The sequence below is a fragment of the Hordeum vulgare genome, chromosome 2H (assembly GCF_904849725.1).
Source record: "Hordeum vulgare subsp. vulgare chromosome 2H, MorexV3_pseudomolecules_assembly, whole genome shotgun sequence".
Classification (NCBI taxonomy): domain Eukaryota; kingdom Viridiplantae; phylum Streptophyta; class Magnoliopsida; order Poales; family Poaceae; genus Hordeum; species Hordeum vulgare.
In genome coordinates, this window is record NC_058519.1 from 169708943 (window position 1) to 169781031 (window position 72089).

The following is a 72089-nucleotide window of genomic DNA, read 5'->3' on the forward strand; positions in this document are numbered from 1 at the left end:
AATATCTGCAAAGTGCACACGGATCTGAATGTGGCAGACCCGCTGGCTAAACCTCTTCCACGGGCAAAGCATGATCAACACCAGAACTGTATGGGTGTTAGATTTATTACAATGTAATTCGCATGACGATGCGAGGACTAGATTATTGACTCTAGTGCAAGTGGGAGACTGTGGGAATTATGCCCTAGAGGCAATGATAAATAAGTTATTATTATAATTCCTGTATCAAGATAATCGTTTATTATCCATGATATAATTGTATTGAATGAAGTCTTAGATACATGTGTGGATACATAGACAAAACACTGTCCCTAGCAAGCCTCTAGTTGGCTAGCCAGTTGATCAAGGGTAGTCAAGGTCTTCTGACTATGTACAAGGTGTTGTTTCTTGATAACTGGATCACATCATTGAGTTAATCATGTGATGGACTAGACCCAAACTAATGAACGTATCATGTTGATCGTGTAATTTTGTTGCTACTTTTTCTGCGTGTCAAGTATTTGTTCCTATGACCATGAGATCATATAACTCACTGGCATCGGAGGAATGCCTTGTGTGTATCAAACGTCACAACGTAATTGGGTGACTATAACGATGCTCTACACGTATCTCCGAAGGTGTCCGTTCAGTTAGTATGGATCAATACTGGGATTTGTCACTCCGTGTGACGGAGAGGTATTTCGGGGCCCACTCGGTAATACAACATCACACACAAGCCTTGCAAGCAATGTGACTTAGTGTAAGTCACGTGATCTTGTATTACGGAACGAGTAAAGAGACTTGCCGGTAAACGAGATTGAAATAGGTATGCGGATACTGACGATCGAACCTCGGGCAAGTAACATACTGAAGGACAAAGGGAATGACATACGGGATTATATGAATCCTTGGCACTGAGGTTCGATCGATAAGATCTTCATAGAATATGTAGGATCCAATATGGGCATCCAGGTCCCTCTATTGGATATTGACCGAGGAGTCCCTCGGGTCATGTCTACATAGTTCTCGAACTCGCAGGGTTTGCACACTTAAGGTTTGGCGATGTTTTATGCGTATTTGAGTTATATGGTTGGTTACCGAATGTTGTTCGGAGTCCTGGATGAGATCACGGATGTCACGAGGGTTTCCGGAATGGTCCGGACACGAAGATTGATATATAGGATGACCTCATTTGATTACTGGAAAGTTTTCGGCATTACCGGGAATGTACCGGGAGTGACGAATGGGTTCCGGTTGTTCACCGGGGTGGGGGGGGGGGCAGCCCACCCGGGAGAAGCCCATAGGACTTAGGGGTGCCGCACTAGCTCTTAGTGGGCTGGTGGGACAGCCCAAGAGGCCCTATGCGCAGGAGATAAAGAAATCAAATGAAAAAGAAAAAAAGGGGAAGTGGGAAGGAAGGGAAGGACTCCACCTTCCAATCCTAGTTGGACTAGGATTGGAGGAGGAGGACTCCTCCCCTTGGTTCGGCCGACCCCTTGGGGCTCCCTTGAGCCTCAAGGCAAGACCCTCCCTCTCCCTCCTATGTATACTGAGCTATTAGGGCTGATTTGAGACAACTTTGCCACGGCAGCCCGACCACATACCTCCACGGTTTTTCCTCTAGGTCGTATTTCTGCGGAGCTCGGGCGGAGCCCTGCAGAGATAGATCACCACCAACCTCCGGAGCGCCGTCACGCTGCCAGAGAACTCATCTACCTCTCCGTTTATCTTGCTGGATCAAGAAGGTCGAGATCATGGTCGAGCTATACGTCTGCTGAACGCGGAGGTGCCGTCTGTTCGGCACTAGATCGGAGCGGATCGTGGGACGGATTGCGGGACGGTTCGTGGGACGGTTTGCGGGGCGGATCGAGGGATGTGAGGACGTTCCACTACATCAACCGCGTTTCTTAACGCTTCCTGCTGTGCGATCTACAAGGGTACGTAGATCGGAAATCCCCTCTCGTAGATGAACATCACCATGATTGGTATTGCGTGTGTGTAGGAATTTTTTTGTTTCCCGTACCACGTTCCCCAACATCAGCCACATGGTGGCCACATTCATCAACGAGGCCAAGTGGAAGGAGACGCAAGCCAAACAAGCAAAGGCTGCGAAGCTAAAGAAGGAGAAATTCCTCGGACAAAATCTCCTCAGCCTGACACCTGATGCTCTTGTGTCAACCCAGGCAGAACTGAATACTTTGACAGACAAGCATACCAAGCTATCCGATCGCCAAAGTCTCAAGAACAATTTCATCAAGTTTGCAACGAGTGCAGTTGATGATTACAACAAAAAGGCTGCCCCTCCAGCAAAAACTCAGTAGCCTGAGGTAGAGGAAGAACAAGCAACCCCTGCTGAGGAAATGCCTCAAGAAAGCTATGCTGATGCACCGGCTATTGAGGAAATAGCTAAGGAAATTTCTGCTGATGCATCTAAGACAGCTGATGAATCTTCTCCAGTTGATGCATCTAAGCTAGCTGATGAATCTGATCCAGCTGAAGAAAATGCTTGAGCTGAGCAAACTGCCAGGACGGATACGACTCCGCCTCTTGAAGAGAAAATGCCTTCACCAAAATCTTCAAAAGTGAAGAAAATGACTCCGTGTGCATCAGACGTGAAGAAAACCAGGGCTGCAGAAACGGAAGCTAAGAAAACAAAATCTTCCTCAACTCCAGAATCAACTAAGGCCAAGCGCCTCAAATCTCTTGATGAAAATGCTCCTTTGGATGTTGTGCCTCTCAAGATTGCTCCATCCTATGAAGTGATTCCCTTCGAGAGCAAAGACAAGGAGCATCTGACTGATGAGGAAATGGAGACTGCTGAGTCTGAGGAACACACTGATGAGGAAATTCAAATTGATGACAGTCCTCACACATTCATTCCTCCTGAAGAACCTACTCAAGGATCAGCTGCAACAGCTGAAGAATTTGGCTCCTCCTCCAAGCAAATTCCTCAAGCTGAGGAAAACCAAGGAGAAGATCCTCAGCCTAAAGAAAATCAAAATCCTGAGGAAAACCCTCAACCTGAGGCTCAGCATGAAGAGATTCCTCCTCGTGAGCAAAACCCTCAACCTGAGGCTCAACATGAACAAATTCCTCCTCCTGAGCAAAACCCTCAACCAGAGGCTTAGGCTGAAGAAAATCCTCACCTGGAGAAAAATCCTCAACCTGAGGCACAGGCTGATGAAATTCCTCATCCTGAGGAACATGCTGAAGAAAATGCCCCTGCGCCAAATACATAAACTGCTATTGTGGTTGTCAATCCGGAGACTGCCATGATTGTCTCTCCTCAAGGGAAGCAGCAAAATCTTCAGCCTATGCAGCATCAGCCCTTCTCCAAGAGGCCAAAGTTTCAGAAGGAAGTGTTCTATGAAGAACACATGTATTTCATCAGAGAAAATCCTTATGAAAAGCCTCGCATCAGGCACATGAAGTTCTGGACAAGGACTCAGCTCAACTATTATGCATCTGTGCTCTGTGGAAGAAACAAAATATTTCAGCACAGGCATATTCCTCATGTTGAGCTTGAAGAAATTCCATGCTTCGCCCCAGTCCTCAGCGTTCTTCATGAAGCAGGACTGCTGCCACTTTGCACTGATATCTGCGATTGGAACAGCAACAACATTCTTCAATTCTATGCAACTTTGCACATCTCTGGAGATCCAACAGATATCAACACTTGGGTGCTGGATTGGATGACGCAGCACACACACTTCAAGGCCCCTGCAAATCAGCTGCTGCGAGTACTTCATGTGTCAATTCCTTCAGAACATGCCGTGAAGATGTATGACGAACGGGAGCTGCCCAATAAGCTGATGGAAGTCCTCATGAAGGCTTTGGCCAAGGACCAACTGCTACGGCAACAAAAGACCTTCCCCGGCAACAGCGCCAGAAATCCTTCTGCTACGGCAACAAAAGACCTTCCCCGGCAACAGCGCGAGGAATCCTTCTGCTGCTGGCTACGCCCACAGGGACTTCCTTGGCAAATACGCAAAGGATTCCCCCGCGGCCTTGGAGCCTTGCGTTGGTGTTCCCTTGAAGAGGAAAGGGTGATGTAGCACTGCGACAGTAAGTATTTCCCTCAGTTTGAGAACCAAGGTATCGATCCAGTAGGAGGATCGCGTCAAGTCACAAGTACCTGCACAAACACAAAGAGCTTGCACCCAACGCTATGAAGGGGTTGTCAATCCCTTATAGATTGTTTGCAAAGTGAGAACTGAAAGCAAAAAGGAAACAAAGCAAAGTAAAAGTGAAAGTGGAGACGATAGTTGTGAATAGACCCGGGGGCCGTAGTGTTCACTAGTGGCTTCTCTCATGAAAGCAAGTAGACGGTGGGTGAACGAATTACTGTCGAGCAATTGATAGAACCGTGCAAAGTCATGACGTTATCTATGGCAATGATCATATCTATAGGCATCACGTCCAAAACAAGTAGTCCGATACTTTCTGCATCTACTACTATTACTCCACACGTCGACCGCTATCCAGCATGCATCTAGTGTATTGAGTTCATAAGAACAGAGTAACGCCTTAAGCAAGATGACATGATGTAGATGGACAATCTCAAATCTATGATGAAAGCCCATCTTGTTACCCTTGATGGTAACAACACGATGCGTGCCTTGCTGCCCCTTCTGTCACTGGGAAAGGTCACCGCACGGTATGAACCCAAAACCAAGCACTTCTCCCATTGCAAGAATCATAGATCTGGTTGGCCAAACAAAACCCAAGACTCGGAGAGACTTACAAGGATATCAAATCATGCATATAAGAAATCAACAAAGACTCAAATATAATTCATAGATAATCTGATCACAAATCCACAATTTATCAGATCTCGACAAACACACCGCCAAAAAGGATTACATCGGATAGATCTCCATGAAGATCATGGAGAACTTTGTATTGAAGATCCAAGAGAGAGAAGAAGCCATCTAGCTACTAACTACGGACCCGTAGGTCTGAAGTAAACTACTCACGAGTCATTGGAGAGGCGATGACGTTGATGTAGAAGCCCTCCAGCTCCAAAGTCCCCTCCGGCAGGGCACCGGGAAGGGTCTCGAGATGAGATCTCGCGGAAACGGAAGCTTGCGGCGGCGGAAAAGTGGATTCGTGGACGCCCTGATTTTTTCTGGGATTTTAGGGAATTTATAGGCCAAAGAGCTAGGACAGGGGAGCGCCAGGGAGGCCACAAGCCAGGTCGCAGCGGCCCCCCTGGCCGCGGGAACAGGGCTTGTGGGCTCCCTGCCTTGGCCCTCAAGTCCCCTGATCTTCTTCTGTTCTAGAAAAATTTATTTCGGGGATTTTATTCCGTTTGGACTCCGTTCCAAAATCAGATCTGAAAAGATTTAAAAACATAGAAAAAACGGGAACTCGCACTTGGCACTGAATTAATAAGTTAGTCCCAAAAAAGATATAAAAGGTATATAAAACATCCAAAGTTGGCAAGATAACAACATGAAACCATCAAAAATTATAGATACATTTGAGACGTATCAAGCATCCCCAAGCTGAACTCCTGCTCGTCCTCGAGTAGGGAACTGATAAAGAATGAATTTTTTATGCTTTCATGCTACCTAGCATAGATGTCCTTTGTAACTCCTCTTATGTGACGTGAATGTTCAGATCCATTAGATTCAAAACAATAGTTTGCTATTGACGTGGAGACAATAATACTTCAAGCAAACTAGCAAGGTAATCATGAACTTTCAAAATAACAAGGCAAAAAGAAAGTTATCCCTACAAAATCATATAGTCTGGCTATGCTCTATCATCCTTGCACAACGAATTTAAATCATGCACAACCTCGGTATTGGCCAAGTAATTGTTTTCACACCTTTACTTTCTCAAACTTTTTCAAATCTCACGCAATACATGAGCGTGAGCCATGGTTTTAGCACTATAAGTGGAATGAAGTGTGGTGGAGGTTGCAAGGCAAACAAGGAGAAGATGGTCACATTGACTAGGCATATCAACGAGCTATGGAGATGCTCATCAATAGATATCAACGTGAATGAGTAGGGATTTCCATACAAATGATGCACTAGAGCTAAGAGTATGTGAAATCTCTTAAAGAAAACTAGTGGGTGTGCATCCAATTTGCTTGCTCACGAAGACCTAAGGCAATTTTGAGGAAGCCTATCATTGGAATATACAAGCCAAGTTATATAATGAAAATTTCCCACTAGCTATATGGTGGTGATAAAACGAGAGACTCTCAATCATGAAGATCACGGTGCTTAATAAGCACAAGTGTGGAAAGATAGTAGCATTGTCCCTTCTCTCTTTTTCTCTCATTTTTTTGGTGGGCTCTTTGGCCTCTTTTTTTATTTTTTAATTTATTTTGGTGGGAATCTTTGGCCTCTTTTTGTAAATGGGCTTCGCTGGCCTCTTTTATTTCCTCACATGGGACAATGCTCCATCAATGATGATCATCACACTTACAACTCAAAACTTAGAGCAATGATGACTCTATAAGGAATGCCTTCGGTAGTGTACCGTGACAATGATCTAGCATGGCATAGACATCAACGGAAGCATCATGCTAGCTATCTTATGATCATGCAATGGCAATGTAGAACCTGTGACACATGTCATGGTGGTAGTTGCATGGCAGTATATCTCGGAATGGCTTTGAAAAAGCCATAGTAGGTAGGTATGGTGGCTGTTTTGAGGGAGGCTATATGGTGGGTTTTGTGCGCCGGCGAAAGTTGCACGGCACTAAAGAAGATAGTGATGGTGGAAGGTGAAAGTGCATCTAAACCATGGACTCAACATTAGTCATGAAGAACTCATATACTTGTTGCAAAAGTTTTAGTAGTAATCGAAACAAAGCATTCAACGCATACTCCTAGGGGAAGGGTTGGTAGGTATAAACCATCGCGCGATCCCGACCGCCACAGAAAGGATGACAATCAATAGACTAATCATGCTCAGAATTCATCACATAGAGGTTCACCATACGTGCATGCTACGGGAATCACTAACTTCAACACAAGTATTTCTAGATCCATAACACCTTACTAGTATAACTTCAATATTACCACAACCACAACTCCAAACTAATTGAGATGAATCAAACTTCTCTAACTATTCAATGCACATGAAGGTGGAAGTTTTCATATCCCTTTGGATAACTACCCCTTTTGAGACTACTTTCATAGCATAGCTCAACTACCACGCCACGCGCTTCCGTGCTCTAAAAGATATAAGTGAAGCACATAGAGCAAGATCACCTAGCTCTAAAGATATAAGTGAAGCACCTGTGAGCTGAGTTATCTAACCAAAGGATATAAGTGAAGCTCGACAAAATCACGGTGAATGCATGTATCTCTCTCTAGGTGTGCAGCAAGGAAGATTGTGACACAACAAAAATAAAAGACTCCTACGATACTAGACGCTCCAAGCAAAACACATAACATGTGGTGAATAAAAATATAGCCCCAAGTAACGTTACTGATGGATTGAAGACGAAAGAGGGGATGCCTTCCCGGGGCATCCCCAAGCTTAGGCTTTTACGACATCCTTGAATCAACTTGGGGTGCCTTGGGCATCCCCAAGCTTGAGCTCTTGCCACTCTTTATCTCTTTGTCCATAAACTTCACCCAAAACTTGAAAACTTCACAACACGAAACTTAAACAGAAACTCGTGATATCATTAGTATAAGAAAGCAAACCACCACTTCCTTAGGTACTGTAGCAAACTTAAATTCTACTTATGTTGATGTTGGGTTACTGTATTTTCAATCTTCCATGGATAATACCCCCCCCCCCGATACTATCCATAATTTCATCAAAATAAGCAACCAACTCAACAAAAACAGAATCTGTTAACAGCAGACCAGGCTGTAGCAATCTGTATACTTCGTATACTTCTGGTACTTCACAAATTCTGAAAAATTACTACAGTCTGAAGAATTTGCGTAGAAATCAGAATCAAAAAGAATTAACTCAAAAGCTCTTACAGAAAGAAAATGAAAATTCTTTTCGTGAGTAGAAAGTTTCTGTCTTTTCCAGCATGACCAAACGATCATCCCCAATACTAATCATAAAGGTTTTACTTGGCACAAACGCAAAAGAAACACAAAAAAACACAATCATAACAGAATTATGAAAGTGTGGAAAACACAAAACAGAAAGAAAAAGGATATATTCGTTGGGTTGCCTCCCAACAAGCGCTATTGTTTAACGCCCTTAGCTAGGCATAAGGTGATGGAATCACGTATAGTCATCTTTGGTGCTCAAACCATAAGTAGCCCTCATCATAGATTCATAAGGCAATCTTATTTTCTTTCTAGGAAAATGCTCCATGCCCTTCTTTAGAGGAAATTGTAATCTAATATTCCCTTCCTTCATATCGATGATAGCACCAATAGTCCTTACGAAAGGTCTACCAAGAATAATGGGACATGAAGGATTGCAATCTATGTCAAGTACAATGAAATCCACGGGTACATAGTTCTTATTTGCAACAATAAGAACATCATTGATCCTTCCCATGGGTTTCTTGACAGTAGAATCCGCAAGATGCAAATTAAGAGAACACTCTTCAATCTCATGAAAACACTTAGGTATCGCGGAAACACTAGCACCCAAATCACACAAAGCATTGCATTCATAGTTTTTTATTTTGATTTTGATAGTAGGTTACCACTCATCATGAAGTTTTCTAGGTATAGAGACTTCTAATTCGAGTTTCTCTTCAAGAGATTTCATCATAGCATCTACGATATGTGCGGTAAAGGCTTTGCTTTGGCTATAAGCATGTGGAGAGTTTGCAATGGATTGCATCAAGGAAATGCATTCAAACAAGGAGCAACTATCATAATTGAATTCCTTGAAATCCAAAGTGGGAGTTTCATTACTACCCAATATTTTGATTTCTTCTACTCCACTCTCCACACCTTTATCATCAAGATAGGTGGACTCCGAATCATTGGGGCGTTTTTCAACCAAAGTGGATTCATATCCAGCCCCTTCATCAATAGGTTTGACACGCGAAAAGAAAGATTCAAGAGGAGTCACACCAAGCACTTTAAGATCTTCGTGATTTGCATCCCAAATTTCAGGTTTAGCTGCCATCTTATTGACTAAGGTAGCCTGCTTGTCAGAAATTTGGCCCACCAATTTTTCAAGGTGAGCAAGCTGAGAATTTAGTGCAAGGAATTCTTTGGCCATATCATCAACTTATTTATTCAAACAGGCCATAAAATAATTTTGCTCTTTTAATTCCCTACGGAAGTAACTATTTTGGTCAAACTGAGAAGACATGAAACCTTCGACACTAGTTTCAATCTCTTCCAACCTTCTGAAATAGTTTGGTTTGACCATGAGGAAAGGTCTCTCACGAACAAGCCCAAGAGCAAGCGAGAAAAACGGGCGGAAAAAAGAAAGCAAAAGACAAAAGAAAACGACAAAGGAGAAAGGCAAATGAAAATGGCAAATGTGAAGTGGGGGAGAGGAAAACGAGAGGCAACTGGCAAAAAAGGTAAATGCAAGAGATGAGTTTGTGACACCTACTTGGATAGATCTTGAATTGATCTCTCCTCCCCGGAAACGGCGCCAGAAATCCTTCTCCTACGGCAACAAAAGACCTTCCCCAGCAACAGCGCCAGGAATCCTTCTGCTGTTGGCTACGCCTACAGGGACTTCCTTGGCAAATATGCAAAGGATTCCCCCGCGGCCTTGGAGCCTTGCGTTGGTGTTCCCTTGAAGAGGAAAGGGTGATGTAGCACTGCGGCAGTAAGTATTTCCCTCAGTTTGAGAACCAAGGTATCGATCCAGTAGGAGGATCGCGTCAAGTCACAAGTACCTGTACAAACACAAAGGGCTTGCACCCAACGCTATGAAGGGGTTGTCAATCCCATATAGATTGTTTGAAAAGTGAGAACTGAAAGCAAAAATGAAACAAAGAAAAGTGAAAGTGAAAGTGGAGACGATAGTTGTGAATGGACCCGGGGGCGTAGTGTTCACTAGTGGCTTCTCTCATGAAAGCAAGTAGACGGTGGGTGAATGAATTACTGTCGAGCAATTGATAGAACCGTGAAAAGTCATGGCGTTATCTATGGCAATGATCATATCTATAGGCATCATGTCCAAAACAAGTAGACCGATACTTTCTGCATCTACTACTATTACTCCACACGTCGACCGCTATCCAGCATGCATCTAGTGTATTGAGTTCATAAGAATAGAGTAACACCTTAAGCAAGATGACATGATGTAGATGGACAATCTCAAATCTATGATGAAAGCCCATCTTGTTACCCTTGATGGCAACAACACGATGCGTGCCTTGCTACCCCTTCTGTCACTGGGAAAGGTCACCGCACGGTATGAACCCAAAACCAAGCACTTCTCCCATTGCAAGAATCATAGATCTAGTTGGCCAAACAAAACCCAAGACTCGGAGAGACTTACAAGGATATCAAATCATGCATATAAGAAATCAGCAAAGACTCAAATATAATTCATAGATAATCTGATCACAAATCCACAATTCATCAGATCTCGACAAACACACCGCCAAAGAGGATTACATCGGATAGATCTCCATGAAGATCATGGAGAACTTTGTATTGAAGATCCAAGAGAGAGAAGAAGCCATCTAGCTACTAACTACGGACCCGTAGGTCTGAAGTAGACTACTCATGAGTCATTGGAGAGGCGATGATGTGGATGTAGAAGCCCTCCAGCTCCAAAGTCCCCTCCGGCAGGGCACCGGGAAGGGTCTCCAGATGAGATATCGCGGAAACGGAAGCTTGCGGCGGCAGAAAAGTGGTTTCATGGACGCCCTGATTTTTTCTGGGATTTTAGGGAATTTATAGGCCAAAGAGCTAGGGCAGGGGAGCGCGAGGGAGGCCACAAGCCTCGTCGCCGCGGGCCCCGTGGCCGTGGCAACAGGGCTTGTGGGCTCCCTGTGGGCCCCTTGCCTTGGCCCTCAAGTCCCCTGATCTTCTTCTGTTCTGGAAAATTTTATGTCAGAGATTTTATTTCGTTTGGACTCCGTTCCAAAATTAGATCTGAAAAGAGTCAAAAACACAGAAAAAACAGGAACTGGCACTTGGCACTGAATTAATAAGTTAGTCCCAAAAATGACATAAAAGGTATATAAAACATCCAAAGTTGACAAGATAACAACATGAAACCATCAAAAATTATAGATACGTTTGAGACGTATCACCAACCACCAAGGACGTACTTTCCTGGTCCAAGATGTGAAGTATGAACCCACGACTGTCTACCGGATTCTGTGCAGTGTCGTTGCTCCAATCAAGGGTCATGATGATGAAGAAGATGTTGTAGGCATCATGAAGAATATCCTCTTCAACATCATCCATGGCATCCCCATAAATCTTCACGATTTCTTCTTGAGGACTCTGGCTGACAATGATATGTCACCTTTTGACCTAAAGATTTACGCTCCATGGATCATGACATTCATCAGACACAGGTCAGGCATCAACTATCATGCTGATTTCAATAATCACCTTGGATATATGCCTCCAATCAGAGTCAACAAGAAGACATTCGAGCCAGTTGAATGAAAGGGCAAGTCTGTGAACGATGAAGGAAGTCGGCCCCTTGATGGCCAGTTTCCTGAAACAGATGCATATTCTTCATGGGATGATACTGAAACCCAGCCGCCAAGTCTAGTTGCTCCAAGGGTGATGAATAACAGAGAACTACTCCTCATTCTTCATCAGAAGGTCGAACGCAATCACAAGTGGGTCAAACGCCAATTCGGTGCCATTGTGAAAACCCTCAATGAGACTCAGAATGCAGTGAAGATTAATCATCACTATCTTCATGAGGTTTTTGATCGCACATGGGCCACACTGGCTCATTTGAAGACTCCAGCAGAACTTGAAGAATTGGAGTTTGTACAGGACTTCGACTAGTTATGGCCACCAAAAAAGAAATTCAGGCCAATTCCAGTTCCAGACCTTGAGGACAGTTCTTTTTCTTCATTCCGCACTGCTGAACCCGATGAAGACCAAGAAGACACTGCCACTGGTCCAAGGAGGAAGCTTGCTCCCAAGAATCCTCACTCGTCTTCCTCAATTGCCAAGAAGTGAAAGTCTTCAAGGGGCGTTAGTCCTCAGTTTTGTCCCTTTTCATCACTTGATGACAAAGGGGGAGAAATCTGAGAGTTAGTCTTCACGAGGGATATATTTCGGGGCTCATGAACTTTATTAAGTTACAAATTCTTGGTTCTTATGAAGTGTTTTATGTAATGAGTTGTAACTTAAGCCCGATGGTACTCTGATGCTTTTAAACGTTTTTCTTCGCATGCTTATTCCTCAAAATATTAACGTATGCATGCTGAAATTTGTCAGATACCATTTGTCATCATGCATTCTCAAACTCTTCATATTATATGTCATATGTATGCATGATTTACAAGACTCAGGGGGAGATCTCCATGATATAAATCATCAATGTGCATTTGCTGTGAAAAGCAAAATCCTCAAGATATGCACATCTTCAGGGGGAGTCTCTCTGTATCTTGATTTCAAATTCCTCAAATGAGTATTTACACTTCATATTTTTATCCCCGTTGAAGACTTAACCTAATTGTCATCAACCAGCAAAAAGGGGAGATTGTAAGTGCATCTAGTGCCCCTTAGTGACTTTGGTGGTTTGAAGACTTATAGGTTAAGTATCTAATGTGTTCATGAGTGTACACATGATCTATAAGTCGCTGAGGAGTTTGAAATATTCGATGAATATCGACCCCTAAAAATGTATATCTTCGGCTGAAGAAATTGGTCCGAAGCTGAAGAATTGAATCGCGAAGAAATTGTGATGAAATTGATATTCCTCATGAAGATATTGAAGATGAGGAATTCGGTGTGTCCTGAAGAAAATCAATCTGGAGACTTTGAAGCATGAAGATTTATTCTATCTGTTTTATTTTCTTCGCTCTTGAGTCATAGGAACACCGTAATGTTAAAGGGGGTCAAACTAACACTTCGGAATGAATTTCCTCATGATGCTCAACCTAAGCCTAATCCTACCAAAAGCCTCAAGTGAGGAACATCACACACATGAGGACTCTCACAGTTGAGGGTCCCGACCGTTACCGCAATTCGCGCCACATCACTGATCTTATCCACACCAATGGTCATATTATTTAAGGGCATTAATGTCAAATCATGTTGGGATGCTCCCAGGCTATAAATAGCCGCCCCCACAACCATTAGCTGGTTGTCTGCTCCGTTAGTAACTGACACTTGTCAAAAGAGCAACCCAAATTCCTCGGAGTCTTCGAAAGTAAATCATCAGAGAGGAAATACCCCAAACACCAAACCACAAACCAAAACCAAGTGATTGAGCATCACTGAAGAAGTTGTTCCTATATGTGACTGAATCCTTTTACCTTTGAGGACTATGCATCCTCCAGACGGTTAGGCGTCATGGTCTAGAGCAATCCAGCAGTTAATTGTGGATCGCCGGGTGACCAAGTTTGTGAGGGTTTGGAAGTCTGCCTTGAAGACTTACCACGAGTGTTGGGCGAGGACTGTGTGTTCTTAGCTCAAGGAGAATACGGTAGGGACTGTGTGTCCCGGGACCGTGTGTCTTTTGGTTTCAATACCAAGCCGCTCCAAACCATATGTACAACTGTCACAGCAGTTGGAACTGGGTCATCAACCACTGTCTTCACTGTGGAACGGGTTCTATTTCTTCAACTCTTTCAATTCCTCATATTGTATGTTGAAGATTTTCATTGTCACTGTTTGAAGAATTTGCTGAAAACTTTCTCTGAAATGCCTCAACCCCAAATTCTTCACGAGAGTTAATCCTCACAAGTTTTCTCTATGCCTGTATACTGTGCAAACTGTTTTCATATTCTTCACCTTGAAAACTGCTGTAGTGATACTTTGCACTCCCGATCCTTTGTTGTTTCCGCTGCAAGTTAGTCATCAGTGAGGGATTACCTCCGTGATGAAATTATAAAAATCTCCTATTCACCCCCCTCTAGTCAATATAACGTACTTCCAAAGGCACCAGAAAAATTGAGAGAAGAACGAAGAGACAACATTTGAGAAGAATTTGAGAACGAAAGCTGAAAGCTGAGAACTAAGAAACCTTCTCAAATGATGGCCTTTAGAGGAACGAGAAATGAACACCAAAGTGAAACACACAGGATAGATATGGAAGGAATTACTCATGATTGAAAACAATTTGAAAAGAATAGCACCAAGCTAAAATGCCAATCTGCAAAAGAATGGACAAAGATTTGAGAGAAACTCTTCTTCGATCTTCCAACTGAGAATGATGACGATAAACACCACCAAGAATTACGAGACACTCCATAATAATGAAGAAAGAAAGGTTGAGACAACAAATAATATTGATTTAGCGATCTTGGAGAGGGAATATGACTGATGAAAATCATTCTTACATCACACTTAAAAGAATAGAGATCTCGAGAAAATATTACAGAGCCAGCTAAGATCCTGGAAAAAATTGCGGGTTATGGACCACTCAAAAGAAACCACCATTGAAACAATTGATTAGACAAGAGAGATTGCACCGGTGGAAATGAAAACTTGATGAGATGAGAGCCTTGAAATAATTGAAAGGATTGGAAACAAGAAACTTCTGAGATATCTACAACACACCGGGTAGAAAGAGATTGATGAATAAGAAGAGATGCTTGATGATAATTTCAACATGGAAAAATCATTTACAAGATGAAAATAACATGATGAGCACTGACAGCTTGAGTCGAATCCACTGGAGAAGAAAACAAGAATGAAGGAATGATGAACTCGAAACTCCTGAGAATCTCACAAAGAACCACCAGATAGGATACAGAAGAAAGATAGCGGAAGCAACATGAAAAGAAATGTACCTAGATGATAATCTAATCATTGAAGAAAAAAGGGAGGAGGGCGGGGGAAAACAAAGACAACTTGGGAAAAATGAGACAAAGTCCGAAAGGAAATGAGAGATGGATCTTGCAAAATTTGGAGATGATAGAATTACTCACTATTTAAGAAGTCGTCCGATTAACCACTTAACTTGCCAGTTAATCGCTACTCTTAAGGTGACCGAATCGAATAACACCTATTCATCGTGTTAACTTGCCATGCCGATTAATTGGCCAGTTAGACCGATTAATGAGTTGTCATACCGATTAATTAGTTGCCACACCGATTAATCACTACTGGCCTATTAACTGGTGGGCAAACGAATCTGAAAATTTTGGCACATAATGCCTCCACACCCTCTTTCTACTAAATACCTAGGGTTTGGCCCTCCTCGCGCTTCCTCATGCTCCTTTCATCCCCTCCTAACCTGGCTAGTGGCTAGTCGTTTTCTCACCAGTCCCAGTCTCCACACTACACCTGGAAGATCTAGTTGCTCCGCCATTCTGGTCGCTTGCCTCGACCCCACCCCCCTTGGACAATTCCCATCCTCTCCCATGGGATGCTCCCCAATCTCTTCCTCAATGGCGTCACCAGCAGGCAAGGTACTACCGTCTTCCCCCATACCTTACTCGAGAATCCAGCATTCATATATTAGTAGATTATGAATTACAATTTTGTAGATGGATGGATGGAAGTGTTGGTTTTGGCTGTTATCTATAGTATATTATGTGATGTATGTTAGCAAGTATATGGATAAGTTTAAATGTTTAATTGCTCAATTTGAATTATGAGATTTTATATATTTAGATGTATAACGATTATTAATTTTACCTCTTATCTATTTTTTATATGCCTACAATAGAATATTTTGGTATATTACATAGCTAGGTGCATGGAACTATGGTATGATACATAAAAATTTCAGATATAAGTTGGCAAGTTTCTATTTAATCTACCGATTAATGGTCGACCGATTAATCCAGTTAATAGGTCGATTCACTGATTAATCGCTACTCCCAAGCCGACCGAGGAGCTACCAGTTGCCGATTTCTTGAACAATGGAATTACATGAAGAGAAGCACACCAGTTGAAAGAATTTGACATGACCACTCCGGTTTGAAAAGAATTGACAATACAATTTGATTGAGCAAAATAATTTGCATTCCTATAAAAATATGAGAACACCTCTTGAAAAGTTATGAATTCACCACTTGACATCGAAGCAACTCGAATTACCATACTCCAACAAAACAAAGGATGAGGCTTACGGAACAAGCTAGAACAAATTCATTACAATGATTCCATTCGATAATTCCGTGGATAGGATTGCACGTGATCTATCCTACAGTAGCCATCATGTACAAGGCAGTGCACACGACATACGAAGCGTCCCCGAGTCGTAACAAGCTACAAGGACTCTTTGAGACACAACGAGAATTGCTGTAAAACGACCGTGAACAAACGAATCCACTAGATGTCAAACCCCAACCTCACATCATGCATCCGTTGGAAGATTGTCCTATAAGTAACTACTTGAATTCCCACCTAAGAACTCCCGAAATTTCTAGTCATGCAATCGGGTCCACGGATACAAGGAGAAACTCATCACTCAACTCCTAGCATCTAACCCGTCCAGTGTATCACATCTGTCAACACATAACCAGAATCTCAGAACCTCATCTATCTCAGACCCTCGTAATCACAACGATACTAAGTATGGCGATACATCCGGACCTATCTACACCAGTACTGGGGATGCCGGACTCCTCTCGCCACTACTAATTTTAGAAAATTTCGAACATCCTCTGTCCTCAGATACTAAGAAACCTAAATGATAACGATGTGCTCAAGAATCCCCTGGAGCTAAACTCCTCAAAAAAATCAAGTCAGACACGAGGCACCAAGACAGAACTCCGTCACATCGACATCATATAGATTCCAAAAGTATACGCATGATCCTAAAATTATTTTTTAGTGATAAGAGGAGAAGAATTTAAATTCTTACGTCAAGATTCCTCACGAGAGCATAGAAGAGGAGAAAAAAAGAATCCTACTCTCCGATATATAACAAGACTCAAAGCAGTTTTTCACTAGACTCGACTCGGGCAAGTTCGATCAATCAAGGGGGCTCCTAGGTCGGTACTGCTCTGATACCAACTTGTAACACCAAATATGCAATCCTATCCTTATTTTGGTGCGAGGGCCTCGACAGGGATGGAAGCACATATCGTCATTTTGCAAGAATGGATATCGTTACAAGTACATGTACTGAAAAGATGAGTATATGGAATTGGCTTACAGTCGCCACAAGCTACATCAAAATCACATCAGTACAATACATACATCATTAAGTAGAAGAGCAGGGTCCAACTACGGACGAAAACAAACAAGAAAAGAACGACGTACATCCTTGTTGTCCCAGGATGTTGGCCTGGAACCCATCCTAGATCGATGATGAAGAAGAAGAAAACTCCAAATAGCACAATCAACGCGCTCACGGCTTAATATCACTTTACATGTACCTGCAACTAGTATTGCAGTAATCTGTGAGCCACAGGGGACTCAACAATCTCGTTTCCAAAGGTATCAAGACTAGCAAAGCTTAATGGTTGAGGTATGGTTAAGTAGTGAGTCTGCAGGAAGCGACTAAGCATTTATTTGAGGTGTCTAACTTACGAATACAAGAATAAAAGAGGGGGTGATCTACGGATAGCGGACATGAACTACTGATGATCAAATGAATGATCCTGAACACCTACTTACGTCAGACATAACCCCACCGTGTCCTTAGTCGGAGAAGGAACTCACGAAAGAGACAGTCACGGTTACGCACACAGTTGGCACATTTTAATTAAGTTTACTTCAAGTTATATAGAACCGAATGTTAAACAAAGTTTCTATGTTTGCCACATAACCACGGGCACAACTTTCCGAAAGATTTAATCCTACAAGGGTGCTCCAACTAGTCCATCACAAACTACCACACGCTACAACGGAATGACCTCGATTAGGGAAAACCCATGATCTCCTCGGGTTCCTATTAGAAAACCTCAACCTCGAGATAGCCCAAAGCATCCTCGGAATCCCTCGCACTAGACGCTTAAGAAAGGTAAAACAAGTCGAGCAAGGTCGCCGACGTGCCGACGATCCTGATAGGAGCCGCGTATCTCGTTCTCATGGCACAATCGGATGAGCGCAACGTACAGTGGCTTGATAGAAATTATGCGAGTTGCCCTGGGTTGGCCCCACACACGACTCTGTTTAGGACCAGCACCATCAGCACTGGTCCTCCCTGTATTATGTTTAATTGCTCCTCGGGTTCATGACGCCCTATGTTTTCAGTATTCAAGAGGATTTTTATGTTGGGCAAATATAGTACTAATGTTGGGCCTTGCCAAACGAGTTTTACCCCAAAACGAAAATCTAGGGGTCCCCATAGCAACCCCAAGCATGTTAGGAGTGCTCAATTATGGAACATAACATCGATAACCGAAACTAAGGCGGTAAAGGTGGAACAAAACACCGGGCTAGAAGGCCAAGCCTTCCACCTTTTACCAAGTATAGGGTGCATTAAATTAAATAGCAATAAAATGGTGATATAACAAGGAACCCATGTTATCACATGGAAGCAACTGCACCTGCAACTAGCAATTCTATCAAATGGTTAAGCAAGCAGTAACATAGCCAAACGGTGGTTTGCGAGGTTGTGGAAGGTTGAAGGTTATCATGGCAATGTTGGGAGGCTGACATTTAACAGGTGGTAGGCAGCGAGACGTAGCAAAAGAAACGAGACAACTAGCATGTCAATTGTAGTAATGGTATCTAGGGAAATGTTCATCTTTCCTGTGATCCCGCTTGGAAGAAGAACGACTCCGTGAAGCAGACGAACCGACGTAGTCAAACGGATCCTCACATTCCGACACGCTTGTGGAACTCTATCGAGACGAAGCAAACCGAAAACAAGAATCAACACATGATATTCACCCCGGCACATGCGCGATATGATGCACAACCCAATATGATGCATGTCCAATTAAATTATGCAAGGCATGGCATGTCAATTCACAAAAATCAAACACTACACATTAAGTGAAGCTCAATACGCAACGAGTTTCATATTGACGAAACTCCATATACGAATTATTTAGTTCACTCCTGTTTAGGTACACGACAATATTAAATACTGTTAAACATGGCTAGAGGTGAAGCGTAATTTATCTACCTATTTAGGCATTTTAAATGAGGTCGGAAATGACATATAACATCTCCCATATGGCCCGACATGTTAACTTTGCAATCTGTCCAGATCTGTCCTAAATGCATTTTAAGTTTGTTAAACGACAAAACAAAGTGGTTCACGTGAAACTACACGTCATCCTAGTCGATTTACATATATGGATCATCTACAACGGAGTTACGGATCACTAGCTACGAATTAAACCGTTTTTAGCATGTTATCACACAAAACGAGGCAAACAACAATGATACCAGCTTTAAATATGCATGAGATTTTTAAAATATTAATCTACATGAAATTCTACATGTTTTACATATACAACTTGCTGCGATCCGACGCATGGATTAAAAGTAACGCGGGTTTTAAAATCATGCAATTTTTCTAAAATTACTAAATTCGCAAAGGAAAAAAAACGTCGCGGGCCGAATGTGGATATAGGCCGAAACAGTGACATAGGGCGCATGATAACTAAAATACGCACGAGGTGCTGGACAAGGAGGTGGTGCTCACCTTGGGCCTTGGCCCGGGTCGGTGCTGGGCTGGCGTCGGCACAAAGCTGGGCCAAGGGGCGATCCTGGGCTGCGAAGAGGCTGCAGGCCCACACACGTTGACGAGGCGACATTTGGCCGAGCTGGGCCGAAGGGCGATGGTGGGCCACGGCTGGCATGAGGCCAGGCCAGGCCCGCGTTGCGGATCAGGCGAGCAGCTCGCTCAGTCGTCCCGTGCTCCTCACGGGCACTGCAATGGACGGCTGGGAAAGGGACGGGCGATGATGGGGATCAGCGGATCCTGGCAGCAGTGCCCACTCCCGGCAGCGGCGAGCTTCGCCCGGACCTGGCAGGCGCTCCTGCAGGAGGAAGAGAGGAGGGAGATGAGACCGTGAGGGAGAGAGGAGGAAGAGAAAAGGGGCGGCTCGGGCTCGCGTGCTGGGGGTCGTTTGCCGAATCTGGGCCGGCGAGCTCGCGGCGCAGGGGCCCGGTGGGCGGAGCTGCAAGGGTCCGGTGGCTGCTGGCAGCTCGGGGAGGAGGTGCAGCGGCTCGGTGCTCGGGGCTCGGGTACCACGGGGCGACGACGAGATGGGCTCGCGCGGGCCCGCGCGGGTGGGAGGCGGTGGCTAGGGTTGGCTTGCACGGATCTCGAGGAGGGGTTAGGGTTTGCTGAAGTGGGGCTCTATTTATAGAAATAGGGGCTAGGTTAGGGGGATTTGTTCCATTTTCGGGCCGTCGGATCTCGATTGGACGGTCCAAAACGGAGGGGTAGGCTCGGTGGATGGTATTGGGCTATGTAGAATAGGCTAGATGGGGAAGAGAGGGAGGTTTGCGATCCGGCACAAGGTTTTGAAACACGAAAAAATGTCCAACGATAAACCGATGACAGTGCTGCTATGGTCGATCGTGCGGATATCAAACTTACTCCGATTGCGACAAAATTTGGCAGGCGGCCTACCTATATTAAATAAGACCACACACCTAGTTTTGACCCAATCCTAGAATATTTTACACACACTTTTAAAAACAATATTTTAATGATGTCGCGAGCGCGTGCGTGTGTGGTTGGTCTTGAAACGGTCCACGACGGAAATAGAGAGAACCGACAACTAATAGCGGATGCAAGTTTTGAAAACTGGCGGCAACGGAGTGTCGATGCAATGCAGATGATGCACATGATGCAATGATGAATGCGACATATAGTCTAATCACACAACAACAACGGGATAAAAGGGGAATCTTGTGGGGAGTCGATCTCAGGCTCTTACATATCACCATGCAAAAAATGTCAAACAAAACCTCCAACCCTATCTAAAGTTTCGAGGAAACCCTCAGAAATAGTCTCTTTTTTAGTTTCTTGAAACCCAATAAAATTAGGATTAGTTCTAGCAATCACATCACAAATGCACTGAATTTTACCATGTTGTCCCATGCCCCTAATATTCAAATTAGGCCTACCATAACTAAGATATTTTAAAGGGATGAGATAAGCCACAAGGCACACCTTTAGTATGGACAGTAGGAGTAACCCCTAACAAAATAGGAGTGCCCACCTTTTTACGAGAGGAAACCCCAACTCGAGTCCCAACTAATTTTTCATGAACCACATCTAAGTTGCGAGGCAGAACCACTTCAGGATGTTTATTGACAAAAGCCAAGCAACTCTCTTGTTCCCTAACAATTAAATCTTTAATGATATCCAACCTTCTAGAATTATCACCCCCCATAACCAAATCAAGCTTAGAAACATGATCAATCAACTTGTTAGGACCATTCTAAGGAAATGATTTACCTTTGTATGTTATAGGAATTTCCAAGCTCCTCTTCATCTTGTAAGCAACGTTTCTCTCCATGATGTTCATATTGTCATGCCCCCTGGTAGTATATTTAGATGCCATAACTGACCCCCACTTAGGATTCTTGGATGGAACCTCTTGAGCCTCATTCACAAAGTCCAGCAGGGACCTCTTCAGGCTTGAAAATTGAAGCATCTGCACTGTTTCAGAGGGAAGAGTCCCTAGCATCACATCCTCTTTTGGGTCCATCTCATCTTCACAGTCAACCTTGTCAACAGACTTGAATAAGGATTCACAGTATTCCTTGTTATCAGATATTCGAGCATCCATCAAAGAGACATGCCCAAAGTTAAGAGGGGTAGAAACCCCAACTTAAGTATTTTCTCCCCCAACAACAACAGGACTAAGCCCAAATTCATGAGCAGTGAATGGATTCAGAGAGCCCTCACCACAACCAAGTTTCTGCTCGGAGAAACCCCTAGCAGTAGCAACCTCCATGATAAAGCTTTCATGGTCAACATGTGAGGGAGGTCCAAAAACAAAAGTTTTGGATTTACCAGCAGAGCCACAATTCCTCTGGCCAGGGATATTAGACTTGTCAAGTTCATCAATGGCAATCTCATCATCCACAAGATCATCCTGCATCTCATCCTTGGATTCTTCCTCCTTATCATCCCCAAGATCTTCCTCAGCACCTCCTGCATTCACATCTTCATCTTCAGAAACAATATCAATAACAGAGTCCACACCACCCACCTATTCAAACCCTTCAACAGTAAACCCCATCAGGAACAACTTTTTCTTCATTTCAATCAACCTTTCAAAAGGAATTCATGTCGTGTCCCTGCAAGCAATTTTGACCGTCACATTCTCAAAGAAGGTCCTAAACACTCCATTCCAATCAACATCTGTTAAGAACCCAAACATAGAAGCCACCTGGGCAAAAACTTTCGAGGTACACCATTTAGGTGGGATACCTTCAATCAAGACCCAAGCTTCCACTAATTCTCTAGAAGGATCACAAGCACCTTTCCATTTAGTCATCTTAACAACAACATCTTGAGGGAGGCAGAAACCTAGTAACTCAATCAGATCCTCAACTTTCTTTCAAGGTGGAAATCTAACCAGGAAGGTTTTGTGGGATATCTCCCTGATCTGCCATGGCCATTGCTTTGACTTACACAAAGTATCAGTCAAAAGACTTAGTAGCAGATCCTTGTCCACATCCCCCTTGGTAATATTCACCACATCACAATTATGGAAATTAAGCGAGTTAGATTCATTAGCAACATGCACATCTACATGGTAAAAACCAAGCCCTCTTGCTCCACTACCCAAAAAGGAAGCAGTTGATTGGATCTTGGTCAAGGCAACATAGTTGTTAACATTATGATTCTACTGATAGAGAAAACACAATTTCGGCTTGACACAATTACCAACATAGTGACGAGGACCCCAGAGTTAAAGCATATCATGTCCTTGTACCTGGGATCAAGCGGCTGCTCCAACTCCACCTCCTGAGCCTGTGAGGATTGGACTTGAGACGGAGTGGCAGTGGAAGCAGTAGATTTGGCGGGCCTTGGAGCAGGGACAGACTCCTTGGCAGCCACCGAGACTGTCTTGCTCGCACCAGCAGAGTTGACCTTCTGCGCGACAGCCTTAGCAGGACGAGTCGCCCCAGGGCCAGAGCTTCCACCACGGCAATCCGCCATCTAAGCACCCTTTTTGACAATATCCACAAACAAGGAAGAACTAGGGCCTATACCTTCACGCACCAGATTGATAAATTTAGGGGGTGGATCAGAGGGGCGGCGAACAACAGGGTGGCAATCAACATCAGTGAACGAGGCGGAATTTACAAGATCCTTACGGATCCAGAAAAGCATCTCAGAGGAGTGCCCAACACCCTTAGTTTCGGATGGAGGAAGTGGACGACAACGACGGAGGGGAGAGGGAACGAGCCAGAGCTGGCTGAAGTGTTCCTCTACTTCTAGGCCTTCCACGGGAGAACGCGCATTCCTACAACCCGCTTTCTTACCAAGGAGCGGGCATGAAAAGTGGGTCCCCTTTGTAAGTTGGAAAGAAGTGGAGAAATCTCACCCCTCACCAATGTAACATCCCCACCGACGACCACCACCGTCGGCAAATGATCCCCACCAATCAAGCCTTCTGACGACCCAGCAAAAGGATGAATTGGATCCACAACCGTAGAAACGGCATTCACCTCGGCGGGATTAACAAATTGCTGAGAGGAACCCCTCAAATTTTCACCACCAATTTTTTTATAGCAAAATTCCAAGAATCTCTACCGCATCTAGCACGGAACGCAAGCAATCTAGTCTTAAAAGAGGGGAGAAGACGAATAGGATCCATGCCTCCATCATCAGGCCAAGGAGAGCCCGCCGACGTTGACGAAACAGGGCGGGATCAGAAGTTGGCGCGGGGGAAGCACCCCCGACGGTAGCATTTCCGGCAGGATCCTGGTAAGGGCGTCCACCCGCGACGGACGGATGTTGAAACATGAGGGATTGCCATCAGGTAGAACGCCCACCGTGCCGCTTGCACCGGATCGGACGACTCGGCCTCGTGGGTGGCCCAGAAAAGGAGCTCCACATCCATGCACCGGTCATCCCCCGTGAATCGACAGGACTCGACGAAAGTCACGTATCAGATGATTCTGATGTGGATCTACAACCACTCTCGATGTTTATCGGATGATTTCGACGTGAAAGTCGAGTTGGTCTCCTAATGTTTGAGATGTGTTTGTTTGGTGTCCGACGGCTGCTGTAACAAAGACGAGGTGCCGGATTTGGACCTCTTTGTTCATGAATTGCTGTGCGATCGGCAGTTAATAAGACCATCGCAATGGTAAGCGAAATCTATCTACTCCAGGGCTGAGTTGGTAGCCAACCCGCCCCCACCTCCGCCGCCCCTGACCCCTCCCCTGCCGCCGCCGCCCCGCCCACGCAGGCGATTCTCGCCGGCCTCAACGCCGGATCGCACACTGTCTGGCCGGATCGCCCCGCTGCCACCACACTCCTAAGCCGCGGTAACCTTCATTTATTCCTACTGCTCATTAGTGTTTGTTTTGGATCTTAGTTTGGATTAGATTAGAGGTGATATTACCCATGCCGATTTTACTGCCAAATTTCAGCTAAGTAGTTCCGTTCCCATATCTCTTCCTTCCACAGACCACCGACCACCGTCAATGGCACATGATTTGCCGATTGGATGGGAGCCGTGGACGGCACCGGCGTTGGAGGACCTGCTCCCACGACTCTGCACAACTATTTGCGCGAGCTGCCGCGTATCCCCCCGGGCTCTAGTGTTATATTTCTGTAGCAACTCCACCAAATTAAAAATGATTAGCAAGAAATAGGTATAGATTAACTGTTGCATGCTGTTAAGAAATTGGGAATACATCAAACTTTCCTGCACTGCGGTTCCTAGCTTGCTTTGGTGCTTTAGGAATCAGCCCTGTAAAATCTAGAATCAACAAAGCCGCAGATTGCTACTAGACCTAGAAGAAAGCACTAATTAACTTAAAAGATCTTATGCTGTATTGTGTGTTAAAGACTACAATTAAGTTTGATTACACACAATAATCCAGTTGGCACATAGCATAGTTCTAATTCTAATTTATGAATCGAAAGAAAGTTTTCCTTTGAGAGTTGCGACCCAAACAAAGTGCCATCCCGTTTTGATGAAGTAGCTTTGGGTTTCAAATGAAGAACTGCTGTCTCTTCAGCATGGAAACTGTTCATATTAACTCTGCTTTGTTGGCCTGTGTCTATGTTGTAACGCCAGCTTGTATGAGTATAACTGCAGTTAGTGAACTGATGGAGCCTTGTATTTTTTTTTCATACACGAGTTGAACAAATAATTAATCAATCAAACATTCAAACTTCTCCAATTGCGTTGGATGCAGGGAGCGTGACTTCATGATGATTCACCATGTCCGCTACGCTCTCCACAATTACAATGCCAGACACCCGGTATGCATGTCCAGTTCACTTCATTCAAGTTGGAATTCATGTTGGAGTCCTTGACAATTTCATCGCAATTGGTTCCTGCTGCCTCGAGCTGCATGGCATGACAGGAATGACCAATCTCTGCCTGCCTGCCTGCCTGCAGGGTAAATAGTTTGATGCTGTGAAGCCTCTGATGGTTGCCGGAGCGTTTTCCAGGGGCCAGGTGTGGTATCACCTCAACTTCTGGGCTTGCTGCCGCAAGACCAAAAAGATCAAGCGCTTCTTTGCTGAGGTGCATTACAAGACAGCGTTCAGCGCTCTCACCAGCCACCACCGGTTCAAGGAGCTGAGAAGCCACCCAGCAGCACTAGCAGCAGCTCTGTTTACTGGGACCTGCCACCACCAGTCCCAGGAGAAGCCACCCAGCAGCAGCAGCAGCACTGTCTGCTCGGACCTGCCACCACCAGTCCGAGGAGATGAGAAGCCACCCAGCAGCAGAAGCTCTGTCTGCTTGGACCTGCCACCGCCAGTCCCAGGAGCTGAGAAGCCACCCGTCACCAGCTCCGTCTTCTCGCTGCTGTCACCACCAGTCCAAGGAGCTGAGAAGCCCAGCAGCAATAGCTGGCACCCTATTCCCATCGTTGAAACATGCACCATCCATGCTTGTCACCACCAGTCCAAGGAGAATTCTGTATCCATGCTTGTATATGAACTTAATTCTTTCTTTCCTGTTAGCTGGTTGGCCTGATATGATTGATGCATGGTTGTAGAAGAGCCTCTTGGACGGTACTGGAAGACCTGCGCATTCTGTCCTGGTCACCTAGGCATTTTGCACCCAAAGGGTCGCAAGTTTGTCTGTGGGAATGACAAGGACAGGATGGTACAAGGGATCCAGGCGTGCGGCAATTCAGGGATCGTGATGCCATTCACTTGCCACATGGGCCTGGACTCTAACAATGGGCATGCATGAGTAGGAAGAAGAATACTAGAGGGAGTTCTCTAACAATGGGCATGCATGAGTAGGAAGAAGAATACTAGAGAGAGTTCTCAACTGGCGTCCCTTTGACGCTGGAGAAGAGAAGAAGAGAAAAGGATACTCTCTCGCATTGCTGTGGACAATCAAGTCTTGGTGCTAGCAAAATGAATTTTTGTCTTGAACAATGCACTTTAGCAGTCGTCAATCTTAATTCCTTGTGCAGAACTTGTTTATATGTTGATGCACACTATTCCACAACTATTGAGATTCAGTTTTCCTGAACTTGTTTATACTTATGAATGTGATTTTTTTTTTGCTGGAATTATGAATGTGATGTTGATGTGTGCATGTGTGTGTGTGTCTGATCTCCAGGTGTGCTCTTGTATGTATTGGCTTTGTTCGGATGATGTTTTTTCGACCAGTTCTTAGCTCGATAATGCTTCTTTCCTGCAACACAATCCCTCTTGCAACAATTGTTTTCGGGGGAAATGTTTTCTTGGCGATTCTTGCCAGGATTGCATGTGTTTAAATCCGACTTGCACTGAATCCATTAGTTGCTTAATTTTGACTGGGGGTGCAGGTTTAGATGCTTTTTTTTCGTGAAATAATTTTGACATACGTGGTTGCAGGTTAACGTGCATTTTTCTCATGAAAAAGCCAAAGCTTTTCATGGACAGGAAAAGAGTTATATGTACAAGCTTAGAAAGCCGCACCATACACACAACGGTCTCCTAATAAGAGTTGCTTAATACGAGTTGTTCCTCTTCGAGGTTCCGAGTCTCCTAATAAGAGTTGCTTAATACGAGTTGTTCCTCCTAATAAGAGTTGCTTAATACGAGTTGTTTCTCTTGGAGGTTCCGAGTCTCGACAGACGAGTTGGCCTCCTAATTTTGAGATGTGTTTATTTGGTGCCTGACGCTGTTGTAAGAGCATCTACGACTTAACTTGGCAAATCCGGTCCTCTATACATCCGTGGACACACCAGCGGACGCATCCCTCATATTTCGTTCCGTGTATCCACATATCTCATATTCGAACTCTTAAATTCATGCAAAGCCGTGCACGTCGATCATCTGATACTAAACGTCACACCTAAAACAAGTGTTGGTACCAAACATAAAAAGTGTTTCCAACAAATTTATTTAAAGTGCACAATCAATCATCTGCTCTTTGATTTCCATTATGGGTCTACATATGATCTATCAAATCATTGAGTAGTTGCGTGTGCACGTGATGATATCAGAGATTTTGATTTATCTGCGGAAAGTTCATGAACTGAATTGCATCTTGATCTTCAGGGATTTCAACTTGTTCTTCAGGTGCTTCAAAACCATTGGTTTGGGCTACACCATCACCCTCATCCTCAACGATCATATTGTGCAAAATAACACAACATGTCATCAGCTGCCACAATGTTTCTTGTTCCCACATCATTGCAGCCCCACGAACAGTTCCCCATGCGCTTGCAGCACTCCAAAATCCCTCTCCACATCCTTCCTAGCTGCTTCCTGCATTGTTGTGAAATGCTTTTGTTTTCTGCCATGTGGTTCGAATATGGTCCTCACAAATGCAGCCCACTGAGGATATATGCCACCGGCAAGATAATATCCCCATGTTGTAGTCTCGACCGTTAAATGATGTAGTTGCACGGATTCCCCTTTGCAAAGACTCTTGAGCACCGGAGAACGTTGAAGCACGTTGATGTCCTTGTGAGAACCTGACATTCCAAAAAAGCATGCCAAATTGATAAGTCATGTGATGCCACCGCCTCTAGTATGATGGTGGCCTCTCTTGTGTGACCTTGGTACATTTCTTGCAAACCTTTGGGCAGTTCTTCCATTGCCAATGCATGCAGTCGATTGATCTGGGCAATCCTGGAAAACCTCTGGCCTCTCTAATAGCCAACAACTTCTCCTTTGAAAGGATCGGTATGGTTTACTAGAGGGGGGGGTGAATAGGCAACTATCATTTTTTAGCTTTTCTTATCAAATTAGGGTTAGCAACAAAAGGTTCTCTAGATAAACAACTAGGTGAGCAACCTATATGATGCTAACAACCACAACAACAAGAGCAAGCAAAGAACACACCACAACAAAAGTAAATACAAAGTAAAGGTAATAGATAACCGCAAGTGGAACCGGTGGAGACGAGGATGTGTTACCGAAGTTCCTTCCCTTTGACAGGAAGTATGTCTCCGTTGGAGCTGTGTGGAGGCACAATGCTCACCAAGAAGCCACTAGGGCCACCGTATTCTCCTCACGCCCTCACACAATGCGAGATGTCACGATTCCACTATTGGTGCCCTTGAAGGCGGTGACCGGACCTTTACAAACAAGGTTGGGGCTATCTTCACACAATGCTCGGAGGCTCCCAACAAGACCACAGAGCTTCACCACAATGGATATGGCTCCGAGGTGACCTGAACCGTCTAGGGTGCTCAAACACCCAAGAGTAACAAGATCCGCAAGGGATTAGTGGGGGGAATCAAATATCTTTTGGTGGAAGTGTAAATTAGGGCCTTCTCAACCAACCCGTAGAAAATCAACAAGTTTGATTGGCTAGGGAGAGAGATCGGGAAAGAATGAGCTTTTAAGCAACAATGGAGCTTGGGGAGGTAAGAGGTACTTGTTCTGAGGAAGAAGACACCCTTATATAGTGGGGGGACAAATCCAATCGTTACCCCCACTCACAACCTTTCGCAGAGCGGTACTAGCGCTGCTAGGAGCGGTACTACCGCTTGGCAGGCTCACCTACCACGGTAGTAAAAAATTACTACCGTGCCTACCGGTGCTAGGGAAAAGATGCGCAAGAAAGTCCGAGAGAGCGGTAGTAAAAAATTACTACCGCACCGGAGCGGTACTACCGCCCCTAGAGCGGTACTACCGCCCTGAGCGCGATAGTAAAAAAGTACTACCATGCAGAGAGCGGTACTACCGCTCCGTGTGCAGTACGACCGCTAGACCTTTTTGCACAGAGTTGAAATGGGAAGGTTGGAGCTCCATTGGGAATGGAAAGGTGGTGCAAAGGAATGTGTACGTGTTGATTCCACCCAAAACCTTTCCGACACGGACCCCCTCTTAATAGTACGACTTTCCTACGACACAAATCCACCACAGAGAATCGTAGAAGACCACCGTTCTTGAAATACACCGAGGGGCACCGAATCCTCTTGTGCCTAATCATATATTATCTGAAATGCTCAATGCACACGATTAGTCCGCAGAGGTACTGCCATCAATCACCAAAACCACTTAGGGAGAAATATGCCCTAACAATCTCCCCCTTTTTGGTGAAATGATGACAATACATGATTTGCACAAAAACTATATATGAAAAGCATATGAAAACCCGAGGTCTATAAACTAGAGACAGGCTCCCCCCTGGATGTGTGCATATATTTAAAGTAATGCTTTGGACAGGAAGACACACAACCTAGGAGAGGCACTCCCTGTGACAGCCCGATGCCGACGTTCCAGAAGATTCCCCTTTTCTTTCCGTTTTCGTCGTGTGTTTATTTTCTTTTGTCGCATCTTCATCGCATCATGCGCATAATCAGCATTGCATCGGCTTCTCCGTTGCCGCCAGTTTTCAAAACTTGCATCCGTTGTTAGTTGCCGGTTCTCGTCGTTGTCCGTTCTGAGCCCGACCGCACACGCACGCGCCCGCGGCACCGTCGAAACCCTGTTTTAAAAGTGTGTTGAAAACTTTCTCTGATTGGGGTGAGATTCGACGTGCGGTGTTATTTTAATATAGGTAGGCCGCCTGTCAAGTTTTGTCGCAACCGGAGTTCGTGTGGTACCCGAACGGTCGTCCGTAGCGGCACCGTATTCGGTCTACCGTCGGACGTTTGTCGGTGTTTTTAAAACACGTTGTCGGGCCGCGCCTTTTCCCTCTCATCTCTACTTAGCCCATCTACACAGCCCATCAGTGCCACCTAGCCACTTCCTCCGTTCGTGGTCATTGGATCGCGATCGGACGAACGAGGTCCACCCCTCCAGAGACCAACCCTATATAAGTAACACCCCCTAGAGAGACCCCTCTCACTTCACTAGGGTTTCCACTAGTAATTTTTGCAGCCACCCCCCTCAAAAACTCCACCTGCTAGCCCTCGCCCTTCAATATCCCGCAACCATAACCCTCTGGACAAATATGACCATTGGATTCACATCTAATGGATCAGATTCGCCCACTTTCTCACCTACCGGACATGTCCGCGCCTCCAACCGGACACGTCCGACGTCCATAGGGCCAAGAGAGCAGCCCGAGCCCTCCATGGCAGCGCCATAGACGTCTCTCGTACCTTCCCCATCGCCGGCCGGTGCGCCCCTGCCCTTCGCCACCAGCAGCCGGAGCCCCAACCCGCCGGAGCCCCGCGCAGGTCGCCGCCCTCGTCCGTGCTTCGTCCCCTGCTGGAGTTGCCTGCCGTGTCCCGAGCGCCGCCGGCGTTCCGTGCTTGCCCCGCCGCCGTCTGGCCCGGATCCGGCGAGATCCGATCGGATCTGCCGCCTCCGCTACCCGGGGCTCCTCAGCCGCGTCACCCGCGCCCCAGCAGCCTGCCCCCGGTTGCCTCCGGCTCGAGCGGAGAAGCTCCTCGTCCCAGCGCCCGCAGTCGGCAGCAAGGAGCGCAGACACACGACGGGCTGTCGCCGCCACGCCTCGCCTGGCCCGGCTTCCCCGAGCAGCCCCAGGCCGGCCCAGATCCCGCGCCCCTTCGGCCCAAGGCCGACCGCCTCCCTCCAGATCAGCCGAGCCAGCCCGCAAGGTGAGTTCTCCTCGGTCGCCCTAAAACGCGCACTGGGCGCTAGATAGTACCTGCACCCATGCCCCTGTGTAGCCCATTAGGATGGTTTCGGCCCGCGTAGGTTATTAGGATTTTTTTGGAATTAGTTTAAATTCCAGTAAATAGACGATATTTAAATGCCCATAACTTTTATTCCGTAAGTCGGATCGCGACATATTAGATATGTTTTTCATGTTGTTTTGCGCGTAGAATCCGTTTATAAAACTTTCACATTTGTTTGACGTCGTTTAGCATGCCCATTGCCTAATTTAGCGTGCTGTCCTAATATGTTTTGCCCGTAGTTTATTTTTCGCGCGTGTCCGGTTTGCCCGAATGCCTTAGATTAAATGTTCATGCTCTAGGGACCCATTTGCCATGTATTTTAGAGTAGCCGATGGTATTTTTGCGTGTAGGTATTTGCCGCTAGATTATTTCCCGTGTTTAGGTCTTTATCTCGCATTTACGTGTGGTATTATTTTTGTTGTGCAACCCCATATATTTTATATGTTTCCGGGGTAGAAAAATCCCATGGATTTTTCTGTGCAATTAGTTCTAGCATTAGAGCAAGTTAGTTCGCGCGATATTTTGCCGTGATGCCCTTTTGTTTAATTCTTAGGATTTATTCCGTGCTTCCTTTGATTAAGTTGTCAACTAGGGAGTTGTTCTTGGGTGTTTAATCTAGCCCCTGGTATTTTTAGTTGCAATAGAAATGAATGTTTAGGTGTGGTTTGCTTGCTCTCAAGTTGCTAGAAATAGTGCTGATTTGGAGGTGCTGAAATATTTCTAAGTCTGGAATCTGTTATATTTTGTTGCTGTCTTGTCTTGCTTGTATCTTTTGATCTGTAGCTCTTTTGAGGTTGGTCCAATGGAGTTAGTTGTATCCCTTGTGTTTCTCTAGCATGCTGTGAATTTTCATGCCCTTTGGAGTCCTGTAGCTTATGATTTTGCTGCTGTCAATATGCCTTCAGATCGAAAACTGCACTTTCATGAGGTGTTATTTTCAGTAAGACTGAAATAGTGTGTGGGAAGCCATTTTGTGACTTCTTTTCCTAATGTTTCTTGCTGCCATGCTAGTTGTTGTTAGTTGTTTGTAGTAGTGCTTCTTGCCCTCTTTCGTGTCATGCCTTGCTTGAGTTTATCGGAGTAGTGTAGCCCGTAGTTGTGGGGCGTAGAAAATGCTATGTGGCTGATTTTGACAGATTGTAGTCATTTCTTGTTTTGCTTGTAGTTGTTGAACCGTAGCTCCGATTTGATCGTGTCCTACATGAAACTTGCTTAGAATCTCGTGTAGTTTCATTTTCTCTTGCTGGTTGTATGTTTTGAAGTGCTCGTAGCCGTCGTTGCACACATATTGCATTCATGCCATCATATCTTGCGGGGCTTGTATCTTTTGATCCGTAGCTCCGTTGGAGATGTTCTCTATGTGTAGATTGCTTGAAATGACGCGTAGAATCACGTGAACCTATTTGTTTTGCTGTTTAACAACTAATTAAATGTGTTAGTTCAGATCTGGACAGAATTGTAAATTAACGTGTGAGGTCGTTTCGGAGGTGCTATATGTCATTTCCGACCTCATTTAAAATGCCTAGATAAGTAGTTTAATTACGCTTCACCTCTTTCCATGTTTAATCACATTTAGTATTGTCGTGTATCTAATTGGGATATAACTAAATAATTAAGCGTGGAGTTTCGTCAATATGCAACTCGTTGCATTTTGAACTTCACTTAATGTGTAGTGTTTGTTTGTTGTGAATTGTCATGCTATGACTTGCATTTTTTCAGCTGCTCATGCATCATATGTGTTGTGCATCGTGTGATGAATTCCGTGTGTTGACTTGTGTTTCCGGTTTGCTTCGTTTCGATAGAGTTCTGCAGCGTGCCGGATTGTGAGGACCCGTTCGACTACGTCGGTTCGTCTGCTTCACGGAGGCATTCTTCTTCCAAGCGGGATCTCAGGCAAGATGACCATTTCCCCAGATACCATTACTATCATTGCCATGCTAGTTATTTCGATGCTACCGATTATGTCTCGTTGCCTACCACATGTTAAATATCAGCTTCTCAACAATGCCATGAAAACCTTCAACCTGTTCAACCTAGCAAACCACTGATTGGCTATGTTACCGCTTGTTTAACCCTGTGTAGCGTTGCTAGTTGCAGGTGAAGTTGCTTCCATGTGATAACATGGTTTCCTTGTTATATCACCATATTTAAATGTTATTTAATTTAATGCACCTATATACTTGGTAAAAGGTGGAAGGCTCGGCCTTTTCTAGCCTGGTGTTTTGTTCCACCTTTGCCCCCTTAGTTTCGGCTACCGGTGTTATGTTCCATAAATGAGCGCTCCTAACACGGTCGGGGTTGTTATGGGGATCCCCTTGATAATTCGTTTTAGATTAAGACTGGTCTGGCAAGGCCCAACTTTGGTACTCCGTCCGTCCCAAAATAACTGTCTCAAGCTTAGTACAATTTTGTACTAGAGCTAGTACAAAGTTGAGACACTTATTTTGGGACGGAGGGAGTACTAAATTTGCCTAATAACCTAATAATAATGCATTGGGACCCGCCGGCACCCGCGGACTAATTAATCAACCCCCGGGCCAGTGCTCCTCATGAGTGTTGGTCCAAACTTGCAGACTACGGGGCCACCGAGGGGCAACCCGATGTTTCTTCTCCTAGTGTGACCCATCCATCGTGTCCTGAGAACGAGATATGCGGCTCCTATCGGGTTCGTCGACACGTCGGGCGGCCTTGCGGGATTAGTTTTACCTTTGACGAAATATCTTGTGCATCGGGATTCCGGTGATGCTTTGGGTAATCTCAGAGTTGAGGTTTTCCACTAGGGAATCCTACGAGATCGCGAGCTTCGTGATTGAGGATTTCTATGCGGCTTGTGGTAATTTTTGATGGACTAGTTGGAGCACCCCTGCAGGGTTAAATCTTTTCGGAAAGCCGTGCCCGCGGTTATGTGGCAACGTGGAAACTTTGTTTAACACTGGTTCTAGATAACTTGAAGTTAACTTAATTGAAACTTGCCAACTGTGTGCGTAACCGTGTCTGCCTCTTTCGTGAGTTCCTTCTCCGATCGAGGACACGGTGGGGTTGTGTCTGACGTAGGTAGGTGTTCAGGATCATTCATTTGATCATCAGTAGTTCACGTCCGTTATGCGTAGATCACCCCCCTTTCATTTCTTGTACTCGTAAGTTTAGCCACCAAATATATGCTTAGCCGCTACTGCAACCTCACCACTTAACCTTACCTCATCCATTAAGCTTTGCTAGTCTTGATACCTTTGGAAATGAGATTGCTGAATCCCCTGTGGCTCACAGATTACTACAACACCAGTTGCAGGTACAGGTAAAGGTTACTTGACGCGAGCGCGTTGATTGTTCATTTGGAGTTGCTTCTTCTTCTTCTTCATCGATCTAGGATGGGTTCCAGGCCGACAGCCTGGGATAGCAAGGATGAACGTCGTTCTTCTTTTCTCGTTTGTTTTCATCCATAGTCGGACCCTGCTCTTACTCTTGATGATTATGTAATGTACTGATGTGACTCTGATGTAGCTTGTGGCGAGTGTAAGCCAACTCTATATATATCTCTTCTTTTCAGTACATGTACTTGTAACGATATCCATTCTTGCGACACGACGAGATGCGCTTCTATCCTTGACGAGGCCCTCGTGCCAAATTGAGGATAGGGTCGCATCTTGGGCGTGGCACTCCCCCTAGAGGTTATAGGTGAGGCACTCCTTGTACCAAACAAATAAGCATGATAAATATGGAAGCAAGGCATAACATGTGAGCATGAAGATATGAGCACAAGATAAATAGACTCACAAGCTATTAACATGCTAAATATCAGAGAGACAATAAAGATAATAGTAGGGATAACATATGTCTCACACCGTATGATTAAGAACGAAACCAGGTCTCACACACATAAAACAAACATCCAACTCACGACAAAAGTTTGGCAACGAAAGAAACACACAGAAAGAAGCAAATCCTACACTCTCTCCCCCTTTGGCATCAGGATACCAAAAAGGCAAAGAGGACACCTAATGACACAGGTGGCAGCTCGGCATGTAGATAGACCAGCCATCTGACTCCTCCACAACCTCCTCATCATCCTCAGACGCCTCCTGATCAGACTCAGCCCATTGCAGGTTCTTGTTCTTCAGCCAATCAGCCTTTGGAGTGACTACCTCCTCAGATCCGCTGGAAAAGTGCACGTCAAGCTTCCTCATGATCATTTTTTCACGCCTGCGGCTCTCCTTCTGCGCAACATGAGACCTGTATTAACCCTGAGCTTGCATGCAGAATAAGGTCTTCATCTAGTCCTTCAGCTTCTTAGCCCAAGCTGGCTCAGCAGAGGACCGCGCACGAGTCACTGGGCTGTCCTCAGCCTCAGCCTCACCCTCATCATCATTGATCTCCATTTGTGCAGCAATGCGGGCCGTGGAGGTGTTATACCACTTGTTCTTGTGACGCAACTTGATAGGTTCAAGGCAAAGCTAGCCAGGAGCATGAAAGGGAACATTTGGAAATGTGCATGTACACTTCTCCCTGAGAAAGAGGAACATGTAAGGCCCATAGATGGGGACCTTACGGTTGAAAACTGCTGAGTGAATCTCGCTCCACATCACATGGGACACATCCAGTGGCCCAGAGTCACGAGTCCTGCCTTTCTGACACATGATGAGCATATCAACCAAAAAAGATTGAACTTGGTCCTTGTTACCAACCCAAGGGAACAGTGTGTAGATGAAAATCCTGTGCATGACATCCAGAAAGTCATTGAGCACAAAGGAAGATTGACCAGAGGCGGACTTCTTCTTGACATAATATTTCATAGCTGCTCCTTAGGGGTGGGATCAGGCTTAGCATTTGGGCGTAAGCCCACTGGGTTGTTAAGACCCTCATCTCGGATATTCAGCAGATCCATAAACTCCTTCCAAGTGCGAGATAGATGTTTTCCATTAGTCATCCAGGTCATAGTGCGCTCATCATCAGGATGGAAGTGAACAGACACAAAGAACTGTGCCACAGGCTCTGGGTCGAAGTCAAGATGAAAGGAGATGATATCCTCAATGCCCAGCTACTTCACCATGTCCAGAGCCTCGCCAAAGTAGGGAAGATCCTTCCTCAGATGGTTGAGATCAATATATTGACATGGGACATAGGGGTTCTGTTGGGGAACGTCGCATGGGAAACAAAAATTTTCCTACGCGCACGAAGACCTATCATGGTGATGTCCATCTACGAGAGGGGATGAGTGATCTACGTACCCTTGTAGACCGTACAGCAGAAGCGTTAGTGAATGCGGTTGATGTAGTGGAACATCCTCACGTCCCTCGATCCCCCCCCCGCGAACTATCCCGCGATCAGTCCCACGATCTAGTGCCGAACGGACGGCACCTCCGCGTTCAGCACACGTACAGCTCGACGATGATCTCGGCCTTCTTGATCCAGCAAGAGAGACGGAGAGGTAGAAGAGTTCTCCGGCAGCGTGACGGCGCTCCAGAGGTTGGTGATGACCTTGTCTCAGCAGGGCTCCGCCCGAGCTACGCAGAAACGCGATCTAGAGGAAAAACCGTGGAGGTATGTGGTCGGGTTGCCGTGGAAAAGTCGTCTCAAATCAGCCCTAAAACCTCCGTATATATAGGTGGGAGAGGGGGGGGGGCCTTGCCTTGGGGCTCAAGGAGCCCCAAGGGGTTCGGCCGAGCAAGGGGGGAAGGTCTCCCCCCCAAACCGAGTTGGACTTGGTTTGGTGGGTGGGAGTCCTTCCTTCCCTTCCCACCTCCTCCTTTTTTTTTTCTTTCTCTTTGATTTTTCTTCCAATGCACATAGGTCCCTTTTGGGCTGTCCCACCAGCCCACTAAGGGCTGCTGCGCCACCCTCAAGGCCTATGGCCTTCCCCGGGGTGGGTTGCCCCCCCGGTGAACTCCCGGAACCCATTCGTCATTCCCGGTACATTCCCGGTAACTCCGAAAACCTTCCGGTAATCAAATGAGGTCATCCTATATATCAATCTTCGTTTCCGGACCATTCTGGAAACCCTCGTGACGTCCGTGATCTCATCCGGGACTCCGAACAACATTCGGTAACCAACCATATAACTCAAATACGCATAAAACAACGTCGAACCTTAAGTGTGCAGACCCTGCGGGTTCGAGAATTATGTAGACATGACCCGAGAGACTCCTCGGTCAATATCCAATAGCGGGACCTGGATGCCCATATTGGATCCTACATATTCTACGAAGGACTTATCGTTTGAACCCCAGTGCCAAGGATTCATATAATCCCGTATGTCATTCCCTTTGTCCTTCGGTATGTTACTTGCCCGAGATTCGATCGTCAGTATCTGCATACCTATTTCAATCTCGTTTACCGGCAAGTCTCTTTACTCGTTCCGTAATACAAGATCCCGCAACTTACACTAAGTCACATTGCTTGCAAGGCTTGTGTGTGATGCTGTTTTACCGAGTGGGCCCTGAGATACCTCTCCGTCACACAGAGTGACAAATCCCAGTCTTGATCCATACTAACTCAACTAACACCTTCGGAGATACCTGTAGAGCATCTTTATAGTCACCCAGTTACGTTGCGACGTTTGATACACACAAAGCATTCCTCCGGTGTCGGTGAGTTATATGATCTCATGGTCATAGGAACAAATACTTGACACGCAGAAAACAGTAGCAACAAAATGACACGATCAACATGCTACGTCTATTAGTTTGGGTCTAGTCCATCACATGATTCTCCTAATGATGTGATCCCGTTATCAAGTAACAACACTTGCCTATGGCCAGGAAACCTTGACCATCATTGATCAACGAGCTAGTCAACTAGAGGCTTACTAGGGACAGTGTTTTGTCTATGTATCCACACAAGTATTGTGTTTCCAATCAATACAATTATAGCATGGATAATAAACAGTTATCATGAACAAAGAAATATAGTAATAACTAATTATTATTGCCTCTAGGGCATATTTCCAACAGTCTCCCACTTGCACTAGAGTCAATAATCTAGTTCACATCACCATGTGATTCCAACGAATCCAACACCCATAAAGTTATGGGGTCTGATCACGTCTTGCTCATGAGAGAGGTTTTAGTCAACGGTTCTGAAATTTTCAGATCCGTGTGTTCTTTACAAATCTTTATGTCATCTTATAGATGCCACTACTATGTGCTATTCGGGACTACTCCAAATATCTACTCTACTATACGAATCCGTTTCACTACTCATAGTTATTCGGATTAGTGTCAAAGCTTACATCGACGTAACCCTTTACGACGAACTCTTTAACCACCTCCATAATCGAGAAAAAAATCCTTAGTCCATCAGTTACTAAGGACAAAATTTTGACCGCTGCTAGTGATTCAATCATGGATCACTCTCTATACCTCTCAACAGACTTGCTGCAAGGCACACATCAGGTGCGGTACTCAGCATGACATACTTTAGAGTCTACGCCTAAGGCATAGAAGACAACCTTCGTCTATTCTCTTTATTCTGCCGTGGTCGGGTTTTGAGTCTTACTCAAATTCACACCTTACAACGCAACCAAGAACTCCTTCTTTGCTGATGTATTTTGAACTCCTTCAAAACTTGTCAAGGCATGCATCTTGTTGAAACTTCCATTAAGCGCTTTCGATCTATCTCCATAGATCTTTGATGCTCAACGTTCAAGTAGCTCAATCCAGGTATTCCTTTGAAAACTCCTTTCAAACAACCTTGTATGCTTTACAGAAATTCTACATTACTTCTGATCCACAATATGTCAACCACATATACTTATCAGAAATTCTATAGTGCTCCCACTCACTTCTTTGGAAATACAAGTTTCTCATAAACCTTGTACAAACCCAAAATCCTTGATCATCTCATCAAAGTGTATATTCCAACTCCGAGATGCTTGCACCAGTCCATTTAAGGATAGCTGGAGCTTGCATACTTGCTAGTATCTTTAGGATCAACAAAACCTCATGGTTGTATCTCATACAATGTTTGCTCAAGGAAACCGTCGAGGAAACAATGTTTTGACATCCTACATGCAATATTTCATAAATAATGCAGCAACTACTAACATAATTCTAACAGACTTTTAGCATCGCTACGAGTGAGAAAGTCTCATCGTAGTCAACTGTTTGATCTTGTCGGAAACATCTATGCGACAAGTCGAGCTTTTCTTAATAGTGACTTATCACTATCATCGTCTGTCTTCCTTTTAAAGATCCATCTTTACTCAATAGTCTTATGACCATCAAGTAGTTCTTCCAAAGTCTACACTTTGTTTTCATACATGGATCCTCTCTCGGATTTCATGGCTTCCAGCCATTTGTCGGAATCTGGGCCCACCATTGCTTTCTCCATAACTCGTAGGTTCACTGTTACTCAACAACATGACCTCCAAGACAGGGTTACCGTACCACTCTGTAGTAGTACGCGACCTTGTCGACCTACGAGGCTTGTAGTAACTTGATCCGATGCTCGATGATCACCATCATCAGCTTTCACTTCAATTGGTGTAGGCGCCACAGGAACAACTTCCTACGCCCTGCTACACACTGGTCGAAGTGATGGTTCAATAAGCTCATCAAGTTCTACCACCCTCCCACTCAACTCTTTCGAGAGAAACCTTTCCTCGAGAAAGGATCCGTTTCTAGAAACAAACATTTTGCTTTCGGATCTGAGATAGGAGATGTACCCAACTGTTTTGGATATCCTATGAAGATGCATTTATCCACTTTGGGTTCGAGCTTATCAGACTGAAACTTTTTCACATAACTGTCGAAACCCCAAACTTTCAAGAAACGACAGTTTAGATTTCTCTAAACCTCAGTCTATACTGTGCCATCTCAACGGAAATACGTGGTGCCCTATTTAAAGTGAATGCGGTTGTCTCTAATGCATAACCCATAAACGATAGTGGTAATTCGATAAGAGACATCATAGCATGCACCATACCAAATAGTGCGTGGCTATGACATTCAGACACATCATCACACTATGATGTTCCAGGTGGCATGAACTACGAAACAATTTCCACATTGTCTTAACTGCGTACTAAAACTCGTAACTCAGATATTCATTTCTATGATCATATCGTAGACAGTTTATCCTCTTGTTACGACGAACTTCACTCCGAAACAGAATTGAACTTTTCAATATTTCAGACTTGTGATTCATTAAGCAAATACTCTAGTATCTACTCAAATCGTCATTGAAGTAAGAACATAATGATATCCACTGCGTGCCTCAGCACCCATTGGACTGCATACATCAAAATGTATCACTTCCAACAAGTTACTCTCTTATTTCATCTCAATGAAAACAAGGCCTTGCTCATGTGGTATGATTTGCATGTCACTAGTGATTCAAAATCAAGTGAGTATAAAGATCCATCAGCATGGAGCCTCTTGATGCAATTTATACCAACATGACTCAAGCGGCAGTGCCACAAGTAAGTGGTACTATCATCATTACCTCGTATCTTTTGGCACCAATATCATGAACATGTGTAACACTACGATCGAGATTCAATAAACCATTGAAGGTGATTATTCAAGAAAATAGAGTAACCATTATTCTCTTTAAATGAATAATCGTATTGCAATAAACACGATCCAATCATGTTCATGCTTAACGCAAGCACCAAATAACAGTTATTTAGGTTTAACACCAATCCCGATGGTAGAGGGAGCGTGCGACGTTTGATCATATCAACGTTGGAAACACTTCCAACACGTATCGTCACCTCGCCTTTAGCTAGTCTCCGTTTATGCCGTAGCTTTAATTTCGTGTTACTAATCACTTAGCAACCGAACCGGTATCCAATACCCTCATGCTACTAGGAGTACTAGTAAAGTACACATCAACATCATGTATATCAAATATACTTCTTTCGACTTTTGCCAGCCTTCTTATCTACCAAGTATCTAGAGTTGCTCCGCCTCAGTGACTGTTCCCCTCATTACAGAAGCATTTAGTCTCGGGTTTGGGTTTAATCTTGGGTCTCTTCATTAGTGCAGCAACTGTTTTGCCGTTTCACGAAGTATCCCTTCTAGCCCTTGCCTTTCTTGAAACTTAGTGGTTTTACAAACCATCAACTATTGATGCTCCTTCTTGATTTCTACTTTCACAGTGTCAAACATCGCGAATCGCTCAAGGATCATTGTATCTATCCCTGATATGTTATAGTTCATCACGAAGCTCTCACAGCTTGGTGGCAGTGACTTTGGAGAACCATCACTATCTCATCTGGAAGATTAACTCCCACTTGATTCAAGTGATTGTCGTACTCAGACAATCTGAGCACACGCTCAACGATTGAGCTTTTCTCCTTTACTTTGTGGACAAAGAATCTTGTCAGAGGTCTCGTACCTCTCAACAAGGGCACGAGCATGAAATCACAATTTCATCTCTTTAGAACATCACTTATGTTCCGTGACGTTTCAAAACGTCTTCGATGCCTTGCTTCTAAGCCATTAAGTATTTTGCACTGAACTATCGTGTAGTCATCAGAAACGTGTATGTCGGATGTTCATAGCATCCACAGACGACGCTCGAGGTGCAGCACACCGAGTGGTGCATTAAGGACATAAGCCTTCTGCGCAGCAACGAGGACAATCCTCTTCAAAGTTTGCTACTATCAACTTTCAACTAAATTTTCTCTAGGAACATATAAAAACAGTAGAGCTATAGCGCAAGCTACATCGTAATTCGCAAAGACCATTAGACTATGTTCATGACAATTAGTTCAATTAATCATATTACTTAAGAACTCCCACTCAAAAAGTACATCTCTCTAGTCATTTGAGTGGTACATGATCCAAATCCATTATCTCAAGTCCGATCATCATGTGAGTCGAGAATAGTTTCAGTGGTAAGCATCTCTATGCTAATCATATCAACTATACGATTCATGCTCGACCTTTCGGTCTCATGTGTTCCGAGGCCATGTCTGCACATGCTAGGCTCGTCAAGCTTAACCCGAGTGTTCTGCGTGTGCAACTGTTTTGCACCCGTTGTATGTGAACGTTGAGTCTATCACACTCGATCATCACGTGGTGTCTCGAAACGAAGAACTGACGCAACGGTGCACAGTCGGGGAGAACACAATTTCATCTTGAAATTTTAGTGAGAGATCATCTCATAATGCTACCGTCGTTCTAAGCAAAATAAGGTGCATAAAAGGATTAACATCACATGCAATTCATAAGTGACATGATATGACCATCATCACGTGCTTCTTGATCTCCATCACCAAAGCACCAGCACGATCTTCTTGTCACCGGCGCCACACCATGATCTCCATCAACGTGTCGCCATCGGGGTTGTCGTGCTACTCATGCTATTACTACTAAAGCTACATCCTAGCAAAATAGTAAACGCATCTGCAAGCACAAACATTAGTATAAAGACAACCCTATGGCTCCTGCCGGTTACCGTACCATCGACGTGCAAGTCGATATTATCTATTACAACATGATCATCTCATACATCCAATATATCACATCACATCGTTGGCCATATCACATCACAAGCATACCCTGCAAAAACAAGTTAGACGTCCTCTAATTTTGTTGTTGCATGTTTTACGTGGTGACCATGGGTATCTAGTAGGATCGCATCTTACTTACGCAAACACCACAACGGAGATATATGAGTTGCTATTTAACCTCATCCAAGGACCTCCTCTATCAAATCCGATTCAACTAAAGTTGGAGAAACCGACACTTGCCAGTCATCTTTGAGCAACGGGGTTACTCGTAGCGATGAAACCAGTCTCTCGTAAGCGTACGAGTAATGTCGGTCCAAGCCGCTTCAATCCAACAATACCGCGGAATCAAGAAAATACTAAGGAGGGCAGCAAAACGCACATCACCGCCCACAAAAACTTTTGTGTTCTACTCGAGAAGACATCTACCCATGAACCTAGCTCATGATGCCACTGATGGGGAACGTCGCATGGGAAACAAAAAAATTCCTACGCGCACGAAGACCTATCATGGTGATGTCCATCTACGAGAGGGGATGAGTGATCTACGTACCCTTGTAGACCGTACACCTAAAGCGTTAGTGAACACGGTTGATGTAGTGGAACGTCCTCACGTCCATCGATCCTCCCCGCGAACTATCCCGCGATCAGTCCCACGATCTAGTGCCGAACGGACGGCACCTCTGCGTTCAGCACACGTACAGCTCGACGATGATCTCGGCCTTCTTGATCCAGCAAGAGAGACGGAGAGGTAGAAGAGTTCTCCGGCAGCGTGACGGCGCTCCGGAGGTTGGTGATGACCTTGTCTCATCAGGGCTCCCCCCGAGCTCCGCAGAAACGCGATCTAGAGGAAAAACCGTGGAGGTATGTGGTCGGGCTGCGGTGGAAAAGTCGTCTCAAATCAGCCCTAAAACCTCCGTATATATAGGTGGTAGAGGGGGGCCATGCCTTGGGGATCAAGGAGCCCCAAGGGGGTCGGCCGAGCCAAGGGGGGAAGGTCTCCCCCCCAAACCGAGTTGGACTTGGTTTGGTGGGTGGGAGTCCTTCCTTCCCTTCCCACCTCCTCCTTTTTTTCTTTATCTTTGATTTTTCTTCTAATGTGCATAGGGCCCTTTTGGGCTGTGCCACCAGCCCACTAAGGGCTGGTGCGCCACCCTCAAGGCCTATGGGCTTCCCCGGGGTGGGTTGCCCCCCCGGTGAACTCCCAGAACCCATTCGTCATTCCCGGTACATTCCCGGTAACTCCGAAAACCTTCCGGTAATCAAATGAGGTCATCCTATATATCGATCTTCGTTTCCGGACCATTCCGGAAACCCTCGTGACGTCCGTGATCTCATTCGGGACTCCGAATAACATTCGGTAACCAACCATATAACTCATATACGCATAAAACAACGTCGAACCTTAAGTGTGGAGACCCTGCGGGTTCGAGAATTATGTAGACATAACCCGAGAGACTCCTCGGTCAATATCCAATAGCGGGACCTGGATGCCCATATTGGATCCTACATATTCTACGAAGAACTTATCATTTGAACCTCAGTGCCAAGGATTCATATAATCCCGTATGTCATTCCCTTTGTCCTTCGGTATGTTACTTGCCCGAGATTCGATCGTCAGTATCCGCATACCTATTTCAATCTCATTTACCGGCAAGTTTCTTGACTCGTTCCGTAATAGAAGATCCCGCAACTTACACTAAGTCACATTGCTTGCAAGGCTTGTGTGTGATGTTGTATTACCGAGTGGGCCCCGAGATACCTCTCCGTCACACGGAGTGACAAATCCCAGTCTTGATCCATACTAACTCAACTAAAACCTTCAGAGATACCTGTAGAGCATGTTTATAGTCACCCAGTTACGTTGCGACGTTTGATACACACAAAGCATTCCTCCGGTGTCAGTTATATGATCTCATGGTCATAGGAACAAATACTTGACACGCAGAAAACAGTAGCAACAAAATGACACGATCAACATGCTACGTCTATTAGTTTGGGTCTAGTCCATCACATGATTCTCCTAATGACGTGATCCCGTTATCAAGTAACAACACTTGCCTATGGCCAGGAAACCTTGACCATCTTTGATCAACGAGCTAGTCAACTAGAGGCTTACTAGGGACAGTGTTTTGTCTATGTATCCACACAAGTATTGTGTTTCCAATCAATACAATTATAGCATGGATAATAAATGATTATCATGAACAAAGAAATATAATAATAACTAATTATTATTGCCTCTAGGGCATATTTCCAATAGGTTCTTCTTGGTCAAAATGATATCTTGGTACATGAGGACCTGCTGCTTAGACCAGAACTTCTCACACCCCTTGGCACGAACTCTTTCATTTTCATAGGGATTTTTCTTCCTGCGAGCAACAAACTTCGAGAGTGGCATGGTTTCATAGCAGATGTTGGCTTCCTTGTTCTTGGATGATGTTCTCTTGAAGCTGCGCTTGGGAGGATCTGAGCCTTCAGCTGCATCATCATTGCGGAGCCTCTTGGACTAGGAGGACTAGGTATCTCGAACCGGGCATGAAGGACGGGAGCCACCACCTATGAGACGGAATGCAAAACACAAGAGAACGACAAAAAAAGGTTACGACAAAGTCCAAAACATACGCGAGAAACCCAGGAAAATGAGATGAAAGCATGCACGAGCAGGGCACAACGGTAGTACAACATATCAAGCGGTAGTAATTTTTTTTACACTCTGATAGCGGTAGTACCGCTCCAGGGAGAGGTAGTACCGTGGTCAGAGCGGTAGTAAAATTTTACTACCACACCCACTACGGTAGTACCGCTCGACGAGCGGTAGTATCGTATGGGGAAGCAGACTTCAGATCAGACAATGGAAAACACAGATCCGGTACTACCGGATTCCCAAACTCACAAGATGAGACTATTAAACAAGATTGCCACATTACAACTACTCCTCAATCGTCCTAAAAATAACTTTGTCCACAAAACTTTGGAACTTAGCAGCCCTAACCCTAGATCAAAGAAAAACAAAACGGAGAAAGGGGATCTAGGGATGGTACCGTGTTCCATGGCCGGAGGAAGAGGAGGGGAACGATCCCTCCAACCGGAATCAGATGGGAGTGACCGGAGAAGGAGCTCCGAGAGTCCTTCTAGTGCAGCAACTCGAGAGGAGAGAGATAGCACGAGGGAGAAATAAGATGGGGGATAAAAAACCACCCCTTCTGTTTATATACCCTCTGGCTCGGGCAAAGCAGTAGTACCGCTGGCAATGCGGTAGTACCGTGGTCATTGCGATAGTACCGCTTGGCCAGTGGTAGTAACTTTTTACTACCGCTCCCCGAGCGGTAGTAATTTTTTACTACCGTGTCTGGGGCGGTAGTACCGTGCCCACTTCTCAAACAGGACTTTGAACTTTCCAAAACCCCGAAGAAAAACTATGAACAAACATCATGCAATGGCTAACAAAAGCAGAACAAGCAAAATCAACATGCATTGACATGAGAAGTGGGCCGTGGCCGAAGCCACCTATGTTTGAGACTATTGGTATGACATCGTGAAGAATTATCCTTGGGTTCATGACAAACGCTCAACTTTGAAACACAAGTGCCATCATCAATGGCGTATGTGAAAGTTTTAATTGATTTATGCATAATGGGGGGAGGGAAAGTTTATTGAGAGAACAACACTCCCCCTATGTCCATGCCTACACCTAGAGCAGAATATAATGATGAGTGAGGTGCGATGTGCCTAGTTTCAATCCACATTACTTGAATCTATGATATTTAGCTCATGCCTTAACTCGCGGAACCTTGCTTCATCTAGAGGCTTCCTGAAAATATCTGCAAGTTGCTATTGAGTGTTGATGAAGTTAACCTCAATATCTCCATGTTTGATGTGCTCACGGATGAAGTGGTGAAGAATATCAATATGCTTGGTCTTGTTATGTTGCCCCGGATTGAGATAAATCTTGATAACACTTTGATTGTCACATAGAAGAGGCACTTTGTCACAAGTGACACCGTAATCCTTTAAAGTTTGTCTCATCCATAGCAATTGAGCACAACAACTTGCAACATCAACATACTCATCTTCTATGGAAGAAAGTGAGACACAATTTTGCTTCTTGAAGACCAACTTACCAAAGAACGACCAAGGAATTGGCATCCTCCGGACATTTACTTTCTTCCCACACAGTCTCCCGCCTAATCCGAGTCAGAGTACCCTACTAGATTAAAGCTTGCTCCTTTGGGATACCATAAGCCAAAGTTTGGGGTATGAGCCAAATATCGAAAGATTCGTTTGACTGCCACATACTGGCTTTATTTTAGTGCGGATTGAAACCGTGCACAAATTCCTACACTCAGCATGATATCTGGTCTAGATGCACAAAGGTAAAGGAGGGATCCAATCATGGAGCGATATACCTTTTGATCCACTGCTTCACCATTTGGATCACTGTCAAGCTTGCATTTGGTTGGCATGGGGAACTTGACCGGCTTGACGTCCTCAAGCTCAAACCTCTTGAGCATGTCTTGAGTGTACTTGGCTTGATTGATCAATGTTCCTTCTAATCCTTGTCTGATTTCAAATCCGAGGAAGAACTTCAACTCACCCATGATGACGAGTTGATGGATATACTTCTCGCCCCTCGTTGGTTACCCCAAGTGGAAGGTGGAGATGTAGTTAGCAGCAGATTTTCCTTACACGGGGACTGTAAGGTTTGTCGAACCAGGAGGACTCCGAGGATCAACAAGTAGGTGTCCGCTGCTCTGGCGCCAGCAGAAGACGTGGACCTGCACACACAACAAATAACTTTGCTCCCAACGAGTTCACAGAGGTTGTCAATCTCTCTGGCCTTGTAGTTTGCAAAGGATCAAAACACAAGGGGAATAGCGTTAGTAATTGCAACAGAAAAGTAAATGAACGTAGTAGATGGTGGAGGTGTAAACAATGGTGGTAATATGGACCTGAGTCACATGATGTTCACTAGTGATGTCTCTCTCCCAAAAGACGATAAACAACTATGCTGGGTAAACAAATTATAGCCGGGCAATTGACAGAATTATAAACGCATCGCAATGCTAATCATGCTACAAGAAAGTTATAGGCTCAAAAGTAATGGGCAGTACGCCAAGACAAGTAGATCGTTTATCCATCACCATCTACTTACTAATCATCCACCTTGAGGTATCTATCCAGAACATCTCGCTGCTATTAAGTTGCGAGCCCCACCCAAAGTGTAAACTCAAAGCAACGGACAACTGCATTAACGAACTTTGTGTAAGGTAAACAATCCTTGCAACCGTGGTCACAAGCACCGTTGTTTTCTCCCTGGTGGCAACAACACATCCCCTAGTCTCATGTTTCTGTCACTCAAGATAGACATCAGGGGCATGAACCCACAACCATGCATAACGCTCCCTCTTGGAGTTACAATCTCTCGGCCAAAGCAATAAAAAGCAACGGAGAACATGCATGAATTACTAAAGAACATAATATAAAAGGAAAACCAAATATATAACTCATCACAATTTGAACATAATCTCATAATCCATCGGATCCCAGCAAACCAAGCATAACAATAGCAGAAAAATTACATAGATGTCTTGATCATGTAGGGCAGCTCACAAGGGCTAAACATTGAAGCACAAGATTGGAGAGAAGACATCACATAGGTACTGGTCATGGACTCATGGTCCAAGGAGGACTACTCACGGCATGTACGGGAAGCGTCCATGGTGGTGGAGAAGCTCCCGGAGGTCAATCCTCCCTCTGGCAGCGTGCCAGGAAGGGGTCTTGTGACGCTCCCGATCTCGGAAGCGCTGTGGTGGTGGAACGATGGAGAATTTCGTGATTCTGGATCTCCTCAAAGGGTTTCCTATCGGAGAGGTAAATATAGGACGAAGGAGGGCACGAGAGGAGGTGGGCCCCACCCAGGCGACCTGGTGGCACGACCAGGAGGGGGGCCGTGCAGGGAGGCCGCCTGGGCAGGCCCTGGCTCCCCTCTGGCCCACCTTTCATGCTCGTGAAGCTCCCGTCACGCTGATTTTTATATATTTTTCTCGGGATTTTTGGGGCTCTGGAAATTGGGGTAAAGGTCCGTGCAAAAAACATACCAGCACACAGAAACTGGCAGTGGGTGCACTGAGTTAGTAAGTTAGTCCAAATATGTGTAGAAAGATGTGAAAGTGTGGCAAAACATATAACAATGTCACCCGAAAGATCATGTAACAAACATAAATTATAGATACGTTTGGTACGTATCAACCCATCATTGACATCTCGAACTTCTCGGTCATTAGTGCAGCAAACTCTTCATTGAAAGATTTGTTAGGAGAACCAAAAATTATATCATCAACATATAACTGGCATATGAACAACTCCCCTTTGACCTTCTTGGTAAAAAGAGTTGGATCAATTTTCTCAATTTCAAACCCACGATCTTGCAACAACTTGGTAAGGTACTCATACCACGCACGTGGGGCTTATTTAAGGCCATAGAGTGCCTTATTGAGGTTGTATACATGATTGGGGAGCTTGGGATGCTTGAATCTCGGGGGCTATTTGTCATATACCAACTCATTCAAGGGACCATTAAGAAATGCACTCTTCACATCCATTTTTTTCAACTTGAAATTATGATGAGATGCAAATGCAAGTAGTATGCAAATAGATTCAAGGCGAGCAACGGGGGCAAATGTTTCACCATAGTCGATACCATCGACTTGGGAGTAGCCTTGAGCCACTAGTCTTGCCTTATTTTAAACCAAAATGCCATTCGCGTCTTGCTTGTTCTTGAATATCAATTTGGTCCCAATGACATTATGCTCTTCTTCTAGCCGGAACTAACTCCCAAACTTGATTGCGCTCGAAGTTGTTTAGTTCTTCGTGCATGGCCATAAGCCAGTCCTCATCATCGAGCGCTTAATGTACCTGTTGTGGTTCACAATACGAAACAAAGCGTGATGCTCACAATAGTTTTGAATTTGCTGACAAGTGGATATTCCCCGTTTTAAGCTTCCAAGCACATTCTTCATGAGATGTGATTTGACTCTGAGCTTGGATGCTATCTTGGCTGCGCGAAGATTTCCTCCCTAGTTAACTAAGGAGTATCAACTTGATCACGTTGTTTGGCCTTGAGTTTTGAGGCGGTCTTAGCAGTGCGATGCTTCACACGTGATATGCTTGGTAACTCAGGAGCAACACCATGACCACCTTGAGCTTCGTCTTGAGCTTGCTCGCACGATTGACCTTGATCTTGAGGCTGCACTTGATCTTGTGGCTGCACTTGTGACTGCACCTGATCTTGAGCAGACTCGGAATCTTGAGAATGATTTTGGACTTCATTTGGTGCGTCACCATCTTCATGTGGTTGATGTTGTCCTTGATCCAGTTCAGTGGGTTGAGGGCCTTCTATTTGTTCTTCAGAAGCGTGTGGGTCTAGTGAAGGTGATGGCTCCACTTGAGTAGAGCATTGTCCTTCTCCTTCAACCACAAGGGGTTCCTCAATGGGGAGTCTTTGACCAATCCCCATTATTCTTATGGCTTGAGAAGGAATTTCATTACCTACATCAAGAAGACCACTTTGCTCCACTTGGAGCCATTATTTTCATAAAACTCCACATTAAATGTCTCCTTAATGAGTCTGGTGGACTTGTTGAGGACACGGTAAGCATGAGACTTTGTAGCATAACCAACAAATATGCCCTCATGAGCTCTAGAATCAAATTTAGCTAAACGAGCACCTTTCTTGAGAATGAAACACTTACAACCGAACACCCTGAAGTACTTGAGGTTGGGATTGTTCTTGGTACGAATCTCATATGGGGAATTGTTCAAGCCTTTGCGGAGGTAGAGCCGATTGGATGCATGACATGCTGTGTTGATGGTTTCGACCGAAAGTATACGGAGATTTGAAATCCGTCGTCATTGTTTTTTTCGCGTCCATCAACGTCTGGTTCTTCCTCTTCGCCACACCATTCTGTTGAGGGGTGTAGGGTGTGAGTATTGGTGCTTGATCCCCTCGTCACTAAGGAACTCATCCAAGGTGCAGTTCTTGAACTCGGTGTCGTGGGCACTTCTAATCATCAAAATCTTTGCTTCATGTTGACGTTGAGCTTCATTAGCAAAGTTGATGACGGTCTCTTGAGTCGCACTCTTCCTCTTGAAGAAGTATACCCAAGTGTATCTTGAGTAATCATCCACAATTACCAAGCAGTACTTTCTACCCCAAGACTGTCAAAGGATGGAGGACCAAAGAGATCCATATGAAGGAGCTCCAGAGGCCTCTTAGTGTAGATGATAATCGTGGGAAGGTGTGCTGTTTCACGAGTCTTTCCTTCAATACAAGCATTGCAAGCACGATCTCTGGCAAAGCTCACATTTGTTAGTCCATGAACATGGTCCCCTTTGAGGAGACTTTGCAAAGATCTTATATTGACATGAGCTAGCCGGTGATGCCAAAGCCAACCCACATCAACTTTAGCCATTAGACAAGTCGTTGTCTTAATGGGTCGCTGTGAGAAGTTCACCACATAGAGACCGTTTTCGACATATCCAACATAGACTACTTTAAGAGTCTTTCTCCACAAAAAGGCCACGGTGTGAATATTAAAAAAAATGTGGCAAAGCCCATAATAGCAAGCTGACGAACAGAAAGAAAATTGTATGCAAGGGACTCGACAAGCATGACCTTCTCTATAGATAAATCTTGAGAGATGACCACCTTACCAAATCCCAATACCTTAGACATTGATGCATCAACATATTGGACATGGGTGGCAATATATGGAGTAGTATGCACATCCACCACCAAGTCCTTGCTTCCGGTCATATGATTTGTTGCTCCACTATCGAGCAACCATGACACCCCGTCGAAAGGAAACTCCTACAATAGATCAAGGTTTGGATTTAGGTACACATTCTTGAATGGGTCCTTTGATGTTAGAAACAAGGGTCTTAGGAACCCAAATAGCCCATTCAATGTACTCATAATAGGAACCAACGAATTTGGCATAAACATGCCCATCACTAGCACGACACAAAACATAGGAAGGATGAAAATTGCCTGCTGTGTTGGAAGGGACAATTGTGCCCTTCTTGGCATTACCGCCCTCTTCCTTGTCCCTTTTTTTCCTTGTGAGTACTCTCCCCTTCCTTGAAAAAGATGTCCTTGAGAGTGAGAGATTTCTTGTTCATGTTCTTCCTTTTCCTCTTTGACTTGGGTGGGAGTCCAAGTCCCTCCTTTCTTACAACTTCCTTTTCATTACTCAAAAGGTTAGTAAGGTTCTTCTCGCCTTGGATGCATGATACAAGGCCCTTCTCAAGTTGAATTTTCAACATAGCATTTTCCTCCACAAGATGCAAATGCTCACAACAAGGGTTAGTAGCACAAGCATTATCGATTAGAACAAAAGGAGGACAGGTAGAGATCTCCTTGGTTAGTTTTACTTGGAGTTTATCATGAGACTCCTTAAGAGAGGAATGAATACCTTTCAAGACCTTGTGGGCTTTGTCGAGTGTGTAAAACTCCTCCTTGAGTCTATCATGGCCAACCCCAAGTGCAACTTTTTCAGATTTAAGCACACGGGCAAGGACAGTAGCATCATCAAGCTATTTTTGTACTTTACACTACTGGAATCGGAGATTTTGCCGTCTGCCTAGTCTTTGCCGTCTGCCAGCTGACGGCAAAGACACTCTTTGCCATCAGCTTCAGCAAAACTGACGGCAAAGAACTGGCTGATGGGAAAGAAGGTCTTTGCCAGCAGTCAACTCTTTGCCATCTGCCGCAGACGGCAAAGAAGGGGCCAGCAGACGGCAAAGAAGCTCATCTGGCCGGGGGAACCTTAGGTCAAACTACTCCCTTCTTTGTCGTCTGCTGGCTGACGACAAAGATGCCAGAGGCAGACGACAAAGAGTATAGACCCCTTTGCCGTGTGCCAGGAGACGGCAAAGGTCTTGAATCTAGTAACGGCTGTCCCGCCCCCACCGCGACCCTCTCTCTCTCTCTCAAACGGCCCCTCCCTCTCTCTCTCTTCCCCCGATGCCCAACGCCGCCACCACTGTCGCCCGGCCACCCCCGGCGCCGCCCCGGTGCCCCTGGTGCCTTCCCGAAGCCCCACAACCCCCCGGCGCCCCTGGTGCCGCCCCTGAAGCCCCACCGCCGGCGCCCCGTGGTGCCCCTGGTGCGCCCCCGCTGCTCCACCCCCGGCGCCCCTGGTGCCGCCCCCGCAGCCCCACCGCCGGCGCCGCCGGCCCAGCTACTGCCCCGCAGGCCTCGGCGCTGCCCCCGCAGCCCCACTGCTGGTAAGCCCATCCACCCCCGCCCCCTTGATTTTTTATTTTTTGGTATTTAGTTTTTCGGAATTGGATTATAACTACCGGCATGATTTTTTATTGTTGTTGTAGTAGTTGTTCTTGTTATTGTAGTAGTTGTTGTTATTGTAGTTGTTGTGGCATATATAGTTTAGTTGGTAGGTTAGTTAATTAGTAGTTTTAGTGGTCGTTTAGTTAGTTGGTAGATTTAGTTAGTTAATTAGTAGATTTAGTAGGTAGTTTAGTGGTAGATTTTGTTTTGTTATTTAGTGGTAGCTAGATTATTTTTTAGTTACTTAGTGGTAGATTCTGTTTTTGTTATTTTTTTGCTGTTTAGTGCTATCTAGGTTTAGCGATAGGTTTAGTTAGCTTCGTTAGTTAGGTTAGTTAGTTAGCTTAATAGAAATAATCGGAAGAAGAAGAAGAAGAGGAGGAGGAGGAGAAGAGGAGAAGAGGAGGAGGAGGAGAAGAAGAAGAAGAAGAGGAGGAGGAGGAGGAGGAGGAGAAGACAAAAATAAGAAGGAGAAGAAGAAAAGAAGAAGAAAAGAAGAAGAGATGAAGAAGAGAAGAAGAGAAGAAGAATACCTTCTCCTCCTTCTCCTTCTTCTCCACCTTCTTCTCCTCCTTCTTGATTTCTTCTTCTTCTTCTCCTCCTCTTCTTTCTTCTCCTCTATCTTATTCTCCTTACCTTATTTTCCCCAACAATGAGATAATTAGCCCATTTAGCTAAAAAATGGCCATTCTTCTCCTCTGTCATATTATCCATGCTTTAATTAACCCAACAATGACATAATTAGCCCATTTAGCTCCAAAATACCATAATAAGCTCAAAATGGCATAAGAACCTTGGTTAGCTCATTAATATTATATACTTAGCTTGTTTTCCTCTAAAATGGGATAATTAGCCCATTTAGCTCAAAAAAGACATAATTAGGTAATTTAGCTCCAACAAGAGGAGAAGAGGAGAAGAAATAGGAAAAATGAAAAGAAAGAAGAAGAAGAAGAAGAAGAAGAGAAGAAGGAGAAGGAGGAGGAGGATGAGGAGGAGGAGGAGAAGGCCAAGGACCTTCTATCCTTCTCCTCCTCCTCCTTCTTCTTGATTTCTTCTTCTTCTCCTCCTAGTCTTCTTTCTTCTCCTCTTTCATATTATCCTTGCTTTAATTAACCCAACAATGACATAATTAGCCCATTTAGCTCCAAAATACCATAATAAGCTCAAAATGGCATAAGAACCTTCGTTAGCTCATTAATATTATATACTTAGCTTGTTTTTCTCTAAAATGGGATAATTAGCCCATTTAGCTCAAAAAGACATAATTAGGTAATTTAGCTCCAACAAGAGGAGAAGAGGAGAATAAATAGGCAAAATGAAAAGAAAGAAGAAGAAGAAGAAGAAGAGAAGAAGAGAAGAAGGAGAAGGAGGAGGACGAGGAGGAGGAGGACGAGGAGGAGAAGGCCAAGGACGTTCTATCCTTCTCCTCCTCCTTCTCCTCCTCCTCCTTCTTGATTTCTTCTTCTTCTCCTCCTCCTCCTCCTCTTTATTCTCCTCTTTCATATTATCCTTGCTTTAATTAACCCAACAATGACATAATTAGCCCATTTAGCTCCAAAATACCATAATAAGCTCAAAATGGCATAAGAACCTTGGTTAGCTCAGTAATATTATATACTTAGCTAGTTTTCCTCTAAAATGGGATAATTAGCCCATTTAGCTCAAAAATACATAATTAGGTAATTTAGCTCCAACAAGAGGAGAAGAGGAGAAGAAATAGGCAAAATGAAAAGATAGAAGAAGATAGGAAAATATATATATTTTAATCTTTATTATTCATGTACATATTATTATTCATGTGAGTCATTCAATTTTTTTATGTTGTACTAATTTCTTTTAATCTTTATCATGGCAGGTGTTGAAAGATGGTGGGCGCGGGTCCAGAGCGCTCGACGGGTTCTTCCCAGGTGCCCCGCACGAGGGGTGGTACTTCCCTTCCACCCCTATCTCTCCGTAGAGCCTTGGCAGACAGTCTTTCGACACCAGCCGGGGGTTCTTCTTCGTCGGCGGCATTGCCCACTGGGAGAGGTGCTGGTCGGGTAGGGAGGAAGGGGAAGGGTACAGGGAGAGGTGGTGGCCGCGGAAGATCCAGGAGGACTATTGAGTCGTCCTCGCCACCACCACCAGCTCATTCACTCGAGCATATGACTAGTATGGTCGACCCGTTTGCGGAGGAGGCTACAGGGACTCCGGTCCAGGAGCCTGTCGTTCACGGGCATTCGTCCCATGAGACTCCGGTCCAGGAGCAGCCTCGGGTCGAGGTGCATTCGGCCCAGGAGCAGCCGGAGGAGACTACGGTTTCGGAGGCTTGACCCGACGTGGAGAGGCCTGGATGGGAGCCTTGGCCGGATCATACTGAGTTGCCGGATTGGACCGAGGGTCCGGGTGGCTCAGGGGGCGGGGATGGCGGGGATGAGCTTACGGATAGTGAGGGCGATGTGCCGGTGGACGGGGCCACCGTGTACAAGCGTGGTAGTACACGTCTCTCGGTCGCCCCGGCTACCCGCGAGCAGAGGCCGGTGATTAAACCTGAAGGAGATAGGTAAGTACATTTACCCTTTTTTTAGCTTTTGCCTTCAAGTTTGTTCAAATATCTAATGCGCTGACCTTATCATACTGCAGGGGATGGGTACACCCTCTTGGAGTCCGCAGGCCGAACTCCGTCCTTGGTGTGCTTTGCCGGACAAATTTCCCGGGGTTTGTCACGTTGCCTGGTGAGGGTCAGGTTCCTACACTAGGATTTACCTGGGAGCACTACCAGGCTGCGCAGGCCCCGCCGGAGGAGATTATAGATGGTGTCTTGTGCCACACGAGGGCCGAGATGGTGATCAAGAGCTTTTGGGTAAATTACCCTTTTACAGAATCTAAAATTAACAATATACCTAATTATTGTACTAATCGGTGTTTGCACGTTTGATTGCAGACCTTCTATAGGTGTGAGAATGGATATGAGGAGGAGGCGGACAGGGTTCTCGAGGTCGAGTGTAGGCGGTTACTACAGAACTTGCGCCACGAGGCTCGGCCGCAGGCTATTCGAGATTACTACGCCACGCGTGGTATTAAGAAGGAGAAGAAGGATTGCCGCGGAAAGTTTCTGAAGAAGGAGCAATACATGAAGGTAATTACCTATTCTTAAGTCCTTCTACGTAGTTTTCTTGATTTCATTCATAGGCGTAGCGCTGAAAATTCTTTCTAATAACTTACAGGTGCCCCCGAGATGGTGTGCGGATAAGATGGATTGTTGGGAGGCGTTGGTTGATGAGTGGTGCACAGGCAGCTGGCGAGCCATCCACGAGAATGCGAAGGATCGGCGTAGCCAAATGGTTGGTGTGCCACACCATCAAGGCAGCGCCAACTTACTTCAGTTTGGACGAAACTGGGTATGTGATTTGCTTCATGATTCATGCAATTCATTCTTGATGCTAATATTTTGTTCCTCTCTTTTAGGCGCATCACAATAAGACTGAGATGCCACACTTGTACGACCTTTTATGGCATGGCCCATACTGCCTCGTACAGGAAGGCGAAGGCATTCTCTGAGTCTGACCTGGATGATCCCAGTAACTTTACCAACATATCATCCCACCAGAAGCTCGTGGCATACAGGGACGCGGGGAAGGCTACAAAAGGGGATGACTTTAACCCTAGCCAGGAACCTTTGGATCCAGAGCTGGTGATGATATCTGGTGGCGGGAGGCCCCATGGCTCGATAGCCATTGGAGATGGGATAATACGTTGTCCACTCACTCTTCCGGAGATCAAGGCGCGCCAGTCGAGCAGATGTCCTGAGATAACGCCTCGTCCACGGCCAGTCGAACTTGCCATCGAGGTTAGTTGTACGGACTAAGAACACTTTCATCCATTTCATTATGTGTGTCACCATAGATCATTACTGTGGTAACGAGGAATGGTTTTTCAGGCTGCTCTTCAGAAAGAGAGAGCGGCAAACCAGGCTGCTCTTGAGAAAGAGAGATTGGCAAGCGAGGCTGCTCTTCAGGCTGCTCTTGATGAGAGGGACCAGACCACGGCACGATTGCTTGAGGAGGAGAGGGGCCGGAATGAGGCGGTTCAACGGGCCCTGTACGAGCTTTGTGTGGTATGTTTTTTTTCACATTAGCCAAATCATGTGTGTAATGTCTGTTTCAATACTAACTAATACGACCCACTCTTCAGGGTCTGTGCGAGAAGAGCGGTCAAGTCCCTCCGCCGATGCCCGTCTTCTCTTCGATTGGCACGGTGAGTTTCATTACAAACTAGTATTAATAATTGAGTGTCATCATGCTAACTGAGACATTGCAAAATATCTTTTCTGCAGAATAACTCCCGAGCAGCATCGCACGACCCTTCTCCAGGGAAACCGTCTCCAAACGAAGCCGGCGCGAGCAACCGTGGTGTTTCTCCTCCTTGATGACCACTATGGTAAGTTTCTCCTCCAAACTTAGCTTGTTTTCCTCTAAAATGAGATAATTAGCCCATTTAGCTCCAAGAAGACATAATTAGGTAATTTAGCTCCAACAAGAGGAGAAGAAATAGGAAAAATGAAAAGAAATAATAAGAAGAAGAAGAACAGAAGAAGGAGAAGGAGGAGAAGGAGGAGGAGGAGGAGGAGGAGGAGGAGGAGAAGGAGGAGAAGGCCAAGGACCTTCTAGTCCTTCTCCTCCTCCTCCTTCTCCTCCTTCTCCTCCTTGATTTCTTCTTCTTCTCCTCCTCCTCCTCTTTCTTCTCCTCTTTCATATTATCCTTGCTTTAATTTCCCCAACAATGACATAATTAGTCCATTTAGCTCCAAAATACCATAATAAGCTCAAAATGGCATAAGAACCTTGGTTAGCTCATTAATTTTATATACTTAGCTTGTTTTCCTCTAAAATGGGATAATTAGCCCATTTAGCTCAAAAAAGACATAATTAGGTAATTTAGCTCCAACAAGAGGAGAAGAGGAGAAGAAATAGGCAAAATGAAAAGAAAGAAGAAGAAGAAGAAGAGAAGAAGAAGAAGAGAAGAAGGAGAAGGAGGAGGAGGAGGAGGAGGAGGAGGAGAAGGCCAAGGACCTTCTATCCTTCTCCTCCTCCTCCTCCTTCTTGATTTCTTCTTCTTCTCCTCCTCCTCCTCTTTCTTCTCCTCTTCCATATTATCCTTGCTTTAATTAACCCAACAATGACATAATTAGCCCATTTAGCTCCAAAAAACCATAATAAGCTCAAAATGGCACAAGAACCTTGGTTAGCTCATGAATATTATATACTTAGCTTGTTTTCCTCTAAAATGACATAATTGGAACATTTAGCTCAAAAAAGACATAATTAGGTAATTTAGCTCCAACAAGAGGAGAAGAGGAGAAGAAATAGGCAAAATGAAAAGATAGAAGAAGAAGAAGAGAAGAAGAAGAAGAGAAGAAGGAGAAGGAGGAGGAGGAGGAGGAGGAGAAGGCCAATGACCTTCTAGTCCTTCTCCTCCTCCTCCTTCTCCTCCTCCTCCTTCTTCTTCTTGATTTCTTCTTCTTCTCCTCCTCCTCCTCTTTCTTCTCCTCTTTCATATTATCCTTGCCTTAATTAACCCAACAATGACATAATTAGCCCATTTAGCTCCAAAATACCATAATAAGCTCAAAATGGCATAAGAACCTTGGTTAGCTCATGAATATTATATACTTAGCTTGTTTTTCTCTAAAATGACATAATTAGCCCATTTAGCTCAAAAAGAAGGAGAAGGAAGAAGAAGAAGAAGAAGAGAAGAAGAAGAGAAGGAGAAGGAGAAGAAGAAGAAGGAGGAGGAGAAGAAGAGAAGAAGAAGGAGAAGGAGGAGAAGAAGGAGAAGGAGCCCTCCTTCTTCTCCTTCTTCTTCTCTCCTTCTTCTCCTCCTTCTCCTTCTTATTCTCTTCTTTTTTCTTCTTCTCCTCCTCCTCCTCCTTCTCCTTCCCCTTCTCCTCCTCCTCCTCCTCCTTCTTCTTCTTGTTTTTCTTCTCCTTGTTCTCTTCTTGCTTCTTCTCTTTCTTCTTCAATTTAGCTTATTTGTCATATATATGTTGTTGTTCTTCTTCTTCTGACTTTCTTATTCCCATTTTGCAGATTGGATGTACTACATGCATGGAAGCTGACGTTGGAGTGCTTTAGTTTCCGTTTTTATTTGAGTTGATGAACAATGTGGAACTATATGTATATTTATATATGGATGAACAATATATGTGCAACTATATGTATGTATACATGGATGAAACTTTGTATGTGTTGGTTCTTTTGATATATGGGATGTACGTTGATGAACAAATGGCATTGATGAGCTTTATATGTACATCATATATGTGTTGTGACCTATTTATCATATATGTGCTATGAATTATATGTATATGTGCTGTGAAATAGAAAAAACAAACAAAAATGTGACAATATAGGCTCTTTGCCGTCTGCCAGCTGACGGCAAAGGCCTTTGCCGTCAGCTGACCGACGACAAAGGTGCCACGTGGCGCCTAACTGTGCAACCTGGGCAGTAGCAGCTGGCCATATAGTCTCTTTGCCGTCAACCTCCAGGGGGCAGACGGCAAAGAAGAGGGAACAGAGGAGGAGGCAGACGACAAAGAGTGGAGAGAGGGGGGAGGGGAGGACCCGGCAGACGGCAAAGATGGACGTGGAGGCAGACGACAAAGATGGAGGGGGAGGGGAGGGGAGGAGAAGGCAGACGGCAAAGATGGACGGGGAGGCAGACGGCAAAGATTGACGGGGAGGCAGACGACAAAGGCTCCGTTAACCCCTAACGGAGGCAAGCGTGTCGGCTGCCATCTCAAGAGCTTTGCCGACAGCTCCTGAGGAAAGCTGACGGCAACGAGCTTTGTCGTCCGCCTTGCGCGGGCAGAAGGCAAAGAAGGTCCTATGTCGTCGTAGGCTGACGCAGAAATTTTGTCGGCCGTGACAATCTTTGCCGTCTGTGGTATTGTCTTTGCCGTCAGGGATATTGTCTTTGCCGTCTGTGATGGCAGACGGCAAAGAAGGTGATTCCTGTAGTGTTAGCACAGTCAACGTTGTGTGACTCCTCAAGAGCCAAACGGAGACTACGCTCTTTCTCTAGAGCAATAGATAGTTTGGCTATCTCATCGGCATAGTCACGACTATGCCCTTGCATCTTGGAGATAGTATCCTCATGAGTCTCAATGAGATAATTCGCCTCACCAAGTTGTTCCAATAGAGCAATAAAGTGCTTCTTGGATTCACCCTTGATTTTGCACAGGAATTTGTCAAAATCATGCTCATTCAGCTCCACCACATCACTATCATCAACACAATTTAACAATGAGGGAGCAGTAGTGATGGTGGTCATAATGTTGGGTGTTACCTGATTGATACCTTTGGCCATAATGCACTTGGCGACGCGGTTCTCGTTGGAGGCGCCGAAGAGTGACACCTTGGTAGAGGAGGTGGCAATGGACACATTAGCCATTTCCATCCCTTCACGGCTTGTGTCATCCTCGTCATCATCGGAGGGGTACTCTTCAAGTGCCACCATACCCTTTGGATGAGGTTTCTTGGTGAAGTTGTTCTTGGTTGGGAAGGACTTGGCTTTATCTTTGCGAATGAGTTTGTCACCGTTGTCTTCCCTCTTCTCATAAGGACAATCAGCCACGAAGTGACTCACATTTCCGCAGTTGTAGCATGTCCTCACACGCTTCTTGGTCTTAGACCCACTCGAGTTGTTCTTGGAGAAGTTGGGCCTTGAGTTTCTCTTGTTGCCCAGAATTGCCTTGAAGGAAGAGCCATGTGCTCGTGATAAGCATTCTTTGTATCTTCCGGGCAGCCATCCTCTTCTTCTTCCTCTTCTTCATCCGAGACAACCTTGGCTTTCAAAGCAAGGTTGGGTAAGTCTTTCTTTGACCGAACACGAGCAATAGCATTGTCGACATTGTTGTTCATGATATTCATGGCAATGAACTCATCCAACACTTCCCCTGAGGACAACGAATGGAAATCTGGCCTTTGACGAATGACCGAAGACATGGCTTTTTTGAAAGGCATGATGGCCTTGAGAAAGTTGCTCTTGATCCAAGTGTCATCCACATCCTTGCTTCCGTGATCTTGGAGAGCAACGGCAAGAGCAGTCACCCTTCGATAGAGATCCCGGGGGTCCTCATCTTCGTGCATCACAAACTCATCGGCCTCATCAAGAACCACTTCATAGTGGGATTGTTGGATGCTTGAACTTCCCTTGTACAACACCATGGTGTGCTCCCAACAATCCTTTGCACGGTTGAAGGGGCGCAGATGAGGTCGATCTTCAGGAGGAACTGCGGACTAAAGGATGAACAACGCAGAGTGGTTGTATTGATTGTCCACCACTTCTCTTGGGGTGAAGTTGTTTGGATCACGTGGGTAGAACCCTTGGTTGATGATTCTCCAGGGATTTGTTAAGCTTTGATTCAACTGAGACTTTAGGCAAAAGACCCAGTTAGGAAATTCACCTTTAACAAGTTTAGGTGGAGGACCAAGATTATTGATATGCGGTGTAGGGACCGGTCCTCCATAGACCGGGGGAGGAGGAACTGAGGCAAAAGTTCCTGTCCCATTTTTGTTGCCGGGGGAAGAAGTTTGAGTACCTTTAGCCGCTTCCTTGTCGGAATTGGCCTCCGACTCCGATGTGGTGGGTTTAACTATTGGGGAACGTCGCATGGGAAACAAAAAAAATTCATACGTACACAAGGACCTATCATGGTGATGATCATCTACGAGTGGGAGATCGGATCCACATACCCTTGTAGATCGCTAAGCGGGAAGTGTTAGGAAATGCGGTTGATGTAGTGGAACGTCTTCGCGATCGAAATCGCCGTCGTCCCACGATCCGTCCCGATCAAGTACTGAACGGACGACACCTCCGCATTCAACACACGTACAGATCGATGACGAACCCTGCCTTCTTGATCCAGCAAGAGAGACGAAGAGGTAGCTGAATTCTTCAGCAGCACAATGGTGTGGCGGTGATGATGGTGGAGGTACTCCGGCAGGGATTCGCCGTGCCGTACCGAACTAGCTGTGGGTGTCAGGAAGTAGTGGAGGGAGAGAGGGTTGTACAATGGCTTGGGGTGCAAAAACCCTCTCAAATGTCCAATATATAGAAGGAACAAGGGGGAGGGTGGCTTGCCTCCTACTCCAAGGAGAAGGGGTCGGCTGAGCCAAGGAGGGAGGTCTCCTCCTCCAATTGGGTTTGGTGGAGGAGTCCTGCCCTTCTTGTCCACCTCCTTCCTTTTTTTGTTTCTTTTCCTTTATTTTTGCTTCAGCCGAAATAGGCTTATTGGGTTGGCCTCACCATCCCACAAAGGGCTGGTGCGCCACCCATGGGCCTATTAGGTCTCTCCCGGGTGGGTGGCCCCTCCCGGTAACGCCCTGGAACCCATTCGTCACTCCCGGTACTTTACCGGTAATGCCCGAAATCTTTCCGGAAGCCAAATGAAAAAAATCCTATATATCAATCTTCATTTCCAGGCCATTCCGGAGACACTCATGAGGTCCGGGAACTCATCTGGGACTCTGAACAACATTCGGTTACCAACATCAGTAATTCAACTATACCGAAATGTCACCGAATCTTAAGTGTGCAGGCCATGCGGGTTCGAGAACTATGTAGACATGACCCGAGACACTCTCCGGTCAATATCCAATAGCAGGACCTGGATTCCCATATTGGATCCTACATATTCTATGATAATCTTATCGGTTGAACCTTTATGTCAAGGATTCAGTTAATCCCGTATATCATTCCCTTTGTCCTTCGGTATGTTACTTGCCCGAGATCCGATCGTTTGTATCCCAATACCTATTTCAATCTCGTTACCGGCAAGTCTCTGTACTCGTTCCGTAATACAACATCCTGTGGCTAACTCTCTAGTCACATTGCTTGCAAGGCTTGTATGTGATGTTGTATTACCGAGTGGGCCCCGAGATACCTCTCCGTCACACAGAGTGACAAATCCCACTCTTGATCCATGCTAACTTAACGGACACCTTCGGAGATACCTGTAGAGTACCTTTATAGTCACCCAGTAATCTGTTGGGGAACATAGCACGGAAAACAAAAAATTTCGTACGCATACGCAATACCTATCCATGGTGATGATCATCTACGAGTGGGGAGAGTGAATCTTCATACCCTTGTAGATCGCTAAGAGGAAGCGTATACAAAACGGTTGATGTAGTGGAACATCTTCACAACCCAAATCGGAGCCCATCCCGCGATCCCATCATGATCCTTCCCGATCTAGTGCCGAACGGACGGCACCTCCGGGTTCAGCACACGTACAACTCGATGACGATCTACGCCTTCTTGATCCAGCAAGAGGGACAGAGAGGTAGATGAGTTCCCCAGCATGGCGGCGTGGTGGTGGTGGAACTATTCTAGTAGGGCTTCGCCTAAGCACCGCTGAAATTAGAGGAGAAACAGATCTAGAGAGAGAGGGCAGCACGTGGCTGTTTTTCTGTGTCTCAAAAACCTCTAGTATATATAGGAGGACGGAGGGAGGAGGCTCCGCCCTAGGGCTGGCCCCTTTCCTTGGTGCAAGGAGGAGAGGAGGAGTCCTCCTCCAATCCTGTAGGATTAGGACTCCTCCTTCCCACTTGGAAACTCTTTCGAACTTGTGTTTTTTCCTTCTCAAACCCCACGGGCCTTAGTGGGAGCTTACGTCAGCCCACTAGGGGCTGGTTTGTATCTTCCCACAGCCCATAAGGCCCCTCGGGGCGTGACATTCCTCCCGATGGTCCCCGGTACACTCCCGGCGCTCCCGGTAGACTACCGATGAGCCCGAAACTTTTCCGGTGTCCAAAATAGGACTTCCTCTATATCAATCTTTACCTCCGGACCATTCCGGAGCTGCTCATTACGTCCGGGATCTCATCCGGGACTCTGAACAACTTTCGGTTACCAACACCTATAACTCAACTATACCGAAAATTACACCAAACCTTAAGTGTGCAGACCATGCGGGTTCGAGAACTATGTAGACATGACCTGAGACACTCTCCGGTCAATATCCAATAGAGGGACCCGGATTCCCATATTGGATCCTACATATTCTATGATAATCTTATCGGTTGGACCTCTATGTCAAGGATTCAGTTAATTCCGTATGCTGTGTTGGGGAATGTTTCATGGGAAACCAAAATTTTCCTACGCACACGAAGACCTATGATGGTGATGTTCATCTACAAGATGAGATTAGATCCACATACCCTTGTAGATTGCTAAGCGGGAAGCATTAAGAAATGTGGTTGATGTAGTGGTACAGCTTCGTGATTCAAATCACCGTCGTCCCACGATCCGTTCCGATCTAGCGCCGAACGGACGACACCTCCATGTTCAGCACACGTACAGCTCGATGACGACCTCGGCCTTCTTGATCCAGCAAGAGAGACGGAAAAGGATATGAGTTCTCCGGTAGCGTGACGGTGCACTGGTGGTGGTGATGATCTACTCCTGCAGGGCTCCGCCCGAGCTCCGCAGAAATCCGGTCTAGAGGAAGAACTACGTGGTATAGGTTTGAGTTGCACGTGGCAAAGTTGTGTCTCAAATACCCTAAAACCACCAATATATATAGGAGGAGGGGAGGGGCTAGCCATGGGGCTCAAGGGAGACCCAAGGGTGCCGGCCGAAGGGAGAGGTGGACTCCCACCCCAATTCGGTTTGGGGGAAGGAGTCCACTCCTTCCTTCCCACCTCCCTCTTTCCTCCTTTTTTTCTTTCCTTTGGTATTTTTCTCTTGTGGCTCCATAGCCCTGTTGGGCTGGCCTCACCAGCCCACTAAGGGCTGGTGCGCCACCCTCAGGTTAATGGGCTCACTCCCGGGTGGGTGGGCCCCTCCCAGTGAATACCCGGAACCCATTCGTCACTCCCGGTACATTGGTGGTAATGAACGAAAACTTTCCGGTAACCAAATGAAACCATCCTATATATCAATCTTCGTTTCGGGACCATTCTATAAACCCTCGTGACGTCTGTGATCTCATCCGGTACTCCGAACAACCTTTGGTCACCAACACATATAACTCAACTATACTAAAACCTCACCGAACCTTAAGTGTGCAGACCATCGGTTTCGAGAACTATGTAGACATGACCCGAGACACTCCTCGGTCAATATCCAATAGCGGAACCTAGATGTGCATATTGGCTCCGACATATTCTACGAATATCTTATCGGTTGAACCTCTTGCCAAGGATTCATATAATCCCATATAACATTCCCTTTGTCCTTCGGTATGTTACTTGCCCGAGATTTGATCGTCGGTATCCCTATACCTATTTCAATCTCGTTACCGGCAAGTCTCTTTACTCTTTCGTAATACAAGATCCCGTGACTTACACTTGAGTCACATTGCTTGCAAGGCTTGTATGTGATGTTGTATTACCGAGTGGGCCCCGAGATACCTCTCCGTCACATGGAGTGACAAATCCCAGTCTTGATCCATGCTAACTCAACGGACACCCTCGGAGATACCTCTAGAGCACCTTTATAGTCACCCAGTAACGTTGTGACGTTTGATATACACAAGGTATTCCTCCGGTGTTAGTGAGTTACATGATCTCATGGTCATAGGAATGAATACTTGACATGCAGAAAACAATAGCAAAAAGATGACACGATCAAATGCTACGTTCATAGTTTGTGTCTAGTCCATCACATGATTCTCCTAATGATGTGATCCAGTTATCAAGTGACAACACTCGCATATGGTCAGAAAACCTTAACCATCCCTGATCAACTGGCTAGACAACTAGAGGCTTGCTAGGGACATTGTTTTGTCTATATATCCACACATGTATCTATGTTTTTCATTCAATACTATTATAGCATGGATAATAAACGATTATCTTGAAACAGGAAATATAATAACAACTATTTTATCATTGACTCTAGGGCATATTTCCAACATGATGTTCCCTTTGTCCTTCGGTATGTTACTTGCCCGATATTCGATCGTAGGTATCTCCATACCTAGTTCAATCTCGTTACCGGCAAGTCTCATTACTCGTTCCGTAATACAAGATCCCGTCGCTAACTCCTTAGTCACATCGCTTGCAAGGCTTATTGTGATGTTGTATTACCGAGTGGGCCCTGAGATACCTCTCCGTCACACAAAGTAACAAGTCCAATCTTGATCCATGCCAACCCAACAGACACCTTTGGAGATACCTGTCGAGGACCTTTATAGTCTCCCAGTTACGTTGCAACGTTTGATACACACAAGGTATTCCTCCGGTGTCCGGGAGTTGGATGATCTCATGGTCATAGGAACAGATACATTGACATGCAGAAAACATTAGCAATACACTAACACGATGACATGCTACGTTTATAGTTTGGGTCTTGTCCATCACATCATTCTCCTAATGATGTGATCCTGTTATCAAGTGACAACACTTGTCTATGGCAAGGAAACCTTGACGATCTTTGATCAACGAGCTAGTCAACTAGAGGCTCACTAGGGATAGTGTGTTGTTGATGTCTACGCACGCTTCTATTCTTGTAGACTATGTTGGGCCTCCAAGCGCACAAGTTTGTAGGACAACAACAATTTTCCTCAAGTGGATGACCTAAGATTTATCGAAGTCAGGGAAGTAGAGGTTGAGGATGGTCTCTCTCAAGCAACCCTACAATTAAGAAACGAGAAGTCTCTTGTGTCCCCAACACACCTAATACAATGGTAAATTTTATAGGTGCACTAGTTCGGCGAAGAGATGGTAAAATATGGGTGATAGGTGTGGCAAAGCAAGGAAATATAAATCTGTAATAAAAATGGCAGCAAGGTAGAAAGTGACAAAAGTGAGCATAAACGGTGTAACAATGGTGAGAAATAGGGCATAGGCTTCATACTTTCACTAGTGGCAACTCCCAACAATATTAACATAGTCTAATCACATGATATTTCCACTAAAACATGCAATGGAGACGTACTCGGAGGTCATTCCTTTGTGATCAAGAGAGGACAAGAATTATGTAGGGCGGTAGGATGCCGACACAGGAATTCTGTCCCCCAAAACTTGCCGGTGATGGCGGCGGAAATCGGAATTTCTTTTGGATAAAAGGGTTTCGGAATCAGGGTTTCCTCGACGGAGGCTAAATATAGGCCAAAGGAGGGGACCAGGGGTGGTCCCAGTCGCTTAGGTGGCCTCTTGGCGTGGCCTCCCCCTAGGCCGAGTGGGCAGGCCGTCTGGGTGACAGGTGCCCCACCTCGACTCTCCTTCGGGCGTTTGTAAGCTTCCCTCACGCTGGTTTTTAGATATTTTTCTCGTGATTTTGGGACTCTATAAATTTGGGTAGAAGTCCCTGCAAAAAATACATCAACAGACAGGAACTGGAACTGGGTGCACTGAGTTAGTAGGTTAGTCCAAATATGTGTAAAAATATATAAAAGTTTAGGAAAACATATAACAATGTCACCCAAAAGATCATGGAACAAGCAGAAATTATTGATACATTTGGGACGTATCAACATCCCCAAGCTTAATTCCTGCTCGTCCCCGAGTAGGTAAATAATAACACAAATAATTTCTATGGTGACATGCCAACACACATATAAGAACTTCAAATTAAAGCAAGTAAGATATGCAATTCAAATCAAGAGAATAACAAGCAAGAGTCTATATTCAATATTGAGAATAGCAAACTAAGAACATAAAGGTGCAAGAGCTCTCGCGGTCCATGACTCGAATGTCTCCAAATGGTGTTTCCATGCAAGAAATGGGAGATGGGTTTAGAGAATAAAATATTTTTTTAATTGAGAACTCAATCTACTAAACGTCACACTTGGTCTCCTTCAGAATCTTATTTTGACTCATCCCCATACCACTAGTCAGGCACAAGTCAAAATGATCCTCTCCCTTTCGACTTTGAGCACTCATGCAATGGATGAGCGCAAGCAAGATATGTTGGCACTTAGGATGGAAAAGAAAATAATGATGGGGAAGGAAAACAAAAAGGTGTGAAAGGATCACATCAATGAGGACAACCATAGGCGAGAGAAAGCCAAATGATAGATATGATGTGAGGAGTAGAGATTTCCATGCAACGGATGCACATATGAGCTAAGGTAAGCTCTCCAATGGAACTAGTGGGGGTGCATCCAACTTGTTTGCTCATGAATACCTAGAGCTCATTAGAGGAGGCTCATCATTGGAATATGCAAACCAAGTTCTATAGTGTAAGGGTCCCCACATAGTTATGCATGAATGATAATCTCTATGTAGTACCAATATCGTAATGGAGTACGAGTGTGGATCTTTCAAAAGGAATAGTAGTGTTGCCCCTTTCTCTCTTTTTATTTCTCTTTTTTTATATATTTTTGTGGCTTCTTTGGCTCTTTCTTTTTATCTCTCATTTGTCCTCTTTGGGATCTTTTGTTTTGTCCTCTTTCGGATCTTTTCCTCACTTAAGGGAAACACTCTATGTTTTACATGAATAAAAAGAAAAATCATCACACTTTATAAGGAGTACTCAACATAAAAACAAGTGTAAACTATCATGATGTATGCAAATGTATGCCTCTGCCAGTGTAGCAGGATATGCAATGATACTAGCGCATCATGTAGCAGTAATAAGGGGAAGGCCCAAATAGCATGCGGCTCTACGGTCAAGCAAAAGCATGTATGACATGAAGATCAAGTCATGAGATGGTGGATGTTGCATGGCAATGTATCTCGGAAAGGCTATGGAAATGCCTTAATAGGTAGGTATGGTGGCTATTTTGAAGAAAGATATAATGAGGCTTACGTATGATAGAGCGTATCATGTCATGGGTTTGGATATGCTGGCGGAGTTTGCACCAACTCTCAATGTGAGAAAGGGCAATGCACGTTACCGAAGAGGCTAGCAAAATATGGATGGTGGAAGTGCCAACAATCGAATACTCACATTAGTCTGAAGAACTCATACACTTAGTATTGGTAACTCTCTATCTAGTTAGGAAATTCACAAATAGACAAGTACCCCGAGGAGGAGTGTTTGGGGGTTTGGTTATCCTTGCGCATCCTCGACTCGTGGTAACGTGAGGGTACTCTATATATTCCAACCCCTCCAGAAGTTAGCGATCAATTTAATAGCTAGAGTTATCAACTAATTTTTAGTTTTCAAAAAACACACGGATTTCCCAAAATATGACACCTATCACTAATAGGCTCAAGCTCTTGCCACCAATAGTCCAAACATTACTCAAATCAATACCTCAAAACTTTTGCAAGTTACTACTATACTTAAATAGCAACCTCAATTACCTACTCATGCAAGACACACAACTCAGTGCAACGAGCCAACTCTCTAAACAAGATAAGCATGATAACTCAAGAGAGTTCCAAAATCAACCTAAATAATATTTCTTAAAAAGATAAGCATGAAAACTAAGAGCTAAGCATGGCAATAGCTACGAAACGATGAAGAACACACAAAAAAGATAAGCATGAAAATCTATGTTGTGTTCTAGAGTGGAATGGAGCGTGTCTCTTTCCCAAACAAGGTAGGCTAGGTTCTGACCTACTATGACCAACAAGTAAAACTAAAACAAACTAAGAAGCAAATAGCGGGACGCTCCAAGCATATCACATATCATATGAAGTGATAAAAATATAGCACGGAGATGGACGAACTGATGATTGTTGATAGAGAAGGGGATGCACGGGGGCATCCCAAAGCTTAGACGCTTGAGTCTCCTTGAATATTTCTTGGGGTGCATGGGGGCATCCCCAAGCTTGAGCACTTGACACTCCTGTATCTTCGTTCATCATCTCTTCCATCGCATACTTGAAAACTCCCTTCATACGAAACTCATCATAAGCTGATTAGAGTGGTTAGTTCCCTTAATAAAATAATTCATTACCTGCTAGAAATAAAGATTTTCATGAAAAGCTACTGCTTCTTATGAATGCCAAAAGGTTTTTTGCAAATAAAAAGCAAGCTTAGGATTTTCAAAACAATGAAAACGCAAAACGTGGCAGAATCTGTGAAAAACAGAACAGAAGGTAGTAAATAATTTATTTGGGGAACTTATGCAACTCAAATGAAAAAACTCAGAACAGATTCTAGAAAGACAATTTTATAGATCATGCTTTCAAAAAAATTCAGAATAAAAAGATAATATGGTGATTTTTGGTGAAGTTTTCTGTCAGGCAGACATAATCTGTTTCTGGACAACATGTCACAACTTTTGAACTTTCTTGCAATCGGAGGCTAAAACTTGGCACAAAGATTGAAAATAAAGATACAATGATGTTGCTACAGTAGTAACAAGCATCAAGACCACTAAAAACTGAAAGTAAAAACTCAAAGTAAAGATAACAAGGGTTGTCTCCCAAGAGCTCTTTCTTTATAGCCATAAAGCAATGCTTAAGATTTTAATGATGCTCTCGTAGGAATAAGAGTTGTAGAACAAAAGAGAGCATCAAGAAGAAAATATCAAACACATTTAAGTCTAACATGCTTCCTATGCATAGGAATATTGCAATAGAATAATTCACTGAAGCACAAAGCAATAAGCATAGGAAGGAAAAACAAGTGCAGCTTCAAAACCTTCGACATAAAGAGAGGGAACTTGATATTATTGAAATATGTATAAGCATATGTTCCCTTCTCATAAATATTTTTAGTGGGATGATGAATAAACTCAACAATATAAGTATCACATAAAGCATTGTTACCATGATCCACATGCAAAAAGGTACTCTTACTCTCCACATAAGCATAATCTTTCTCATTGGTAATAGTGGGAGTAGGACTATCATAAACAACCTGAACACTATAGATTAATTGTGTATTGGGGAGATGGTATTCAGCAAGGGAGTAATTCCCTCCATGATTATGACAAGTTTCATAAGGATAATTTCTCCTTATGTCATAGGTATCTTTACACTCACTATAGGTAGGAGTTATAACATCATCATGGTAGAGAAGAGCATTGTTATTGCTAGCAACTATATTGAGCAAAATAATTATCAATTATCACATCACTAATGGGTAAATGACTTGCAATCCTATCATCCCCAAGCTTAGAGATTTCCATATCATCATTTTCAAAGTTGGTACCAAAAAGATTTACAAGATCATAAGTTGCATTATCATCATCTTCCCAATCACAATAAATAACATGCATATCATAATCAAAATCATCTTCAATAGTACCTACGGACTTATCATCAAGATAATAACAATCAAGCTCACCATCCTCCATAAATTTATGTCTGTTAGGATAAAAGTTGATGCGAGAAATATGCTCAGGCCAGGTTGATACCCAATCTTCTTCCTCCTTGTTCCTTTTCCTCCTCTTATTTTTCTTCTTCTTCACCTTAGGAGGGAGTGTTTGGAGAGGGAGCTTCTCCAAATATTCTGGTTTATCATTAGAAACAATAGGGGTAACTTGGGTGAAACTCTCCTTTTTATTAGTGGAAACATAAGAGACATTTTTATGCTTTGGTAAAGTTCCCTCCTTTCTAATCTTACTTGAGTAATCATTTTCATGGAAATTAACAACACAATAGAGATGGCATTTTTGCAAAGTGTTCTTTATTCCTAGAGCATTATCATCTAGCCAAGAAGTTTTTTCTGATAACTCTTCACACATCAAAAATAACATGAGTTCATCATAAAGATCAGAAGTGATCATGTTATCACACTACTGGTTAACAGTTATGTTTTGAAAGTTCATGCATTGAAAATTAAAGTGACCCTCTATACCACAAAGTTCACAAGTAAAAGGATAAAGGTCACACAATTCTCTAGCAATTTCATTTAAATCTCTAACCCAAGTGATTGTTATTTCATGATTATGTTGCTTACAATACTTCTCTTATTCAATCATAGGCCTTTCACAAGGTCTATCCACTCCACAAAAATTAAGATGCTTATATAAAACATCATTTTCAGGAATTGGATCATGCATGTTGCAATTATCATCAAATTTTTTGTTTTCTTTGCAAATCTCTTTAAAAGGATCATGATGCTTGATCCAATTCTCCTTAGGCATATTAAGATGTGAAGCAATAGATTTTAGGAAATCAACAAGGAGGTGAGAATCAAGCCCAAACTTAGCACTAAACTAATTAAAACTTGCAGTTTCAACAAAGGTCTTATTGCAATCATACTCATAATTTATACCTGACTCTTT

The 72089-nt window shown here is 44.6% G+C and overlaps 1 pseudogene; it reads left to right on the plus strand.

Annotated features, from left to right (window-relative positions):
- The first annotated feature begins 24321 nt into the window (after positions 1-24321).
- On the plus strand, positions 24322-26645 carry LOC123426011 (annotated as a pseudogene).
- Positions 26646-72089: the final 45444 nt, after the last annotated feature.